This window comes from Capra hircus, chromosome 6 (genome assembly GCF_001704415.2).
Source record: "Capra hircus breed San Clemente chromosome 6, ASM170441v1, whole genome shotgun sequence".
NCBI classification, from domain to species: Eukaryota; Metazoa; Chordata; class Mammalia; order Artiodactyla; family Bovidae; genus Capra; species Capra hircus.
In genome coordinates this window covers 105,180,928-105,242,418 of record NC_030813.1, presented here as the reverse complement: position 1 = coordinate 105,242,418, position 61,491 = coordinate 105,180,928, and the positions used below count along the sequence as shown (strand labels likewise).

General features: G+C 45.8%; 1 protein-coding gene across 1 annotated transcript; it reads right to left on the bottom strand.

The window, feature by feature from the left end:
- OTOP1 (otopetrin 1) lies at nt 13,202–56,714 on the bottom strand. The gene is made up of 6 exons (XM_005681964.3): nt 56,300–56,714; nt 42,581–42,717; nt 32,341–32,399; nt 24,338–24,468; nt 18,983–19,911; nt 13,202–13,808 (listed from the first exon to the last, which is right to left on the bottom strand). The coding sequence occupies exons 1-6, from the start codon at nt 56,712–56,714 to the stop codon at nt 13,638–13,640; spliced, it is 1,842 nt and encodes a 613-aa protein (XP_005682021.2). The 3' UTR covers nt 13,202–13,637.

Sequence of the window (61,491 nt, the reverse complement as noted above, 5' to 3'; positions counted from 1 at the left end):
GACCCTCTACAGAAAATGTTTGCCCACTCTTTGCTTAGATAACAATAATGTTTATCTCCCATAAGAAGTTCAGACAACCACTGAGAGGGAACTCTACCCAATACTCCATAATTGTCTATATGGGAAAAAAAAAATCTTAAAAAGAGTGAATATAGGTATCTGTATAACTGATTCACTTTGCTGTACACCTGAAACTCACACAACATTGTGAATCAGCTATATTTCAATACATGTTTTCCATTATCAAAAAGAGTTCAAATTTCCTATCAAAACAAGGAGTCCAGAGGAAGACAGCTCCAGGATCAGACAGGGGTACAGCGAGGACCCAACCTCCTTCCATCTGCTTCTTCTGTATCTTGGCCTCTCTCTCCTGGGCTTGTTGCTTCATGGTCCCAAACTAGCTGCCACAGCTCCAGCCTTGATGACTTCCTCCCACAGTCACATTTAGGCAGGAAGAGGGGCAGACCTCCTCCTCATCTCTTTCTTACTTGGGAAATAAATCCCTCCAGGGCTATCCAGCAGAGGCCTCTTACCTCTCATGGTTAAGACCATGGGTCAGCAAACATTTTCTGTAAAGATCCAGAAAGTAAACATGGCAGGTTTTATGGATCATGTATGGTCTCTGCAGCAAATGCTTTTTTGAAACTGTTTTTAAAAAAAACTTTAAAAAATGTGAAAACCATTGTAGCTCACAAGTGTAGGTTACCCACACATGGTCTACAGCTATTCACATGCCCACTTTCAAACTGATGCCCAGCAAAAGTTGGGAGCAGGAGGTTCACTATACTTGTCTTAGACCAACCACCCAAAAGTGAGTGTTCTAGAAACATCTGCCAAGACAGGTATGCGGCCCTGGCGGCTGTCAGGGAGACAGTGGGATCACTTCCTGTCGCAGGGGGAAGAAGCGATTGGCTGCTGGTTTTTCCCTATGTAGTGGGAGAGCAGACCCCACCTGGAGACCTCCGTTGAGCTGTGTCTCCTGCTTGGCTCCTGATCCAGAGCAGGCAGAGCGCAGCACATCCTAATGGACAGGCTCCTGCACTCTGTATTAACAAACAGGCTTAAAGCTCCCTCTTGTGCCTTAAAGGTGAACGACAGCCCGGAGGTGTGGACTAGAAGCGCGCAGAGCATCTCTACCAATTGTACAGCTCTCACCAATTGTACAGTTCCCAGCGCCTGCTGGAAGAACTGACTCTTTGGAAAAGGTCTTGATGCTGGGAAAGACTGAAGGCAGGAGGAGAAGGGGACGACAGAGGATGAGATGGTTGGATGGCATCACCGACTGGATGGACATGAGTTTGAGCAAACTCCGGGAGTTGATGAGGAACAAGGAAGCCTTTGCAAAGAGCTGGACACGACTGAGTGACTGAACTGAACTAAACTGAGTGCCTGCTCACGTTCTGCAATAGTCTGGAGTCCAGAGGGCAGCACACGTGGTCATGCAACCCGTGTGGTGAGGCCCTGGGGAAGAAAGAGGCAGAGCCCCACCCTCCCAACGCAGAGGGGTCCAATCCAAGAGAGACCCCAGCAAGTAGTGGCAAAGGGCGCCAAGGTGGAGAGTCACAGCCGGTCTACTTAGACTGATGTCAGTGGAAAGGGAAGAGACAGTGAAAGAAGGAAGGAGGGAGGGGAGGGGAGAGGAGGGGAGGGAAGCAGAGAGAAATAAAGTGCAGGCTTGCCTGGAAAATCCTATGGATGGAGGAGCCCGGAAGGCTGCAGTCCATGCGGTCGCTGAGGGTCAGACACGACTGAGTGACTTCACTTTCACTTTTCACTTTCATGCATTGGAGAAGGAAATGGCAACCCACTCCAGTGTTCTTGCCTGAAGAATCCCAGGGATGGGGGAGCCATTTGGGCTACCGTCTATGGGGTCGCAGAGAGTCAGACACGACTGAAGAGACTTAGCAGCAACAGCAGGGGTGCCTAGGAGAGAGGGAGGGACCAGCACAAGAAGAGGATGGAGCCGCAGAGACCAGATCCTGAAGACCCCGACAGACCACCGTTAGGAGTTTGTGAAAAGTGAAAAAGTTACCCAATCATTTCTGACTCTCTGCAGCCCTATGGACTGTAGCTCACCAGGTTCCTCTGTCCATGGGATTCTCCAGGCAAGAATACTGAAGTGGGCTGCCATTCCCATCTCCAGGGGATCTTCCCGATCCAGGGATCGAACCCAGGTCTCCTCCAGTACTTTCTTTTAAAAGCAACCGGAAGCCACGGAAGGGTTTTAGCAGGTGACTTAATTTGATCTACGTTTTTTAGACAACTAAGGTGCCTATTTCCCATGGTGCTTCATATGTTATTAGGGCAGCGGAAACACCACACCAGAAGCACCACCCGTTTGAGCATCAAAACACTACGGGGCTTCTCCTGCCCCTCCTTGCCGTTCGCTTGGGGTCTGCTCACCAGACCCCAAGAGCACCCTCCCCACCAGCTGCCCTGACAGGTCCCACCCCGGCCTCATGCTGGGGACTCTCCTCTTGCGGGAATCCGCAGCAGAACACCCTGATCCTCCAGACCTCTAGATGGATCAAGGATGCCCCGCCCCCGCCCTGGGAAGTGAGAGGTGGTGAGGGCACATGGGGGAAGCATCCTTCTTAAAACTAAATAGCTCTCTCAGCTTCCCTGTGAGAACTCAAAATCTTCCCGGTCCTCCCCTGGGATGCTGACAGCCACCTCTGACACATCGCGGGACCCCAGAGCTGTGGACAAGAGTCCAATCAGGGCACCTGTTACCCTAGAGGCTGGTCCCACCCCCTCATTTTGGCCTCAAAGTGCGAGTGAACCCAGCAGAAAAGGCACCAGCGCCCTCTGCTGGCCGTGCTCTTCTACGGCAACGTCCACAATCCCACTGAAGAACCAGCAGTTTCCAGCAGCGTCCCCTTCACCGCTTCACCGTTTGAACTTATGACTAACCTAGACAACATATTAAAAAGCAGAGACATTACTTTGCCAACAAAGGTCAGTCTCATCAAAGGTATGGTTTTTCCAGTAGTCATGTGATGTGAGAGTTGGACTATAAAGAAAGCTGAGCGCCGAAGAATTGATGCTTTTGAACTGTGGTGTTGGAGAAGACTCTTGAGAATCCCTTGGACTGCCAGGAGATCCAACCAGTCCATTCTAAAGGAGATCAGTCCTGGGTGTTCATTGGAAGGACTGATGCTGAAGCTGAAACTCCAATACTTTGGCCACCTGATTCGAAGAACTGACTCATTGGAAAAGACCCTGATGCTGGGAAAGATTGAAGGCAGGAGGAGAAGGGGACAACGGAGGATGAGATGGTTGGATAGCATCACCAACTCAGTGGACATAAGTTTGAGTAAACTCCGGGAGTTGGTGATGGACAAGACCGGGCGTGCTGCAGTCCATGAGGTCGCAGAGTCAGACACGACTGAGCGACTAAACTGAACTGTAGCAATTTACAACTGGGTGAAAAGGGAGACATTCTTCCATGAATGTAGTGGTCTGTACACACATCCCCAAGCCATTGTTTCATGGTCATATTCACTGAATTGCATTTCTTCATGAGATGATATGTCTAATAGAGAGGGAAATGCAACAGGGTGTTTTAAAAAGGTTTATGGGTGCTGATGCTACACCTTCCTCACGATGCAGTTGTGATCAAAGGTTCCCTCCATTCTAATAGAGTAGGAATTCTTATCCAGCGAGGTTTGGGAGCTTCTGAGACTTCGTAGACAGACCCTGGAGGTGCTTGGTAAACTTGAAGGGTTATGTAGTTAGGGAGGCGCGAGGAGTGATTGCTCCAGCTGGACTTCATGATGATATTCACCCTGGGGAGATTTAGGAGGCCAATGTGACCTCCAGATAGAGACGTCTAGACAGATGCTGGTGGAAGCGATGTCTTTTGTAAGGCACACCCACATGCCACAGGGCTAATTGTGATCCTGGGAGCAAAATCCAAAGTTTTTGCTCTCCCACTTGACCTTAACAACAGCTGTGGTACCCAAAAATCACAAGTTCAAGTCATCACTTGATGGATGAGCTCAAGATGCCAAATGCGCAGCTCCTCCCCAGTCTGGTTGCAACAAGTGAGAACAGGTAAGAGATTTTTCTGGTAATTTGACTGCCCAAGACATCAGTCCTCACAGTAAAGTACCACGTGGGAAAACAAACCCATGTCAGGTTTCTGATGGACGTGGAATCATCCCTGGGGAGCAAGTTGGGTGATGTTTACAAGCTAATGGCATTGAGCTACTCCACCTCTGGGATCTACCTGCTGCCAAGGAGACCATACAGCGGTGACCTGGACACCCTCTTCCCAACAATGATGGGTGAATATTGCAAGTTCACCTTGTTTGACGACTCTAGTCCGTCTTCCTTACATTGGCTTTCTTTTCCTTCTCTTTCAAATGCTTTTATTATGAAATATGTCATGCATATCAAGAAGCACATAAGAGAACATATGAATGCTTCTATACCAGTCACTTTGCCAAAGATATCAAACATTTCAGACACCGCATGTACTTGGATGCAAGTACAGAACTGGTTAGCCTCCACCCCAGTTCTGGCCCTTCACTTCCTCCCAGCCCACAGGGAACCACTATACTAAACCTGCGGTGCCTCCTTTCTTCATATGTGTTTATAATTTCACTGTCTATGGATGTAGCCCCTAAACATCAGAAATTGTTTTGCCTGTTTTAAAACACTATATTAATGGTATCATACCAGTTATAGTTTTATGCTATTTCATTCTTTTTTTCTTTTGGCTACGCCTCGAGGCATGTGGGATCTTAGTTCCCTAACCAGGATTGAACCCTGGCCCCCTGAAATGCTGCAGTGGAAGCATGGAGTACTAACCACTGGACAGCCAGGGAAATCCTGCTACTTAATACTTATTTCAGCATTTCTTGTGGGATTATCCAGGTTGATACACATTCTGGCTCGTTCATTTTTCACTCCTGTATAATATCCCATTGCCGGAATAATCCATAATTTGTTTATACATACTCCTAATCGATGGCCATTTAGGGTGTTTTCCATTTTTCCCAATGACAAGGGCTATTGCTGTGGACATTGCTGAACACATCTCCTACGTGTGACGAATACATGTGAGGGAGGGTACCTCTGGGGCACACACCCACAGAGGAGTGGTATTGCTAGATCTCAAGGAATGTGAGCCTTCAGCCCTAATCAATATTACCAATTTTCTTCCATCTAGTTTTACCAGTTTGCTCTCCTACCACCCATGTCCGTGAGTTCCCTTTCTTTCACATCTTGCTGACAACCTTTGCCAATCTGATGAAAGGGAAATGGTATCTCATTATTATTTTAATTTGTATTGCTCTCATTCTAGCCCTGAGATCTGGACACTTGTTAACTGCACACTCTGCTTCCTATTCTGGAAATTTCATTAATATCAAGGTAATGAATTTTCCTTGGTGCCTAAGCTGGTTGAGTCAGGATGCTTGACTGCTCATGGGTTGAAGCTGCCTGGCTAGAATAGCCACCCCTGAAGCTGTGGGCTCTTCCTGTTTAGGGAAAAGAGATGACCCATTTTTAAGAATACTCCCAAATGCCCTGAGCCGCAGAAGACTGTGCTGACTTTTCTGAGCTCTAATGGTGCTCAGAAGAGGTGCTTTGAAGGAGGTCGCCATTATCTTCATTACCTCCACCATAGATGATGTGATCACTAATCTAGAGCCAGACATCCAAGAATGTGAAGTCAAGTGGGCCTTAGAAAGCATCACTACGAACAATGCTAGTGCAGGTGATGGAATTCCAGTTGAGCTGTTTCAAATCCTAAAAGATGATGCTGTGAAAGTGCTGCACTCAATATGCCAGCAAGTTTGGAAAACTCAGCAGTGACCACAGGACTGGAAAAGGGTCAGTTTTCATTCCAATTCTAAAGAAAAGAAATGAAAAAGAATGCTCAAACTACCGCACAATTGCACTCATCTCACATGCTAGTAAAGTAATGCTCAAAATTCTCCAAGCCAGGCTTCAGCAATACATGAACCATGAACTCCCTGATGTTTAAGCTGGTTTTAGAAAAGGCAGAGGAACCAGAGATCAAATTGCCAACACCTACTGGATCATCGAAAAAGCAAGAGAGTTCCAAAAAATACATCTATTTCTGCTTTATTGACTATGCCAAAGCCTTTGACTGTGTGGATCACAATAAACTGTGGAAGATTCTGAGAGAGATGGGAATACCAGACCACCTAACCTGCCTCTTGAGAAATCTGTATGCGGGTCAGGAAGCAACAGTTAGAACTAGACATGGAACAACAGACTGCTTCCAAATAGGAAAAGGAGTACGTCAAGGCTGTATATTGTCACCCTGCTTATTTAACTTCTATACAGAGTACATCATGAGAAACGCTGGACTGGAAGAAGCACAAGCTGGAATTAAGATTGCTAAGAGAAATATCAATCACCTCAGATATGCAGATGACATCACCCTTATGGCAGAAAGTGAAGAGGAACTAAAAAGCCTCTTGATGAAAGTGAAAGAGGAGAGTGAAAAAGTTGGCTTAAAGCTCAACATTCAGAAAACGAAGATCATGGCACCTGGTCCCATCAGTTCATGGGAAATAGATGGGGAAACAGTGGAAACAGTGTCAGACTTTATTTTGGGGGGCTTCAAAATCACTGCAGATGGTGATTGCAGCCAAGAAATTAAAAGACGCTTACTCCTTGGAAGAAAAGTTATGACCAACCTAGATAGTATATTCAAAAGCAGAGACATTACTATGCCGACTAAGGTCCGTCTAGTCAAGGCTATGGTTTTTCCTGTGGTCATGTATGGATGTGAGATTTGGACTGTGAAGAAGGCTGAGTGCCGAAGAATAGATGCTTTTGAACTGCGGTGTTGGAGAAGACTCTTGAGAGTCCCTTGGACTGCAAGGAGATCCAACCAGTCCATTCTGAAGGAGATCAACCCTGGGATTTCTTTGGAAGGAATGATGCTAAAGCTGAAACTCCAGTACTCTGGCCACCTCATGAGAAGAGTTGACTCATTGGAAAAGACTCTGATGCTGGGAGGGATTGGGGGCAGGAGGAGAGGGGGACGACCTAGGATGAGATGGCAGGATGGCATCACGGACTCAATGGACGTGGGTCTGAGTGAGCTCCGGGAGTTGGTGATGAACAGGGAGGCCTGGTGTGCTGTGATTCATGGGGTCGCAAAGAGTCAGACACGACTGAGCAACTGAACTGAACTGAAATAACAGGGCGGGTACACAGCTTCACCCATCAACAGAAAATTGGATTAAAGATTTACTGAGCATGGCCCTGCCCTTTCCCCCTCAGTCAGTCTCTCCCATCAGGAATCTTCCATAACCCTCTTATCCTTCTCTATCAGAGCACAGACAGACTGAAAACCACAATCATAGAGAAGTAACCCATCTAATTACATGGGCCACAGTCTTGTCTAACTCAAGGAAACTATGGGCCATGCCATGTAGGGCCACCCAAGACAGACAGGTCATGGTGGAGAGGTCTGACACAATGTGATCCACTGGAGAAGGGAATGGCAAACTACTTCAGTATTCTTGCCTTGAGAACCCCATCAACAGTATGAAAAGCAAAAAAAAAAAAAAAATAGGACACTGAAAGATGAACTCCCCAGGTAAGTAGGTGCCCAATATGCTACCGGAGATCAGTGGAGAAATAACTCCAGAAAGAATGAAGAGATGGAGCCAAAGCAAAAACAACATCCAGCTGTGAATGGGACTGATGATAGAAGCAAGGTCTGATGCTGTAAAGAGCAATATTGCATAGGAACCTGGAATGTCAGGTCCATGAATCAAGGCAAATGGGAAGTGGTCAAAAAGGAGATGGCAAGAGTGAACATCAACATTTTAGGAATCAGCGAACTAAAATGGACTGGAATGGGTGAATTTAACTCAGATGACCATTATATCTGCTACTGGGGGCAAGAATCCCTTAGAAGAAATGGAGTAGCCATCATGGTCAACAGAAGAGTCCAAAATGCAGTACTTGGATACAATCTCAAAAATGACAGAATGATCTCTGTTCGTTTCCAAGGCAAACCATTCAATATTATGGTAATTCAAGTCCATGGCCCAACCAGTAATGCTGAAGAAACTGAAGTTGAATGGTTCTATGAAAACCTACAAGACCTTCTAGAACTAAAACCCAAAAAAAGATATCCTTTTCACTATAGGGAACTGGAATGCAAAAGTAGGAAGTCAAGAAACACCTGGAGTAACAGGCAAATTTGGCCATGGGGTACAGAATGAAGCAGGGCAAAGGCTAATAGAGTTTTTCCAAGGGAACACACTGGTCATAGCAAACACCCTCTTCCAACAACATAAGAGAAGACTACACATGGACATCACCAGATGGTCAACACTGAAATCAGATTGATTATATTCTTTGCAGCCAAAGATAGAGAAGCTCTATACAGTCAGCAAAAACAAGACTGGGAGCTGACTGTGGCTCAGATCATGAACTCCTTCCTTATTGCCAAATTCAGACTTAAATTGAAGAAAGTAGGGAAAACCACTAGACCATTCAGGTATGACCTAAATCAAATCCCTTACAATTATACAGTGGAAGTGACATAGATTCAAGGGATTAGATCTGATAGACAGAGTGCCTGATGAACTATGGACAGAGGTTCATGATATTGTACAGGAGGCAGGGATCAAGACCATCCCCAAGAAAAAGAAATGCAAAAAAGCAAAATGGCTGTCTGAGGATGCCTTACAAATAGCTGTGAATAGAAGAGAAGCCAAAAGCAAAGGAAAAAAGGAAAGATATACCCATCTGAATGCAGAGTTCCAAAGAACAGCAAGGAGAGATAAGAAAGCCTTCTTCAGTGATCAGTGCAAAGAAATAGAGGAAAACAATAGAATGGGAAAGACTAGAGATCTCTTCAAGAAAATTAGAGACACCAAGGGAACATTTCATTCAAAGATGGGCTCAATAAAGGAAAGAGATGATATGGACCTAACAGAAGCAGAAGATATTAAGAAGAGGTGGCAAGAATACACAGAAGAATTATACAAAAAAGATCTTCATGACCCAGATAATCACGATAGTATGATCACTCACCTAGAGCCAGACATCCTGGAATGTGAAGTCAAGTGGGCCTTAGCAGGCAGCACTAGGTACAAAGCTAGTGGAGGTGATGGAATTCCAGTTGAGCTCTTTCAAATCCTAAAAGATGATGCTATAAAAGTGCTGCACTCAATATGCCAGCAAATTTGGAAAACTCAGCAGTGGCCATAGGACTGGAAAAGGTCAGTTTTCATTCCAAACCCAAAGAAAGGCAATGCCAAAGAATGCTCACACTACCACACAATTGCACGCATCTCACACACTAGTAACGTAATGCTCAAAATTCTCCAAGTCAGTCTTCAACAGTACATGAACTGTGAACTTCCAGATTTTCAAGCTAGATTTATAAAAGGCAGAGGAACCAGAGATCAAATTGCCAACACCTGCTGGATCATCGAAAAAGCAAGAGAGTTCCAGAAAAACATCTACTTCTGCTTTATTAACTACACTAAAGACTCCGACTGTGTGGATCACAACAAACTGTGGAAAATTTTGAAAGAGACAGGAATACTAGACCACCTGACCTGCCTCTTGAGAAATCTGTATGCAGGTCAGGAAGCAACAGTTAGAACTGGACATGGAGCAACAGACTGGTTCCATATTGGGAAAGGAGTATGTCAAGGCTGTATATTGTCACCCTGCTTATTTAACTTAAGTCCAGAGTACATCATGAGAAACACTGGGCTGGAGGAAGCATAAGCTGGAATCAAGATTGCCGGGAGAAATATCAATAACCTCAGATATGCAGATGACACTACCCTTATGGCAGAAAGTGAAGAGGAGCTAAAGAGCCTCTTGATGAAAGTTAAAGAGGAGGGTGAAAAAGCTGGCTTAAAACTCAACATTCAGAAAACTAAAATCATGGCATTGAATCCCATCACTTCATGGCAAATAGATGGGGAAACAGTGGAAACAGTGACAGACTTTATTTTCTTGGCTCCAAATTCTTTGCCGATGGTGACTGCAGCCATGAAATTAAAAGATGCTTGCTCCTTGGAAGAAAAGTTATGACCAACCTAGACAGCATATTAAAAAGCAGAGACGTTACTTTGCCAACAAAGGTCTGTGTAGTCAAAGCTATGGTTTTTCCAGTAGTCATGTATGGATGTGAGAGATGGACCATAAAGAAAGCTGAATGCTGAAGAACTGATGCTTTTGAACTGCAGTGTTGGGAAAGACTCTTGAGAGTCCCTTGGACTGCAAGGAGATCCAACCAGTCCGTCCTAAAGGAAACCAGTCCTGAATATTCATTGGAAGCACTGGTGCTGAAGCTGAAACTCCAATACTTTGGCCACCTGATGTGAAGAATTGACTCATTGGAAAAGACTGATGCTGGGAAAGATTTAAGGCGGGAGGAGAAGGGGATGACAGAGAATGAGATGGTTGGATGGCATCACCGACTTGATGGACATAAGTTTGAGTAAATTCCAGAAGTTGGTGATGGACAGTGAGGCTTGGCGTGCTGCAATCCATGGGGTTGCAAACAGTCGGACACGACTGAGCAACTGAATTGAACTGAGCTGAACTAATAGTATCCTGTGTCTACCTCAAAACCACCAAGCCAGGACCAGTTTTTCCCAGCACTACTGTGATTCCCTGAATCTCTTGGCAGAGCTTAAAACCCACAGGCTGAGGCCCTAGGGCTGTACTGGTGGATACTGATAGAACAGGGAGAAATTAATATCAACCAAAATGGGATCCCTTGGAGAAACCAGCATTCACATAGGGTCGTCTTACACAGGCTCATTTACCAATATGCCCAGAGACTCAGGAGAAGATGCTTGCCAGGGTGTCATTTATAAAAGCAAACAAGCAAGCAAGCACACCACATAAATGTCTCTAAGTGTTCAACATCAGGGTTTGACTAAATCAGCTATGGCACAGCCCTCCAAGGAATATACTTTGAAGCTGTCTAAAGTCATGTTACAGAAGAGAATGCAGTGTCTAGGAGTCTCTACTTGAGGTCCATGGGCTCCTAAGATGCTTCTGGAAAATGATCGGCATCACCTGAGATGCTTATTTAAACATCCAGGACTGAACCCCAGCCCAGTGGAGGCTGACCTTTCACTGAGGAGGCAGAAATCTTAACAGATGCCCTAAATGATTCTAATGCACCCAACCGTGTGAGAATAAGATCCATGGGAACCCTGAAATACCCTGGTGTCTTAAGATTTAAAAAGCAAGTCGCATGCAAATACAGCGCGTATAAAAACAGTATTGTTTGTGCTTGTGTGCGTGCATATGTGAGTCTATGTGCGATAAGGGGTACCCAGGTACCAAAAATTAACAGCAATTACTTCTAGATTGCAAATTCTCAACCTAGGGACTATTAACAATTGGAGCCAGATAATTCTTTGTGATGGAGGCAGTCCAGTGCGAACCTCTTTCCCAGCCTCTACCCATGAGTTGCCAGTAATGCCCCCTGTTGCTGAATGCAAAAGCAACTGCAGAATGAGAAGTGCCATGTATGCTATGGCTGGTTGTTTACAAGTTTGTCTCTTGCACCAGACTCTTGAGATTGAAATAGAATATCTAGACATGTCTCTGCTTGAATCGGTTTTATAATTTCTGTAGCACTAGAAATTTACCACTCAAGACACCCCCTTGTCACTTGTGCTATTTATCTGACTTTGTTGTTGTTCAGTTGCTAAATCGTGTCTGGCTCCTCTGTGACCCCGTGGACTGCAGCCCACCAGGCTCCTCTGTCCATGAGATTTCCTAGACAAGAATACTGGAGTGGGTTGAAGAATACTGGAGGTCTCCTCCAGGGGATCTTCCCAACCCAGGGGTTGAACCCAAGTTTCTAACGTCTCTTGCATTGACAGGTGGGTTCTTTACCACTGAGCCACCTGGGACATGCCAGGGTACACACCAGTATACTAGAGAGGAAGACATAATGCCCACTAGTGGTTAACAAAAATGTCTCCAGACATTGCCCAGATTGCCCTGGAAGGCAAGATCATCCACAGCTGAGACTCACCGCTGTAGATGGAAATTACAACAGATAATGTTTTACTTTGTTTTTTAGTATCTCTGCCCATTACTTAGTTTTTTCTAAAATTAATATAAAGTATTTCGGTCATGTAAAAATTTAAGTGTTTCTTAATGTCCCACTCTCTGTACTGTCAAAAAAGAAAAAAAAAAAACCACTCAGATAAAAAGATGTTCACATTAGTATTTACAGTAAGTAAACTGATTTTATTATGACTTTAAAAGACTTAAGAAAAAGCATATACAAAGCCATCCCAAATGTCACTATTCCTTCAGAGACTTTAAACTATTTATAACCTTTGGATAAGCATCTCGATTTTAAGGATATATCTTAAAGAAGCAATCCTAAATATAAAAACTGTTTTACATACATGGTTGATGTTTGCAGAGTTACTTATAAAAACAAAAAGTTATAAACACTCTAAAACCAACAGGAACAAAAATGAAGTTAATTACAGTGCTTGATAGACTAAAACATGAAAATGATATTTACAGAGAGTTTATAACAATGAGGGGAGAAGGTTAATGCCATATTGTTAAGTGAGGGGAAATGCGTACAAAACTGAATATGCTGCATATCACTAGCAAGTATAACAAAACAGCAGTAAAAAGAATCCTCTGCTTTCAAACAACTGAAAGAAACACATCAATCAAGTTGTTAGAAAAATGACTGTTGAGATCTTTATCTTTAATTTGCTATCTATATGAGATGGCAGGTGTTCACTAAACTTATTGTGATAAACATTTTATAGTGTATGTAAGTCAAATAATTAATGTATACCTTAATACAGTACTGTATGTCAATTACATCTCAATAAAACTGGGGAAAATGTCAATTAAACATTAAAAATGAGTGTCAATTTAAAAAAGTATTATTAATTAAACATCCTAGGTGATTTTTCTCTATTCTTCTGAAATATCCAAATTTTCTAAAATAGGCCTATATATCTTTATAGTGAGAGGAAGACAGTAAAGATGTATTATTTAAAAAACTTCAGAATGATTACAATGAAAATATGCCAGAATTTCAGGTGAGAAATATGTCTTTATATTGATCTATACACAGTTTTCCATCCAGATGATAAAATAACTTTGTTCAAAAAATTAGACATAAAATATTTAAAAATTAAAAATCTTCAAAAGTACAATATAAAATAAATGGAATTGTAGCTGCATTCACAGTTCTGAGAAGGGTAAAATTTAAGGGTGATTAGACCATCCAGATGGTCAGAAAAAGACTGTATATTGTAATACAATAACAGAAAACGATTTTAATGAAAAACAAACTGGATATATATCTTTTCAACCTGCAACCACATTCTTTGGAAACAAAGGATCTCATTTTGAAGGAGATCAAATTTGGGTTTGATTAGAATTAACTAACCTAGGGCAGATTTCAGCCACCTCATCGATTTTGATCTAACTCGTTTACACTCATCCAGGGTGACGGGCAATTCCAGCTCATGGGAAAAGCAATTATCACAGACAAAAGGGGCCCTTCTCGCATCTGTAAGGCAATATTTGCCTGACCTCGCCATTCCCAGGTGGCTCCACCAAATTCTCTTGTTAGCACTCCCCTCCGTCTCGGATGTGGACACAGATTATATCTTACAATAGACCTCGAAGAGGGAGGCAGCTGCATGCATTCGGTAGAAAATAGAAAAGGGCATGGCCAGGTTGACCACAATTATCCAGGGTTCAAAGCCAAAGACAGTTTCCTCCAATCCGTTGTCGTACTCAGGGCGGCAGCCAAAGGCGGGAGGGATCCAGAGCTGCAAGAGAAGAGGAGAGGGTCCCAGCGGCTGCCAGGGGTCCCACACAAACCCTGGTGCTGACCTGAACTCAAGGAAACCGAGTCACACGCGACACGGCCAAACTGCCCCCACCCGTTGTCTCGCATCTCCATGCAGCCGGCCAGTGCACTGAGCCCCAATTCTGCATGGACGCTCTTCAAACCCACCTGCTTCTCTCCATCCTCACGGCCCTCACCTTGGTCTAGTCCCTGGTCCTTGGTCTCCCCACCTGGACTGCTGCAAAGCCTCCCAAGACCGCCCACTCCAGGGGGCACCTTCAATCCCTCTCCCTGCGACCCCCGCAATGTGTCTGCAGGGATGATCTTTATAAAGCACCCATCTGACCTTGTCGCTCCTTTGCGGGTCACTCACCAGGGCTCCGTATGCCTTCAGGAGAAAGTCCAAATCTCCTCAGTAATTAGACAGCTGTCCACGTCTTCACGTCCTTTATCACTCATCTCACTCTGCCCCGCCAGACTGTGCACAGCCCCAAATATGCCTTTCTTTCCCCAGTCTTCAGGGCTTTGCCCCTGCCTCTTCCTCTATCAGGGACTCCCTGTCTTCCTTCTTCTGCTCAGTCCTACCTTCTTCCAAGTCTGGAGACACCCCCCCTTGCAAGAAGCCCTCCTCGATCTAACCAGTCAGGCAGGAACCTCCTCTGTCTTCCCACAGCCCCACCATGTTTTCCCACAGTGATGCTCCCTATTTCTCCTCACCCATCTGTATATATCACCGTTGGTGCTTGCAGATCCTGGGCCCATGGGTCTGGGCTGATGGTCTTTTTTCTGGCTTGTCCTTGGTTTAGAAAGACAGCCCAGGCCCTGCCCACATCCTCCTGACCAGGGGGAGAAGCACTGCCTTGGGTTCCTGCCACTTACAGACTATGATTTAACCTCTCCAAGCCTTGGTTTCCTCATCTGTAATACGGGAATACTAACACCTGTCTCGGGGCTCAGATGAGAATAAGATGGCACCTAAATCCGCAAAACATAGAGCAATAACCTATTATATTTGTTGCTCGTGGAACCTATACCTTGGTTCCCCCTTCTCAGCCTTCCTGTTCCAGCTTCTGCTCCACCTCCCCTTAAATTCTCAGGCTCCTAGACCTGCTTCTTTCTCACACCGACACTTCTGCAACTTCCTCCATCCCCATACTGTGGCAGGCAGCCTCTCAGGTGACCCCCTGTAAAGGTCCCACCTCCTGGGATTCACGTTCCGTGGAGCCCCCTCCAAAGCTGTGATTTGGACTGATCCAACAGAATATGACACCAGTTATGGGATGTCACTACTGAGGTTAGGTTACAAAAGGACTCTGGAGTCCATCTTGCTCACCCCCTCCCACAAGAATGGAAGCCAGATTCCACGTGAGCCACCCTATGGAGAGGCCACATATCCAGGAACTGTGGGCGGGTGAGTCTCAGGCTCACAGCCAGCAAGGAAGTCAAGCCCCTCAGCCCAACAACTCACCAGGGAATGAGTCTACATATATGATAAACTCACAGTCGCATACATGAGTTTAGAAACAGACCCCTTTCCCCAAAAAACCAACCCAGGGAATGACTGCAGCCCCAGCAGACAGTTTGACTACAGCCTGTGAGGGACCCTGAGCAGAGTCACCCAGCTAAGCCATGCTCAGCTTCCTGACCCAGAACAGCTGTGCAATGATAAATGTCTGTTGTGTTAAGTTGGTGAGTTGGGGTCATTTCTTACACAGCAGTGGGTAACTGATACAAGTGACTTTCACTCACATCTCCACACAGAAACCTCTCAGGTTTATATCTCTAGCCCTGGGTTCTGGGTCCTTAGAAGTACTCTTCCCGCGCAGCTGGTTCTTCTCATCTCCTTGGCTGGCTCCTCTTCCTTTGCTGTCTCTCAGTGTTGGCTGGTCCTATGGCTCATTCATTCCTGGGTCCTCTCTTCCCTACACCTGTGACCCCAGTGATCTCACCCAGTCCGGGTTGCAAACACCAGCTCTGGGCCCACGACTTCCCAATCCAAATCACCAGCCTAGTCCACCCTCGGAATTCCAAGATCATATGTCTCACAGCCTACTCAGCTGTCTACAACATATCTCAAACTCAACATTACATTCCCATTTCTCCCCATCTCCTCAGGAACATCTTCTTCCCAGGGGCTCAACAAAACTCCAGTGTCATCCTGGTCTTCTGATTTGCTCTCGTAACCACCAGCCTACCATCTGATCCATCAGTAAATCTTGACGACTCTGCCTCCGAAACAGCATCCTCAATCCACCCATCTCTCTCCACTCCACCCGCCAGGCCACCACCCCCATCTCTCACCTGGACCATCAGTGGCTCCCCTGCCCCACTTATGCTCCCAGCCCACAGTCTATTCACCACTCAGCACCAGATTATTTATGTAAGATGGTGTCCCTTTCCTGGTTAAACTCCCAAAGGCTTCACAGCATATTTTTTAAAAATAATCTACCCCTACACAGAATGGCAGAGCCCAGTGTTAGATGATTCCTTACCGGCCCCCAGCCCTGCTGCCCAGATTGCCCCCCACCCGCCCACGTGGTCACATATACTTCCTCCTCTTCTGGAAGGAGGCAAGCTCTCCCACCCAGGATTTTGCATGGCTCTCTCCTCTACCTGGAGCACCCATGGCTCCTTCTCTGTTCAGCCCTGGGCTCTAAGCCCACCTCCTGAGAGTACCTTTTGCACCAGCCTGGCCTTCTGATCAACCTCAGGCATCCAAGCACCACCACACACACCCTCCCTTGTAGTTCTCTGCAGGGTATGCGTCACTACGGGCGTTCTTCCTACTTGACTGGTGTTGCTAGTCCTGCCATCTGGTTTGTAAGCCCCATAGGAGGAAGACCAACATCCAAAAGGGCACGTGGTACCCTTGTGACTCACAGCAGTGCTGGCCCTCAGTAGGCAACCACAGCTCTATTTTCAGGAAGGGAGGAAGAAAGGGAAGGAGAGTGGGAGGGAAAATGAGAAGAAGAGATTCTAAGCCTCTTTCCTGAAATCCAGACCTTTCCGTCTGCTGTGAAGTTGGCTACAGTTCTTGCTACTCATCCCCTTGGGAGGCAGACCTCTGCCCCCTTCCCTTGAGTCTGGATGGATGCTGTCACTGCTGGACCCGTAAAATCCGGTAGAAACAGTGCCGTGCAATGTCCACACCGGGCCTTAAAAGACTGATCGCCAGTCCAGGTTCCATGCATGAGACAGGGTACTCAGGGCCGGTGCACCGGGACGACCCTAAGGGATGGGATGGGGAGGAAGGTGGGAGGGGGTGGTCAGGATGGGGGACACATGTACACCCATGGCTGATTGATGTGACTGTATGGCAAAACCACTACAATATTGTAATTAGCCTCCAATTAAAATAAATTAATTAATTTACAAAAAAATAAAAAGACTGGCACTTCCAATCCCCTGGAAGCTTGGCTCTGAGGTACTGAGCCGCCATCTAAGTCCACCTCCCCCAAAACCACTGTGCTGGAGAGACCCCCATGCAGACGCTACAACCAGAATCCCAGCTGAATCCAGCCTTTTGGCCTCCTCCACCCAAGGTGCCAAATTGCGGACTTTCCAACCCTACCACCAGCTTCAGTTGATACAGTGAGGAACAGAAAAGTCTTGCCAAACCCTGCCAGCTTTCCTAACCCACAGAGTCATCAGATATAGTAAAATGGTTGTTGCTTTTGTCATGCATTTGGGGTCACTGATCACACAGCAATAGAAAACCAAAAAAAAAAAAAAAAAATCTGCCTGTTGGTGATATCTAGAGAGACCTTATCATTGAATTTGTTCAGTACTGAACTCACCCTCCCCCTGAGCCCCCCTCCAAAGCCTCCTCCCCATCCAGAGACCCTCAGCCTCCATAAATAGCATCACTATCCACCCAGGAACTCAAGTCAGATGAACCTGAGGGTCCTCACACCAAGTGAGATAAATCCTATACAATTCTCCCCATCCCCACTGGCACTGCCCTGGTTCAAGTTCCCATCATTTCCTCTCCGAGCAGCTGCAGAGGCTTCTATACCAGCTTCCCTGATCTTTGTCTTATCTCTCTCCATCCTTCTTGCACACTGATGCACACTACTCCAAAACACAAAGGCTGAGAATTCTACCACCCTCAGCATGAAGACCGGACTCAGGCAGGCTTATGAAGCTCTGCTTAAGCCAGATCCATCTAAGCACACACTCCATCCTGCTTCCTGCTCTGCTTCACACGGATGGAACTCATGCTAAGCTGCTATTGCTCCCCCAAACAGGCCTTGGGATCCTATGTCTCTGTGCCTTTGCACATCATGTGCCCTCTGCCCCAAGGCTTTTCCTTGCCTTGACTACAGTTGGCAGATTTCCAACCATTCATAGAGGCTAAGACAGGCAGTACTGAGTGGCTGTCTGTACATCTTCATTTTCCTTTTCACCTTCCATCACAGGGGCAAGAAAGCAAAGCATCCACTTCCCCATCCTCCCTGGAAGTTAGGGGTGTTCACATCAATCACAGACATTGCCTGGCACCAGTCCTTCCCTCTGTCTTCCTGTCTTGAACACAGGCATGATGCCTGGGGTTGCTGCAGCCATCCTATGACCATGTGGTAACAAGCACTACACCAGCCACAGTCAAGCAGAAAGGTGAACAGTGCCTGGATCCTTGATGATAGGGTTCAGCTGCCAGGCCAACCCTGAGCAGCCAACTTCCAGAATTCTTGTCTTTAAGACTGAAAATACTGCTTATCAAGCTTTCTACTACTTACAGCCAAAAGCACTCCTCACTGAGACCATGTCTCACCTTAAGCATCCCTTGCTCATTCAAGTCCGTCCCTGAATCCACACTACCATTCTACCTTGCACATAGTGCTGTCACAGCATTTGCCGTCTTCACTACATTATATTTTTTTCCTTGTCTCCTTTTCCCACAAATACTATGACCTCTTTGAGGAAACAGATTGAGTTTTCCCACCTTTAATTCTTAGTTCCCACCCCAGCCCCTGGCACACAGATACTCAGTACATGGATTTATATTGACAGAATATAAGCCTATGTTCCAGCCTAATATTTTAACCTTACACTTAAATTATTTTGATTATAAGCTGCCTTCACTCCTCATTCAAAAACAGCAGGGAAAATAGATTTATCAATTTTTAAAAATAAAGAAATATTGATGCAGATTACCGAAATATTGCAGAGGAACAAAAAAGCCGCAATATTCCTCAAGACTCTTCTCTGGGCATTGCCCTGCAGGAAACAGGGGTGGCAGGCTGAGCCCTGGGCCCTTTCCCAGCTCTTATCCTCTCTGTCTTTGCCACCGACTTCTCTCAGACATGTATTTCCATTGGCCGCAGGTGGCATCTCAAGGGCCTGGGGAGCCATGTCCCCGGCCGTAGGTCCGTTCTTGAAGCAGGAAGAAGGGAGAGACGTGGGATTACCGTTGTAGACTGTGACCACCCGCAGGGTTCTAATGTCTTCGGAGAGCCTCCCTGGCTCTCGGTGAATGGACTCGATGATGAAGAGGTTCTGGATGTATTTCTCGACAACCGCCAGGATGGAATAGGGCAGGTTGTACCAGGTGTATGGGGGGCGGGACTCGGCGCAAAGGATGGCCAGGATGGAACCCCAGGAGATGAACCAGGAGCCAGAGGCGGTGACCACCAGCAGGTCCGCGTCCAGTTTGCGGGCCGGGTTTTTGGACTCATCTAGTGACTGCTCATCTAGCCTATAAATCCGGATCCCAACCAGCCCTGCCGCCCCCATAAGCATCAGCAAGATGATGGCATACAGGTAGAACATGATGAGTGCCGCCTCGCTCTTGGTTTTGGAACGGCCGATCTGGATCAGATACACCACCACGACCCCGATGGTGGTGGCCAGCACGGTCAGGCCCAGGACCGAGCCCAGCAGGACCCCGCGCGACCTGAACTGCATCTTCCGATGCTGGTGACTGTCGACTTTGCGTCCGATGTTTTTCCACAGGACGTAGAGCATCGTGGAGGCCAGGATCTGATACTCTATGTTGAAAGGATAGAGGTAGTACATCCCGTGGGAGATGGCCGGGCAGAGGGTTGGGGGCGTGCAGTTACATGGAGGCGTGTGGTCATCTAAAACTAGGGGAGGCAGATCACAGGGGAGAGCGATTAGCACGTTCATGTGATGACATGGAAAACCACAAAGAAATATTGTCACTGGGGATGCATGCCTGGGTTTGCCCATTGAATGAAAAGCTTTGTGTCATGGCTTATTGTCATGCTGAATATCTTGTCTAACTTGACAGCCGTGAACGTCCCCCAGAGAGTACTAATTACGTGAATTAGATCTTTTCCAGACATCAGAATGCTGTCCTACCATTGGAAATGGTATTGTAGAAATCTACTTGCTGCTGCTGCTACTGCTGCTAAGTCGCTTCAGTCGTGTCCGACTCTGTGCAACCCCATAGATGGCAGCCCACCAGGCTCCGCCGTCCCTGGGATTCTCCAGGCAAGAACACTGGAGTGGGTAGACATCTACTTACCAACACACAAAGATGTTCAGAAGATACTGGTGAACAAAAGCAACTTGACAAAAAGGCTAGAACATGACTCTGTTTTTATAGATATAAATGTGACATAGAGAGACAGGGAGATAGAAGTCTGGAAGGCCACACACTAAAATATTAACAATGGCTATCGCTGGATGGAAAAACAGCAGGTGATTTTCCTTTGGTTAACTTTTCTATTTTCTTTCTTTCAGTAAAAGAAACATCTCAAAGTATCTTTTTTGCAGTTTTACTGAGATATAATTGACATATTTGTGTAAGTTTTCCTTTAGATTTTGCTTCACTGTATCTTTTAAGCTTTCTATATGAATATGATTGACATGTATTATTTTAAAATTACTTTTTTAAAAAACAACCTTGTGAGGGTAAATGCCTCTTATTAGTAAAGATTTTCCTCTTGAGAATATCTGAAGCCAGCAAGTGTAGTAAGAGACATGTCCCATCTTCCAGAAGAAGCTTGTTGATTGTATAAAGGACCATTTCATAACAAGGAGGGGAAATGCTGTAAGTAAATAATTAAATATGCAACAAAAGCCTTAAAGATGGTGTAAAGTCTATGGCCTGTAATTCCAATCTATTCTAGGGGACAAGTCAAAAATATAATCAAAGCTTTAGGTAAAATTTTGTTGTGTGTTTCTGAGAAAGAAACAGAAGCACTCAATGTGGCACAATTTAGAAAGCATTAGATGGATTTTATGGCACCCCACTCCAGTACTCTTGCCTGGAAAATCCCATGGACAGAGGAGCCTGGAAGGCTGCAGTCCATGGGGTCGCTGAAGGTCCGACACAACTAAGCGGCTTCACTTTCACTTTTCACTTTCAATGCATTGGAAAAGGAAATGGCAACCCACTCCAGTCTTCTTGCCTGGAGAATCCCAGGCACAGGGGAGCCTGGTGGGCTGCCATCTATGGGGTCGCACAGAGTCAGACATGACTGAGTTGACTTAGCAGCAACAGCAGCAGCAGCAGATGGATTTTATAATGGATTAATTAGATGAATTTACAAAATTAGATGAATGCTATAATACATCTTTATAATGGAATAGTGGTGGTGGTTTAGTCACTAAGTCATGTCCGACTCTTGTGACCCCATGGACTATAGCCTGCCAGGCTCCTCTGCCCAAGGGGTTCTCCAGGCAAGAACACTGGAGTGGGTTGCCATTTCCTTCTCCAGGGCATCTTCCCAACCCAGAAATCAAACCCACAATGCAGGAGACTGGGGTTTGACTCCTGGGTTGGGAAGATCCCCAGGAGAAGGAAATGGAATAGTATAATGGAATAGTAGGCAGCCATTAAAAATTATAATTGTGTCTGTGACAACCTAGAGGAGTGGGATGGGGTGGAAGCTGAGAGGGGTTCAAGAGGGAAGGGACATATGTACACCTGCGGCTGATTCATGTTGATGTATTGCAGAAAGCAACACAAATTGTAAAGCAATTATCCTTCAATTAAAAATAAATTTAAAAATTTTTAAAGATTAAAAAAATAACAATTGTGTGTTTTAATGATGTAAGAAAATAATTATGCTACAATAACAATGAGGGAAACAGCAAGAACAAATTGTATATCCAGTATTTTTAAATGCATACCACAACCCGGAATTCAGTTGTGAGTTCAGTTTAAAGGATAGCAGCCAATATTTTTTAATGGAACTCCAATGGAATAAAATAGGATTGACTGAATGGAATCAAACACAATAGAAATTTGAGCATCTTTGATATAGCATGATTATTCTTTCATGGGAACATACATGTAGACATAAGGGCATTTGGGTTGCAATGTAAAATCTATTTCTTACTGTCGGTGGTAGAAAAAAATGATTGAATATATACTGTATGATCTCAACTACAAATAAATACACAGCACACTACCAAAAACTAACCAGATGTTAACAGCATTTAGCTGCATTCCTCAGTAGGTGTTATTGTGGATTTTTTTCTTTACATTTTGCCATTGCTTTAATTTATGATATGCATATACTACTTATAAAATCAGGCAAAAAAGGCTTTATGGTAGCATTAATTACCCTCACTTGTTTTTTTATCTGCTAATTCCAAACTCGCAGTCCTTCCCTCCCCTATTCCCCTCCCCATTGGCAACAAGAAGCCTGTTCTCTATGTCTGTGAATCTGTTCCTGTTTAGTTGATAAGTTCATTCGTGTCATATTTGAGATTCCACATACAAGTGATATATATTCATCTTTCTCTGGCTGACTTTCTTCACTCAGTATGATAATCTCTAGGTCCATCCATGTTGCTATAAATGGCATTACTTCATTCTTTTTATGGCTGCGTAATATTCCATTGTATATATGTACCACAGCTTCTTTATCCATTCATCTGTCAATGGACATTTAGGTTGCTTCTATGTCTTGGCTATTGTAAACAGCACTGCTGTGAACATAGGGCTGCATGTATCTTTTTGAATTATAGCTTTGTCTGAGTATATATATATATATATATATATATACATATATATAATACATATATGCCCAGGCATCACCGACTCGATGGACATGAGTTTGGGTGAACTCCAGGAGTTGGTAATGGACAGAGAGGCCTGGTGTGCTGCAATTCATGGGGTCGCAAAGAGTCGGACATGACTGAGCGACTGAACTGAATTGAATCTGCCTCACTTTCGCAGAGCACTGCAATTTTCAATACATAAGGAGTTTTCCTACCACTTGTAACCTAAGACTGTATGATGCAAAAGACAAGGAAGAACTCAGAAGAAAAAGGTTCAGACTAATAGAATGTTAGAGTTGACGAAGTTTCCTTTTTCATAAATTAATCTAATCTCACCTTCACCAAGGTCTCTGGAGCCACATTGCTATGATTCAAATCCTGGCTCAATCATCTACTCACTGTGTGATCTTGCGTTAGTCACTTAACTTCTCTGTGGCCCAGTCGTTTCATCCATATATATATATAAGGTCAGTGTTGCCCACCTCCAAGTGTTGGGACAAGAGTTTAACGTGCCAGCCACTCAGAGAATGCTTAACAAAACATGTTGTTATTGTTGTCATTGCTGTTACTGTTACTGATTCCAATGAGGAAATAAGGCTCAAGGAGCATGTCCTTCCCAAGAGTAGGCTGCTGGTCGGGGGTGGTGAAGAAATACAGCGTGTCCCCCGATTTTGTCATCTTCATCCCACTGGTGAGGAAACAGGTTTAAAGTTCTCTTTGTGACTGATCTGGGTTCGTACAGAGAGGACAGATGTGCAGCACATTAATGCTGGAAGGACTCACGGAAAGTACGTGGTTCAAGCCCCCTCACGTTATGAATGAGAAAAGAGAGGCTCAGAGTGGTTGAATGGTGTCCAAAGGTCACACAGCCAAAACACGATAGGCATAGGACCCAAACCCGAGAAATCAGTCCCCTGTGCATTGCACCTTCCTCTACCCCACATTCTTCTCAACTCCAGTGCTCTAAGATCAAATCGACAGATAGATTCCAAAAGAGAACTTTGGAAGAAAGTGAAAAGATTCGCACTACAGGCACTCAAATAGGTACAAGGGGAAATAAAGACGGGCCAAAATTATAAACTAAGTAGAGTTAAACAAAAACTTCAAATGAGCCAAAACCAACGAACCACAACATACATTAGACATCTATGGATTTTTAAATGCTATGCTTGTAGTAGAAAGAACTGGTCATAGAGGTTTAATTAAAAACACAAATAGTAAAAACCACCAATCTTCTGCAGTTGTAAATAAAGACATTCACCTCCATACCAAACTGAACCGTGAGAAATGGTGATCAAAATGATGACCCCTGGGTCTGACAAGTCACTGAAGAACCCTTTAATTATGCTCAGCACACACTACATATGGAGGCAGGATGAAAGACTTAGGAGGTTTCAAAAGAGTTTCAACAACAGGGGATTGTCTGGACGATGTTCAGTTGGGTGGACCCTGAAGGTCTTTGAAACCCATCCCTCCATCTCTGAGGTTTCCCAGCTGTTCCAACATGACAGCCAGGCAACTCTTACCACTCACCTATAGTTATGTTCCCAAAGCCCAGGGTGATGAGTCGCTCCTTGTGTTCATTAAGCTGGTGCTTTGACTCATTCAGGACACTGTTGGCCCACAGAAGCAGGTTGGTGAACACTGAGTGGATCACCCCGAACCTGAAAAACACAAGGACTCACTGCTTGAGCAGCCCTGGGAAACTCTGAGCCCAAGAGACGAGGTGGAGACTTTCTATGCATGCGCACACGTACACACATATACACACGCCTCTTTCTTAGCAGCGATTGTGGTTTCATCTGGCACCTTAAGCTCTGGGTGGGTCCCCTGTCTGGCTAGGAGAAGCAGTTGCATGGAACCTTCCAAAACCACAGTCTTGGCTCTGCCTTAATCTTGAACCTGCCAGGACTCAATTCATTGTCTAAAGGACAAAAGGAAAAAAAAAAAAAAGCTCTGGGTCTTGAAAGCAGGGACACAGGGATGGAAATTTACTAAAAGCAGGCAACCAACCCCACCATACCCCAAACCCTTTCTTCCAGAAGGGAAGAGGACAGTTAAGAAAAGATAAAAGAGCTACATTGGACATCTGGAGAGTTCAGCACGTCCTTACTGTTGGGTTGCCAACCCAATGGTCATTATCAATCCCCTCTGTCTTACCATTTACTTCAAAGGCACCAAAACAAACCACAGACTTGATATCTGGCCTCCCTTGCAATTAGGCATGGCCATTCTGGCCAATAGGATGTGAGGTGAAGTCTACTGGGCACTGCGGAAAAGCTTTCAGTTTCTTGATGGAAGACAACAGAATGGGAAAAGCCTCTTTAGTCTCCTTCTCCCCCTTTTTCCCAGCCTTGACTGTAGACGTGAAAGCTGGAGTTGTGGCAGCTATCTTGTAACCATGAAGCAACCAACACTGGATGAAACCTTCACCCACTGAAGGAGGCAGAGTAGAAACATTCAGAAAGCCTATTCTGTGGCAACACTGTTTAGCAGACAGGTTTAGGAATGCTGCTGTGCTTAGTTGCTCAGTCATGTCTGACTCTTTGCAACCCCGTGGACTGTAGCTCGCCAGGCTCCTCTGTCCATGGGATTCTCCAGGCAAGACTACTGGAGTGGGTTGCCATGCTCTCCTCCAGGGGATCTTCTCAATGCAGGGATCGAACCCAGGTCTCCTGCATTGCAGACGAATTCTTTACCAGATGAGCCACCAGGGAAGCCCAGGTTTAGGAATTAGGCCATATTATTCAAATGGTAAAGAATCTGCCTGCAATACGGGAGACCGGGGTTCAATCTCTGGGTCAGGAAGATCCCCTGAAGGAGGGCATGGCAGCCCACTCCAGTATTCTTGCCTGGAGAATCCCATGGACAGAGGAGCCTGGCGGGCTACAGTGCACGGGGTCGCAAAGAGTCAGACACGACTGAGCAACTAACATCACACTACTATTTCACAAATAGAGTAAATAGCCACATTTGGAGCTCAAAAGTTAGTAAGCGCAAGGCTATTCTAGTCTGAGCAGAGTTCTATCCCTGCCTCTGACCACACTGCCTCCTAAGGAAGAAGAAAAGGGATGACTCTGGACTCTGGAGGACAGGGGAGGGAACTAGGGCAGTATGATTCCAATAGAGTCACGGTCTGTTTCAGAGCCTCCAAAGTCTCTGCATGGCTGCCAGTTTAACATGTGTTCACACTGGTCGCTTCTAGGGTGCTTAACAATGGGCCGTGCATGAAGCAGGTGCAGCAAATACAGGTGATTTGAGAAGGACATTCCTTGAAACTTCTAACTGATCACTTCCCAGAGGCAGGGCAGAGGCCCAGAGGATGCAAGCCCCCTTTAACCAAGAGCACCTACAGGAAAAACGGTACAGTTGGGTCCTCATCCCCGACCTTGCTTCTCCTCTGAGTTTTAACCCAGATGACTCCTCTGGGGCTCCCACGAACACTTGCAAGCCAAGTCTTTCCTTATTTGAACTCTAGCTTCCTTTGGCCACTTTCCAATGTCCAGGCGCAAGTGGAGAAGGCAGCAGCCACAGAGGGGTGCGGGTGGGCAGTCTGAATCAGGTGTTTGCCCATCTGCCTGCCCCTTGTACTCATCCATTTGCTCCAGATTGTGGCCAGCCTTCCCCAGGGCACCTGGGAGGCATTGTATGTATAGAGCCTTTGACAAACGCAGACAATACTGTTTGCCTCTGGCTGGCTGGCTGGCTTTTCTTTTACTTATAATGCACACAGCTCCCCTTTCTTCTCCTCTTTTCTGGTCCAAATGACGTTGCCTAATCCCAGTTCCACAGAACCCAAGCAGGTAAGACCAATGCCACCCATGGCTGCAGGCGTTTTTCTGTCACGCACCAGGAGCTGATAACCTCCGGTTGGTTGATCTGGAAACTGTCCTGCAAACTAACGGCAAACATCATTTCCTCATGCCAGGCTGCCTTGCTCATACTCGGATCGAGTAACCCCAGACCACAATAAAGAGAAAGATTCCATGAGCCGTGTTTTGACCTCAGTTTATCTTTCCAGCTCTGATTTCAGAAGTGCTATTTCTCTAAATTTCACTCTTGAGAAAAGAAAAGCACTCAAACCTGTAAGAATTATCAAATCAGGAGGAAAGTCCCTGTATGTACTAAAAGCATGGATAGTGGAGTATTGGCTCAAAAGACCAGAAGAAATGGGTATGTCCAAGAGTGGGAAGTTCTAAAACCTCCAGGGCGTGGCAGGAAGTGTCAATGAATAAACCAGGCCTCGGACACATTAGGGAGGGGTGGGTGAAAGGGTCTACATGGGGGCTCATGGTTGAAATGGCTCATTATGTTGACCTCACAAACAAAGAATAAAATCACAGTGACCCTTGAAACTGACCAAATTGCCCAATCAAAGTTCTGTTTTCCCCGCTGGCACCTACCTTCTCAAAGCTACAAGACCCCCGGATTCCAGACCTCTGGCTATGTGACCAGAGGACTCAGCTACAGGTTAAAAATTAAGCATCCCTTCAGAGAATTTTTCATTGGTGGTATATAAGAAAGATCCCATCAGAAAGGGAGGACACTTGTTCTCCATAAGGGCCAGTCACCCTCTCGTTCCCCTCTAATAAATTTCCCTTTTCTTGCCTGACTGCCCGGGTCGCTCTCTTTTTCTCCGCACTCCGTCTCACAGTGGGGACTGGAGCTAAATGAGTGGCCAGCTCCCGTCTGGAGGGAACAATCCCGACTCAGCCCTAGCTCTTTGCTGCCATGCACATTTCGGATTATCAAACCTTCCAATTTTTCTGGAGACATTTAACTCTGGGGACTTCCCTGGATGTCCAGTGCTTAAGACTCCACAGTTCCACTGTAGAGGGCACCAGTTTGATACCTAATCAAGGAACTAAGATTCCATGTGCCACCCAGCATGACAAAAAGTTTTTATAAAAATGTTTTTAAAAAATCTAAAACCAAAAGGTGATAAGTCAAAAATGGTTTACGCTTTGCCCTATTTAAAAAAAATAACAGGCTAGATCAAGCTGTGAGACTATCTAGTTCAAACTACCTACTATTCAATTTAGGAAAGAGGCGCAAGACAGACAGCTTTGTCTCCAATCGCTCAACGAACAAGGTCAAGGCAGGACCAGGTTCCAGTCCTTTGGAATTCCTTTAGATGAAAAACCTCGGTGGGAAACATCTGGGTACATGGCCTAGGGCAGCATTATCCTAAAGAAGATAATGTAAGACACAGAGGTAATTTTTAATTTAAATTAGAAAAAAATTTTAATTAATTTTTAGTTTAAATTTAAATTTAATTTTTAATTAAAAAGACACTTTTAAATTTCCCAGTAGTCACATTTAAAGAACAGTAAAAAGGAACAGGTGAAAATAATTTTAATGATTTTTTTGTTAACCCCAGTATATCTAATATACTATGATGTCAACTAATCAAAAAGAAAGATTTCCCCCAGTAAACCCAGATGGCCAGTGAGCCACTGTGATGCCACGGAAATAGCACTGGATTTAACAGAGATGTTGTGGGGAGGGAGGTGGGAGGGGGGTTCATGTTTGGGAACGCATGTAAGAATTAAAGATTTTAAAATTTAAAAAATAAAAAAATAAAAAATAAAATACTTAAATTCAAAAAAAATAAATGATATGATTTCTTTTCTCAAAAAAATAAATAAATAAAATAAAGTCAGCATCCAGGTCCCGCCCAGCTATGCACAGGTGAGCTGCCTGACCTTGGACAGTCACTTCCTTTCTCGGTTTCCTCATGTGCTACATAGGATCATGATTGTAGCTACTGTCCCTAACTGCCAGCGCTATCATGAGATACTTTCATAAGTAACACATGTAAAAGAAAGTGCTTTATGAATGGGAAAGCCCATTTTATTCAGCCAGGAGTTCCTGGTAGGACAAGTGGCCCAATATACATTTGTTGAGAACATCTCACACTTTATCCCAACAATTCTACTTCCAGGAATTTAACTCAAGGAAATAATCAGAGGATAAGCAACAAGGTCCTACTATATAGCACAGGAAACTATATTCAATATCCTGTGATAAACTATAATGAAAAAGAATATGAAAAAGAAAGTATATATAAGTGTAACTGAATCATTGTGCTGTACAGCAGAAATTAACACAACACTGTAAATCAGCTGTGTAGGGGCAAGTCATTCCCGCTGTGTCCAACTCTTTGCGACCCTATGAACTGTAGCCCACCCGGCTCCTCTGTCCATGGAATCCTCCAGGCAAGAATACTGGAGTGGGTTCCCACACCCTCCTCCAGGGGATCTTCCCGACCCAGGGATTGAACCTGAGTCTGTTATATCTCCTGCATTGGCAGGTGGGTTCCTTACTGCTAGCACCACCTGCTGCTGCTGCTAAGTCGCTTCAGTCATGTCCGACTCATAGACGGCAGCCCACCAGGCTCCCCCATCCCTGAGATTCTCCAGGCAAGAAGACTGGAGTGGGTTGCCATTGCCTTCTCCGAGCACCACCTGGGAAGCCCCTAAATCAACTATATTTTAATGATATACATTTAAAAAAAAGAATCAGAGATGTTCAAAAGTACTTTTAACTGAAGATGTTCATCACAGTACTATTCATAATAACGACAAAAACTTTCAGACAAATTCAATGTTCAGTGAGAGGTGTTATGGACTGGATTGGGTCCCTTCAGAATTTATATGTAGAAGCCCTAACTCTCAATGTGACTGTACTTGGAGATGGTGTACAAGGAGGTGTATGTGTCAGTCGCTCAGCTGTGTCTGACTCTTTGCGACCCCATGGACTGTAGCCCACTCCTCTGTCCATGGAATTCTCCAGGCAAGAATACTGGAGTGTGTAACAAGTCCCTTCTCCAGGGGATCTTCCCAATCCAGGAATTTAACCTGGCTCTCTGGCATTGCAGGCAGATTCTTTACTATTTGAGACACCTGGGAAGCCCATATAAGGAGGTAATTAAGGTTAAATGAAGTCATAAGGGTGGGGGCCAGATCCAATGGGACTGATATTCTTATAAGAAGAGGAAGAGACGCCAGAGAGCTCTCTCTCCATGGCCAGAGGAAAGGCCAGGTGCAGACATAGCGAAAAGGCAATGCCTGCAAGTCAGAAAGAGAGCCTCACCAGAAGTCAACCTGCTGGTACCTTGACCATGGATTTGGAGCCTCCAGAATTGTGAGAAGGTACGTTTCTGCTGTTTACGCCCCTCCTACCCTGCCCATCGTGGGGTACCTACCAGGGCAGCCCAAGACGAATACAACAGGGCTGTATAACGTGATCAACTACAGCAATGGCACTTTATGCAATCGGTAAAGATCATGGAAGTCAGGGGAAATGTTAATGACAGAATGAAAAGAAAAGGCAAGAAGAGCAGGACCACAACTGTAAAAAGAAAAAAAAATATTAACTATCTATTCACTGAAAAAACGGCTGAAAGGAAACAGACCAAAATATGAATAGTAGTTACCTCTGGGTAGCAGCTGTCTGAGGAAGCTCTGGCTGCTATAACAAAACAACAGACACTAGTTTCTCACAGTTCTAGAGGCTCAACATCCAAGACCAAGGTGCCAGCAGACTTGGTTTCTGGTGAAGCCTCTCTTCTTGGCTTGCAGATGGCTGCCTGTCACTGTGTCCTCACGGGTACACTCAGGGCAGGGGGTGCGAATCATGTGTCTCTTTTCTATGTGGATACTAATCCCATAAGGAAGGCCGTAGCCTCATGAACTCATGACCTAATTACTTCCCAAAGGCACCACCACCAAATACCCATCCTCTTGGGGGTTAGAGCTCCAACACAGGAATTTGAAGGAGACATGATGTTCAGTCCATAATGGTGACATTATGGTGATTTTTAACTTCCACTGTGTCCTTACAAGTTTTATCAGGAAACAAACTACATTTTTTAAGAAGAATGTTATGGAGTAGACACAGTGAAACTCACACTCCAGAACAAAATCAGCAAGCATTCTCCCCAAGCTGCGAGCCGAACCCAGCCTCACTGATGAAAAAAGGAGCAGGTGAAATACACACACCCGTCACTGCCCAGCACACGAAAGAGGAGACACTGGGTGGAAATCCCTGGCTGGCCACTTGTATTCTGGAGACCCAGGGAAGTCCCCTAACCTGCTAGAACCTGCTGCCACATCCGTGAAATGCAGAGAAGAACAGTTATCATAGTTACCCGGACAGAGCCCAGATGAAACACGAGGATGGATGGGGACATCTTTGTCCTGCCCTAAGGGACAATTCGCTTTTGGCTAAGATCAAGTGTAGTCTGGGGGCTTCCCTGGGGGCTCAGTGGTAAAGAATCCACCTGGCACTGCAGGAGACGCAAGAGACGTAGATGGGTTACAGTACACGGGGTCATGAAAAGTCAGACACAACAGAGCAGCTGAACACAAGGGACAATTAAGATGGGAGTTAAAGATCACTGCCAAGGCCACTGCCTGGGGCTGCACTGGGGAGCAGACAGTCCACACGCTTCTGCAATGATGCTCGGATGCCTGGGTACCTTGACCCATTACCTCTGCATATCACCACTAGTGCCTGGCATCAGGCTCAGCACACAGTAGGAGCACAATAGATGCCTCACTGCTGGATGAGCAGATCCTTTTTGCATAATGAGGTTGGTGACAGTTATTTCTAGTCCATGGAATTCTCCAGGCCAGAATACTAGAGTGGATAGCCTTTCCCTTCTCCAGGGTATCTTCCCAACCCAGGGATTAAACCCAGGTCTCCTGCATTGCAGGTGGATTCTTTACCAGCTGAGCCACAAGGGAAGCCCAAGAATACTGGAGTGGTAGCCTATCCCTTCTCCGGTGGATCTTCCCAACCCAGGAATCAAACCAGGGTCCCCTGCATTGCAGGTGGATTCTTTACCAACTGAGCTATCAGGGAAGCCCTCTACTTCAATAAAATAGTTCCAACCAGTGGTCATATGTAAGTCGCTTTCTTAAATAGCAGTTTTCATTTCAAATGATACTGGGGGACTTTTTTGTGCCTTATGGACAGTTTATATGATGAGGGATCTTCTAGAAAGCATACAGTGATCCCTTGATGCCTCTATATGTGTCCACAGAGGCTTTCTTACCTGATAATCATAGTTTGCATTTAGGTAACTCACCTCATTAGCCAACAGATTCTTTCCCTTGATCCTCACAATCATCTCGAGAGAAAGACGGGCAGACAAAATAATAGACCCAACACTCAGGGTCCTTATTCTGTGCCAGGAACAAGCTCTACATCAATTACTGCATTCAGTCCCCAGAGGCTGGCTATGCTATTATCCCCATTTTACAGATGAGGAAAACTGAGGCTCACAGAGGGAAAGTTTCTAAGACAGCAGAGGCAAAATTCAACTCACATCACTGTACTTTTAGGGCTGTCCCAGAAAAGGCCAAAGGCAGAGGGTCCCCTCTCCAGGCCACAACTGAAGGCTTCACTTGTCAGAATGGAGAAGAGAGTGGTTCTCATATTTTAAACCCAAGTAAGATGGCAGTGATTAGCTCTGTTTGCTCTAAATGAACATTAAATCCAGCATGTAAGCGGTTACCCGCAATGTTTACCTTTCCAGTGTTTTGAAAGACTGGATGATATCCTTTGAGTGCCCCCAGAGAAAGTATACCTAAATGGAAACAAAGAAAATAAGGATATATCAACAGGAAAGCCATCACTATATCTGCACCATGAGAAGTTATAAAACCTAAGGGAATGATATGAAAAGCATTGGGCACGTTAGCGACCACCCCATCCAAACATGACAAGTCATTTCTGGTGATGGTGCCATTCTCATGGAGACAGTGCTCTGGGGGCAGGAGGCCTCCAGGTTTAGGAGGAAATGGTACCCTGCATGCTGTGGGGCGGGCCTTGGGGAGCAGCAGCCTGCCTGCCATGATGCCTGCTCACCTGCTTATACCATCCTTATAGGGCTTCATTCGAGAAATATCCACTGAACTGTTACTACATCAGTGGCTGGAAACCAAATTTTGAGTGCTTAAAATGAAGAACAGAAGTGATTCAGGTTGGTCTTTTATCTCACTCTACAGTAAGTCCACTATATACCAATCCGCAAGTTACGAACTTTCAGAGATGCAAGCATGCATTCTAGCAACCTCAGTCAGTCAGCTCAGTGGCTCAGTTGTGTCCGACTCTTTGCGACCCCATGGGCTGCGGCACATAAGGCCTCCCTGTCCATCAGCAACTCCTGGAGCTTACTTAAACTCATGACCATCGAGTCAGTGATGCCATCCAACCATCTCATCCTCTGTCATCCCCTTCTCCTGCCTTCAATCTTTCCCAGCATCAGGGTATTTTCCAAGGAGTCAGGCGTGAGTGAAATCATAGTTTCCCCTCCGTCTCCTATCACTGACAATCCTCCAGTCAGTAACTCTTCTCACCTGCCCACTCAGGCCAGCCCCTGTATGCCCACTACTGTGTACTGTAATACTTTACTTTTCAAGGGGTGTGCGCTGTATGCTCAGTTGCTCAGTTGTGTCTGACTCTTCGTGACCCCGTGGACAGTAGACTGCCAGGTTCCTCTGTGGGATTTTCCAGGCAAGAATACTGGAGTGGGTTGCCATTTCCTCCTCCAGGGGATGGTCCCAACCCAGGGATCAAACGTGCGTCTCTTACGTCTCTTGCACTGGCAGGTGGATTCTTTACCACTAGCGCCACGTGGGAAGCCCCTCCACACACACACACAAGGTACTGTGCTGTAAGATTTTAAATGTTTTACTTTTATGTTTGTTTTTGTATGTATTATTTATGTAAAAAGTATTATAAACCTATTACAGTACAGTATTATATAGCTGGACTTCCCTAGTGGCTCAGTGGGTAAAGAATCCACCTGCAATGTGGGAGATTTGGGTTCGATCTCTGGGTTGGGGAGATCCTGCGGAGAAGAGCATGGCAATCTACTCCAGTATTCTTGCCTGGGAAAGCCCATGGACAGAGGAGCCTGGCGGGCTGCAGTCCATGGGGTCACAAAGAGTTGGAAATGAATGATCAACTAAAGCACAGCATTACATATCTAACTGTGATAGGTGGGTAACTAGGCTAACTTTGTTGGACTTACAAAAAAATTTGAATTACAAATGCGCTCTCAGAACAGAACTTTCTTATGTAGGCGATTATATACTTATATGTACTATATTATATCTGTTGCCCAGGCCCCTGGCCATGCAGTCACTAGAAGCAACTCAGGATGCAGGCTAAATGTGGGGAGGCTGTATTGGACCCATGTGCAAATCTCAGCTCCCTTGGCCTTGGGCCAGTCTGTTTTCCCATCTGTGAAATGGGGATGATAATGAAACTTACCTTGGTGGGTATTGTCAGCAGTGAAATAAGATAATCCATGTCTACTTAGAACAGAGGCTGCAGTAGGTATGTTTTCAGTAAAAGCTCTCTGTTGTCAACTTACTCCTCTGTCTTATGCATAATCTGAGTTCCTAAAGCATTTGGAGCCTTATTATCAGATGGTAAAGAATCTGCCTGAAGTGCGGGAGACATGGGTTCAATCGCTGAGTCGAGAAGGCCCCCTGGAGAAGGGAATGGCAACCCACTCCAGTATTCTTGCCTGGAGAATTTCATGGACAGGGCAGCCTGGCGGGCTACAGTCCGTGGGGTCACAAAGAGTCAGACACGACTGAGTGACTACACGCTTTAGACACAAACACACGTTGAGCACCTACTACTTGTCACACACAGCCGGGCACTTCATAAATTTGTCTCAGTCTTCATTTTGCAAGTGCGTGCTATAAAAAAATAATCAGAAGACACACACTCAAAAATACACCGCACATACTCTCTCATCCACATCATTTCGCCTAAGATTTACTATCCTGCTCTGGAAAACACTGTCAGGCATGATTCATGAAACATCTAACAACTTAAAAAACAGAGAAACAGAGAGCAGTGACCCCTGGTAAAGATGACACTCAGCCCAACAACAGGGAAGCGCTATAGTAAATTAGTTTTTGTCTATGAATTCTAAGCTAGATGGCCACTTAGCTGATGCGTTGATGAAGATTACATAGCAGGGGCTTCCCTGGTGGCTCAGTGGTGGAAAGTCCGCCTCTCAATGCAGGTGACACCGGTTTGACCCCTAGTCCGGGAAGATCCCACATGCCAAGGAGCAACTAAGCCCACTGCAACTATTGAGCTTGTGCTTTAGAGCCCAGGAACCGAAACTGCTGAGCCCACATGCCGCAACTACTGAGGCCCGTGTGCCGAGGGCCTGTGCTCCGCAAAAACAGACGCCACTGCAGTGAGAAGGCCGAGTATTGCAGCTAGAGAGGAGCCCCTGCTCGCCGCAGCTAGAGAGGAGCTGCAGCAACTAAGACCCAGCACAGCCAATTAATAAATAAATATCTTAACAAGAATACTTTTAAAAAGACCATATAGAAAAATAAAGAAGTTTATGATTTAAGTGAAAAATTGTACACAGAAAACTCTGCACCTTATATATAAAACTTTGATAAGAATATACACTTGAGGACAAGGAGAGGGAACACATAAAAACAGCAACTAATATTTCAGTTGAGGACTTACAGGTGTATTTTTAGACTCTTTTTCAATTTTTTTCAGTAATGTTACATTTTTTAAATAAATATTTTTAAATCACCCTACAGTCCAGCAGTTTGACTTCTAGGTACATATCCAAATGAATTGAAAGCAGAGTCTTAGGACTTCTCTAGCGGTCCAGGGGTTAGAAATCCACCTGCCTAATGCAAGTGACAGGTTGGATCCCTGGTCTGGCAGGATGCCACCTGCCATGGAGCAACTAAGCACCATAATGACATTCTAACCCTCATTCTAGAGCCCACAAGCCTAGAACTGCTGAAGCCTGCATACCCTAGGGCCATGTTATGCAAGAAGAGAAGCCACTTCAGTGAGAAGCCCGCACCCCGCAAGTAGAGAGTAGCCTCTGCTAACCACCACTAGAGAAAGCCCACACAGTGCAGCCAATAAATAAATATTTTTTAAAAAGCAGGGTCTCAAAAATATATTTGCACACATACGTTCACAGCAGCATTGCTCACAACAGCCAAAATGTGGAAGCAACGCCAGGGTCTATCATTGAACGAACAGATAAGAAATGTGGTCCATCCATAGAATGGAATACTTTTCAGCCTCAAAAAGGAAGGAAATTCTGACACATCTACAACTTGGATAAATCTTGGGGACATTATGCTAAGCAAAATGAACCAGTCACAAAAGGACAAGCCCTCTATGTTTCTACTTGTCTGATTCAAAGAGACAGAAAGCTGAATGAGTTGGAAAGTTGAATGGCAGTTGCCCAGCGCTGGGAGTGGTAGAAATCAGCAGTTAGTATCTAAAGAGGACAGAGTTTCATGTTTGTAAGATGAAAGAGTTGTGCTGACTAGTTGCATGACAATGTGAATACATTTAACACTGCTGAACCAAATAGCTCCTCCTGGCCCTCCTGCGGCTGCACAGTCACCGCTCCTTGGATGTGGGGTTGCTCCTCTCGGCCGCCACCCCTGACCTTGGATATGGGGTAGCTCCTCCAGAGCAGGAGCTTTGCTGGAGCAGCTGTGAAGAGATACCCCATGTTCAAGGTAAGAGAAACCCAAGTAAGATGGTAGGTGTTGTGAGAGGGCATCAGAGGGCAGACACACTGAAACCATAATCACAGAAAACTAGTCAATCTGATCACATGGACCACAGCCTTATCTAACTCAATGAAACTAAGCCATGCCGTGTGGGGCCACCCAAGACGGACGGGTCATGGTGGAGAGGTCTGACACAGTGTGGTCCACTGGAGAAAGGAATGGCAAACCACTTCAGTATTCTTGCCTTGAGAACCCCATCAACAGTATGAAAAGGCAAAATGACAGGACACTGAAAGAGGAGCCGCCCAGGTCAGTAGATGCCCAATATGCTACAGGAGATCAGTGGAGAAATAACTCCAGAAAGAATGAAGGGATGGAGCCAAAGCAAAAACAACACCCAGCTGTGGATGTGACTGGTGATAGGAGCAAGATCCGATGCTGTAAAGAGCAATATTGCATAGGAACCTGGGATGTCAAGTCCATGAATCAAGGCAAATTGAAAGTAGTGAAATAGGAGATGGCAAGAGTGAACATCGACATTCTAGGAATCAGCTAACTAATCTGGACTGGAATGGGTGAATTTAACTCAGATGACCATTATATCTACTACTGCGGGCAGGAATCCCTCAGAAGAAATGGAGTAGCCATCATGGTCAACAAAAGAGTCCAAAATGCAGTACTTGGATGCAATCTCAAAAATGACAGAATGATCTCTGTTCGTCTCCAAGGCAAACCATTCAATATCACAGTTATCCAAGTCCATGCCCCAGCCAGTAACGGTGAAGAAGCTGAAGTTGAACAGTTCTATGAAGACCTATAAGACCTTTTAGAACTAACACCCAAAAAAGATGTCCTTTTCATTATAGGGGACTGGAATGCAAAAGTAGGAAGTCAAGAAACACCTGGAGTAACAGGCAAATTTGGCTTGGAATACGGAATGAAGCAGGGCAAAGGCTAATAGAGTTCTGCCAAGAGAACGCACTGTTCATAGCAAACACTCTCTTCCAACAACACAAGAGAAGACTCTACACATGGACATCACCAGATGGTCAACACTGAAATCAGATTGATTATATTAGATTATATTCTTTGCAGCCAAAGATGCAGTCAACAAAAACAAGACTGGGAGCTGACTGTGGCTCAGATCATGAACTCCTTATTGCCAAATTCAGACTTAAATTGAAGAAAGTAGGGAAAACCGCTAGACCATGCAGGTATGACCTAAATCAAATCCCTTATAATTATACAGTGGAAGTGAGAAATAGATTTAAGGGTCTAGATCTGATAGACAGAGTGCCTGATGAACTATGGAATGAGGTTCGTGACATTGTACAGGAGACAGGGATCAAGACCATCCCTATGGAAAAGAAATGCAAAGAAGCACAATGGCTGTCTGGGGAGGCCTTACAAATAGCTGTGCAAAGAAGATAAGTGAAAAGCAAAGGAGGAAAGGAAAGATATTCCCATTTGAATGCAGAGTTCCAAAGAATAGCAAGGAGAGATAAGAAAGCCTTCCCCAGCGATCAATACAAAGAAATAGAGGAAAACAACAGAATGGGAAAGACTAGAGATCTCTTAGAGATACCAAGGGAACATTTAAGGCATGGGGTCCTCCTGGCTTCTGCCCCGACCTCAGATGTGGGGTAGCTCCTCTCGGCCGTGCTATGCGCGCTGGTCGCAGCCGCCCGCGGTATTAAGATCAAATTGCCAACATCCGCTGGATCATCAAAAAAGCAAGAGAGTTCCAGAAAAACTTCTATTTCTGCTTTATTGACTATGCCAAAGCCTTTGACTGTGTGGATCACAATAAACTGTGGAAAATTCTGAAAGAGATGGGAATACCAGACCACCTAACCTACCTCTTGAAAAACCTATATGCAGGTCAGGAAGCAACAGTTAGAACTGGACATGAAACAACAGACTGGTTCCAAACAGGAAAAGGAGTACATCAAGGCTGTATATTGTCACCCTGCTTATTTAACTTCTATGCAGAATACATCATGAGAAACGCTAGGCTGGAAGAAGCACAAGCTGGAATCAAGATTGCCAGGAGAAATACCAGTCACCTCAGATATGCAGATGGCACCACCCTTATGGCAGAAAGTGAAGAGGAACTAAAAAGCCTCTTGTTGAAAGTGAAAGAGGAGAGTGAAAAAGTTGGCTTAAAGCTCAACATTCAGAAAACTAAGATCATGGCATCAGGTCCCATCACTTCATGGGAAATAGGTGGGAAAACAGTGGAAACAGTGTCAGACTTTATTTTTGGGGGCTTCAAAAGCACTGCAGATGGTGATTGCAACCATGAAATTAAAAGATGCTTACTCCTTGGAAGGAAAGTTATGACCAACCTAGATAGCATATTAAAAAGCAGAGACATTACTTTGCCAACAAAGGTCTGTCTAGTCAAGACTATGGTTTTTCCAGTAGTCATGTATGGATGTGAGAGTTGGACCGTGAAGAAAGCTGAATGCCGAAGAATTGATGCTTTTGAACTGTGGTGTTGGAGAAGACTCTTGAGAGTCCCTTGGACTGCAAGGACATCCAACCAGTCCATCCTAAAGGAGACCAGTCCTGGGTGTTCATTGGAAAGACTGATGCTGAAGCTGAAACTCCAATACTTTGGCACCTCATATGAAGAGTTGACTCATTGGAAAAGACCCTGATGCTGGGAGGGATTGGGGGCAGGAGGAGAAGGAGACGACAGAGGATGAGATGGCTGGATGGCATCTCCAAATCGATGCACATGAGTTTGGGTGAACTCCGAGAGTTGGTAATGGACAGGGAGGCCTGGCGTGCTGCAATTCATGGCGTCGCAAAGAGTCAGACACGACTGAGTGACTGAACTGAACTGAACTGAACTGAAGCAAAGAGGTAAAAATGGCTAAGGCAGCAAATGTTATGGTTACATGTATTTTACCACAATTTAAAAACAAAAAGTCTGTTTTAAAAAGTAACATTTTTATTTTTCCATCATCTAATGTAGCAAATCCACACAGTCAGGATCCAATAAGGATAGAAAAATGGATTAATTGATTGACTAACAAAATGTCTTAAATTAGGAAGGAAGAGATCCCCAAGCCACCAAGTAACAGAGTGATATTTTGAAAACCACATCTGCCTAGGTCTTTCCTCTGCCCAGAACCTTCGATGGGTCCCTACTGCCTTTGTGGGAAAGTCAAAGCTCCTAAAGTGGGCATCAGCCTTGACCAAGCACTCACAGCAATGTGCTTGGTACACACACCACGCCTTTAATTTTCACAACAACTGCATAAAGGAGGCATTTCACAGATGAGACCATGAGGCCCAGAGAAGTTAAGACATTTGCTCAGAGTCACACTGCTGGTGTGAGCTAAAGCCAGAGTCTGTGCTTGTAAGCCCTACACCAAATCATGGCTCAGTCCAGGCCCATTGCCCTAGCTCGCCTCCCCCTACAGTCCACACATCTCCTCCCCATCATGTGGAGAGGCTGCACACCCCCAAATGTCCTCTGTTATGGTGTCTGACACACCACACCCCTCTTTCCTTGACAACACCCCCACCTCAAAACTAGTGAGAGGCCTTCCTGGCTCTCCCTCGTCCCTGGGTGACTTTGTCTAAGCATTGAGTTGTGGTGCTGGCACTGTCTGTTTTGTTGATTGCCTCCCCCTTGACTGACTTCCACAGAGAACAGACCACAGCTAGACTCAAGAGTACTGAACACAGGGATTGTTGTTTTGGGGGTGAAGGAAGGAAGAGGAGGGGGAGGAAGGGAAGGTAGGAGGGCAGAAGGAAGTTCTTTCTGGTCACCTAGGCTTTCCACATTGTCATTGGAATCTCCAGAAGATTGTCCTCATGGGATGGGATGAATTGCACGCCCCTGGAGTTAATTGCATTCATTTGCTGGCACTTCCAGAACAAAATACCACAGATTAGATGGCTTAAAACAGCCGAAATTAATTTTCCCCCAGGTCTAGAAGCCAGAAGTCTGAGATCAAGGTACTGGCAGGTTGGTTCTCTCCTTTCCTGCAGATGGCCACCTCCCTTCAATGCCCTCATACTGCGAGTCTGTGTCCTCCTCTCCTCTTTTAATAAGGACCCCAGTCCTGTAAGATTAGGGCCCACTCTAGTGACATCCAAGACGGACCATAAAGAAGGAAGAGCACCGAAGAATTGGTGCTGTCAAACTGTGGTGCTGGAGAAGACTCTTGAGAGTCCCTTGGGTAGCAACGAGATCAAACCAGTCAATCCTAAAGGAAGTAAACCCTGAACATTCACTGGAAGGACTGAAGCTGAAGCTGAAGGTCCAGTACTTTGGCCACTTGATGCAAAGAGCTGACTCATTGGAAAAGACCCTGATGCTGGGAAAGATTGAGGGCAAGAGGCAAGGGGGAACAATAAAGGATGAGATGGTTGGATGGCATCACCCATTCACTGGACATGAACTTTGGCAAAGTCCAGGAGATGGTGAGGGACAGGGAAGCCTGGCAGGCTGCAGTCCATGGGGTCGCAAAGAGTTGGACACGACTTGGCAACTGAACAACAACAACAAAGTGACCTCATTCAGCCTTGATTACCTCTGCCAAGACTCTGTCTCCAAACAATTACTTTCTGAGGTCCTGGACTATAGGTCTTCAACATGTGAGTGTGAAGGACACAATTCACCCCATAATAATTCTCAAAACTCAAGGTGACCCCTTTGCACAAATCACCCTGGGAGCTCCTGCCCAGTTCCAGAGATGCTCCCACAAAGACAAACTTCTGCCAAGCTCGCCTGGCACATCCTCTCAGAGAACCTCACTTGTGAGAATGTGTTCCATCTCAAGAAACATTGAAAGGTCACCAAAAGCTGACTGGTAGTCACCTGGATGCAGGTGGAGGCTACTTTTAATAAAAGATGGAGATTAACAAATGGTATCATGGGCCTTCAGAAGTGAGAAATTTGTCCTAAAGAACATTCCTCAATGGGGAATGCAGAAACATTTTCAGTAATAACAGTATACCTGGATCATAGCTTTTCAGGGTGACTTCTGTGGAGACAAACCATCTGAGAATGTTCATGTATGTATAAAGAATGTATACATGTGTAAGAATGTGAAGATGAAGCTCCAATACTTTGGCCACCTGATGCAAAGAGTCAACTCATTTGAAAAGATCCTACTGCTGGGAAAGATGGGGGGCAGGAGGAGAAAGGAGCGACAGAGGATGAGAAGGTTGGATGGCATCACCAACTCAACTGACATGAGTTTGAGCAACTCCAGGAGAGAGTATAGTACAAGGAAGCCTGGCACACTGCAGAGCAGGGGGTCACACATAGTTGGACCTGACTTAGCGGCTGAACAACAACATAAGAATGTGTGTGTATATGTATAGAGAATGACTGTATATGTAAATAACTGAATCATTTTTCTGTACAGCAGAGATGAACACAACACTGTAAGTCAACTACACTGCAGTTAAAAAAAAAACAAAATCGCGGCAGCTTGGTTGTGACTTTGGGCAAGTCATTTGTCCCCTCTGTCCTTATTGTGACGATCCAAGAGCTGTGCTTGTGGAGATGTTGAAAGCACTACACGAAGTGAAATGCCAAAGTCCAATAGAAACACTATTTGTTACTTTTGTAGTTATGTCAACCCTGGTAGCCATCACCAGGGATTTTGGCCAAGAATGGAAGCTATGCTGGAGACCCATCTCGGGTCTTCTTAAGACATGAGGTTTTTCTGATTCTAAGCTACAGATTTAAATTACATATCAAGTCCTTCCTTCTTAGCCACACCAAGTTGACCAAGGTTGAGAAGGAAATTCTCATACATCTCTGAAGATTTTAATCCACAAGTAAGCTAAAAAAAAAAAAAAAAAAGTGTCTCAGTGACTCAGAGCAGAGACTGTAATGGCACAAAGTTTTTTGGGGGATGATGAAAATGTTCTAAAATGGATTATAGGTATGGTTGCACAACCCTATGAATATACCAAGCCACCAAACTGTACAATTTAAATCAGTGTGTTGTGTGGGATGTGAATTATATCTCAATAAAACTGTTAATTAAAATTCCCCAAGCCTTTTCCCATGGGCTCCAGCCTGGCTGAATTTCCTGACTCTTCATCAGTGTAAGTTTTGCCCCTTAAGATTCCCACAAAAGTGGCCACGGGGACACAGTCCCACTGTGCAGAGGAGGTGGCCGAAAGACCGTCTTAGACACCCTGGGATACAGTTGGTAGACGTCAAAGCAGCGAAAGCAAACGCCGTGAGGTTTACCTGCAGCAGAGTGTGCACCGCATGGGTGACAGGGAAAACTCCTTCAGTGGCTGACAGACACTCAGAAAATCCAATGAAGTACCCAATTTTAAGGCATCCCAGGATGATGGTAATGAGTGCGAACAATGCGATACTACCTAAATGGGGTGGGGAGGGGGTAGAAACACACACATATAAGTGTTAGTATGCACTGATCTCACTTCAAAACAAATTATACTAGGCCCTCATATATAAACTCAAATGATTTTTGACAAGGCTGGCAAGATGGCTCAACTGGGAAATGACATTTGTTTCAAAAACGGATGCTTGGAAACTGGGTATCCACATGCAAAAAAATGAAGCTGGGGACTTCCCTGGTGATCCAGTGGCTAAGACTCTGTGTTCCCAAAGCAGTGGGCCTGGGTTTGATCCCTGATCAGGGAACTAGATCGCATATACCGCATCTAATAAAACCCAGGGCAGCCAAATAAATGTGTGTGTGTGTGTGTGTCTATGCATGTGTGTGTTAGTTGTTTAATCGTTCAGTCTGACTCTGCGATTCCATGGATTGTAGCCCACCAGGCTCCTTGTCCATGGAATTCTCCAGGCAAGAATACTGAAGTGGGTAGCCATTCCCTTCTCTAGGGGATCTTCCCAACCCAGGGATTGAACCTGGGTCTCCCACATTGCAGGCAGATTCTTTACCATCTGAGCCACTGGGGAAGCCCAAATAAATGATTTATTTTTTTTTTAATGAAGCTGGATGCTCACCTTACAGCATATATAAAAATTAACTCAAAATGAAAAATGTTAATCTTTCAGTCATGAAAGATGTAGGAACCCAGGTTTTCTACATTGTAGGCAGAGTCTTTACCATCTGAGCCACCAGGGAATGAATCAAAGACTTATTCTAAAACCTAAAACTATAAAATCTTAGAAGAAAACATAGGAAAAAAAATCCTTATAATGTTGGGTTTGGCAATGATTTATTGGATATGACACCAAAAGCACAAGCCACAAAAGTAAAAAATAGTTACATTAGTTGCTCAGTTATGTCTGACTCTTTGCAACCCCATGGACTATAAAGTCCATGAAATTCTCCAGGCCAGAATACTGGAGTGGGTAGCCGTTCCCTTCTCCAGGGGATCTTCCCAACCCAGGGATCAAACCCAGGTCTCCCACATTGCAGGTGGATTCTTTACCAGGTGAGCCATGGCGGAAGCCCTCATTAAAATGAAAAAATAATTAGGCATCAGAGGATACTATCAACCCACAGAATGAAAGAAAATATTCACAAATCACATATCTGATAAGGTGAGAGTATCCAGATTCTATGAGGAACTACAATATAACCACTTTATTTTAAAAAGCAATTAAAAAAATAAGCACAGGACTAGAATAGACATTTCTCCAAAGAACATACGTAAATGGATATTTAACACATGAAAAAACACTCAACAGCACTAGCCATCAGGGAAAGGAAAATGAAAATTACTATGAAATGCCATCTCACATGCATTAGGATGGCCACTACCCAAAAAAGAAGAGAGAGAAAAAGGATGGCGGGGGGAAGGTGAGGGGAAGGGGGAGGGGAAAGGAGGGGAGGGGGAAGGAAGGAAGACAAGAAAGGAGGGAGCAAGGGAGGAAAGATGAAAAATAATAACAGAGATGCAGAGAAACCAGAATCCTTATACACTGGTGATGGGAACATGAAATGGTGTAGCCCCTGTGGAAAACGGTATGGCAGTTGCTCAGAAAATCAAAAACAATAACTCCACATGGTCTAGCAATTCCACTTCTGGGTTTCTACCAAAGGATCAAAAGCAGGGACACAAAGGGGTGCGTGGACACCGACGTTCATGGCAGCATCATTCCCAAGAGCCTAAAGGAGGAAGCAACCCAAGCATCTACCATTGGATGAATGGATAAAAATGTGGCATGTCCATTCAGTGGAATATGATTCAGCTTTGAAAACGGAAGGCCGTTGTGACACGTGATACCACCTGGACAAATGGTGAGGGCATCATGGAGCTCAAGGTCCGTAAGTGAAATAAGCCAGTCACAAAAAGACAAATACTACATAATTCCACTTATTCCTTGGAGTAGTCGCATTCACAGGAACAAAAAGTAAAACGGTGCCTGCCAGGGGCTGGGTGGAGGAGGAAATTGGGAGTTATTTAATGATACAGACTTCTAGTTTTACAAGATGAAAGAGTATTGAACATTAACTGTAATTAATTCACAAAAATGAATGTACTTGACACCACTGAACTGTACCTTTAAATGATTAAGCTGGTAAATTGCATGCTATGTTTATTTTATCATAATTTTAAAAAAATTTTAATATATATAAAGCAAATTCTACTATTGGCCTTAAGAGCTAAAACTAGAAGAAAGCATTATGACTTGTTACCATTGTACAGGCCTCAGGCATATTCTGGGGTCTGACAAATGATGTACATTCAACAGAATTTGGGCAAAACAAAAGAAGTCCTCTAGAAGATTTTCCCATGCAAAATGATCAATCTAAGAGTGTCATTGTTCTGCTCAAAATATCTCAGTTCTTTGATCCTAAAAGCCCGCTCGCTAAAGAATAAAAGTAAGGGGTATAAGGTATACAGGAACTTTCTGTACTATCTTTGCAACTCTCCTTTAAAATAGAAAGTTTACTTTTTAAGAATGACAGGGACATGTCTATAGTCGTGGCATGTAAAGTGCTGTGCTAGTGACATGGAGAAAGGAAACACTCTTTGATGGTATATCCGGCATGGTTGACAGCAGATGAAAACAAACAAAAACAGGCATATGAATAAGATTGGAAAGGAATATGCAAAATACATTTTAAAAGGAACTTGTAACCAAATGAAGAAATTAGCAAGAAAAGCATAATAACTGTGGAGGTTTGATCAAGGCCAAAGTCCCTAGCCTCTCCTCTGGGCCAGCATCAACCACCATTCATACATTCTCTCCCACGAAAGCAGGAAACCAGATCGTGTGTGACATGCATTATGGCAAGAGAGAGAGGAGGGCCTGGGCCATCACAGGGAGCTATAACATTACAGCTCCGGCCTAAGAAGCCTCCAGTGAGGAGTAATGCAATCGCCTGGCTCCTTTCCACTGCTCAAAGCCTTGCAGAAACAACTCTAAGTCACATTTTTTTTTTTTTCCAAATTCTGGAAAACCCCCAGTGAAATCAGAAACCTCACAGGAGTGGAGATTCAATCCCAGGACTTTGAAATGGTTTGACAAATGCATGGTTCCTTTTGGTTACAAAGAGAAATGGCCAGATGAAGTGAGGCAGGCTGATTGGGTGGCAAGGGCAGAGGCTGTAACTCTGGGGACCCGGCTGTATCACAGACAGAATGTGTGAGTTCAGATAGGTCATTCCCAAGCTCCTCGTCTTGGTTTTCCCATCTATAAAACGAGACTGGTCCACCGCCGTGGTTCTCAAACTTGAGCCTGGGTCGGAATCACCTGGAGGACTTGTTAAAGCAAAGAGTACTGGGTCCCACCCCCAGAGTTTCTGATTCAATAGATCTGGGGCGGGGTGCCCAAATTTGCATCTCTAACAAGTTCTCACGTAGAGCGTGTGCTGTTGGCCTGGGACCCCACCTGGAGAATCACTGATTTAGGACATCTCTGTCACTGACATTTCAAGAGTTGTGATAAGAACACCACATGCAAAAAAAAAAAAAAGAACATCACATGCCTTCTCACATTCCTGCAGCCCTTTCTTCCTTCATCCATCCTCCCATCCATTTCTTTCTACAACAAATGTTTTAGGGACTTCTACTATACATGAGGGGCTTCCCAATTGACACAGTGGTAAAGAATCTGCCTGCCAATGCAGGAGACGCATTGGGTTCAAGCCCTAGGTGGGGAAGATCCCCTGGAAGAGGAAATGGCTCCCCAGTCCAGTATTCTTGCCTAGGCAATTCCATGGACAGAGAAGCCTGGTGGGGGCATGAGGCATTTTGTCAGGCGCTCAAAGGTAAACAAATAAGATTGCTGGAGGAAAAAAAAAAATACACGCATATAACACTGCATAAATTGGGGTGTGCAGAAGATATAGAGGGGTGAGCTGGCCCCAAACTTCTCATCTGCATCATGCAAAATCAGAAGCCAGTGGAAGAGTAGCAAGAGTCCACTGCAAGGAAAGGACTGCAGTTGAGTGAGAAACTCTGTTCCTAGGCAAGATGGTGCCCATGGGTCAGGGCGAAAGACAGAAAGATATTTGAAGATATGCAGAATATAATTGTTTGACACCTCTTTGTTGTTCAAATAAGATCCAGGCACTTGGGATATAAAAACATCAATAAAATAAAGTATATGTCCTTGGTGAGTTTAACCTTCTACTGGGGAAGACAGGAAAATAAGCAAATAAGTGATAAACACAAAAGAAATGTCAGGAAGTGTCAAATGCATGAGGTTGACGATGGTAGTCAGAAAAGGATTCTCTGAGGTGACAGCTGAACAGACAAAAAATGATGGGAGAAAAATATCCACAGAACTCACCTGACAAAGGACTTTAACCAAACAATCAGGAGCTTTAACCAAACAATCAGGAGCTTTAACCAAACAATCAGGAGCCCCCTTAGCGAGGGAAGATGTAGAGGAAAGGGAGAAACAATGAGCGTAAACTTTGCAACAAACTGAAGAGGTAGATGGATGTATAAGGGAAGGAAAGAGAGAAGGAAGGGAGGGAGGGTGTAAATGCGTGGATGATGGACGGATGGATGGATGGATGGAGAGATGGTGGATGATGGATGATGGAAGGAGGGATGGATGGATTATGGATGGATGCATGAGTGAATGGATGAATAGTCCAGTTTAATAGAAATAAGAAGAAGATGATAGAAGTTATATCTAAATGGATGAAGATAAACTGTCTGGAAATGTGTAATTTACATGCTCTTTAAAGACTTGTGATACAGACTAAAGCTGGGGATGGACTGAGTGAGGAGCAGAACAACCTTTCAAAGTTCTCATGGTAAAGAGATGGGTACTAGGGGAAAAGAGGGAAACAAATGCATTCTAAAGATCTTATCTCTTTGGAATAGAGAGGAATGGGAGGATCTTGGAGTGGGAAGCAATGTGGTGAGAATGGAGTAATATTTATCTGATTATGAGAATGAGGAAAGGTAAGCTAGTGATTAATAGCGTAGAAAAACACAGTAGAATGTTCAAGTTCTCCAAAGAGCAAACACTGGAAAAGGCAAATGAGTCAACAATATGTACAATAAATCATTATAATCACCCTAAAGAAAAACAGAAACAACAAATTTCAGAATATAAACCATTACAATTGGAATGGTCTAAGTCTCCCATTAATTAGTAAGCAAAGATGGGAATTCTGAATTAAAACCAAAACCTAACTATATGATCTTTTCATGAAACACACTTTTAGCTGAGTGACAACGGTGGAAAAGAGGGAGGTGGACAAAGCGGAAGTAGGCAACACAACCTAAAAGAAACGAGGCAGAGGAATGTTCATATCCGACCACACGGGATTCAGGATTCACTGTAAACATTTAGGACAAATAATTCTTCCATCTTTATCATTACATGTGAAAAAAAAAAAACACATCATGTATGAGGAAGACATCATAATCAAATAATCCAAATAAAATCATTTTTGTTTTGTGTATTTAACTCCTACTTTACAAAAAAAAAAATTGAGTGAAAGATTTCAGAACCAGACAGACCTAGCAGACATAGACAGGACATAGAGGAACTGAACTGCACAACTGACAGACTTGGTTTTACGACATCACCTTGCATGTTGATAAAAATCAATTATGTCATAAAAGCACAGAACATAGATTGTCATGGTAGGTACTAACGCCCTGGTTTCAAATCCATTTGCTACCACTTTATTATTGTTGATGACCTAGAGCAACTTCCTAACTTCCCTGTGCCTCCATTTCCTCATCTGTAAAATGTGGATTATAAGATTGACTGTCTCCTAGGGATGTTCAGTTCAGTTCAGTCACTCTGTCGTGTCCAACTCTTTGTGGCCTCATGGACTGCAGCATGCCAGGCTTCCCTGGCCATCACCAACTCCCGGAGCTTGCTCAAACTCATGTCCATTGAGTCGGTGATGCCATCCAACCATCTCATCCTCTGTCATCCCCTTCTCCTCCCATCTTCAATCTCTCCCAGCAGCAGGGTCTTTTCCAATGAGTTGGCTCTTCCCATCAGGTGGCCAAAGTTTGGGAACTTCACCTTCAGTCCTTCCAATGAATATTCAGGACTGATTTCCTTTAGGATGGACTGGTTGGATCTCCTTGCACTCCAAGGGACTCTCAAGAGTTTTGTTCAACACCGCAGTTCAAAAGCATCCATTTTTCGGCACTCAGCTTTCTTTATACTCCAACTCACACATGCATATGTGACTACTGGAAATGGCAAAGTAATGTCTCCGCTTTTTAATATGCTGTCTAGATTGGTCATAGCTTTTCTTCCAAGAAGCAAGCGTCTTTTTATTTCATGGCTACAGTCACCATCTGCAGTAGCCTAAAGGCTACTTTGGAGGTCAAAAAAATAAAGCCTCTCATTGCTTCCATTGTTTCCCCATCTATTTGCTATGACGTGATGGGATCGGAAGGAATGATCTTAGTTTTCTGAATGTTGAGTTTTAAGCCAACTTTTTCACTCTGCTCTTGCACTTTCATCAACAGGCTCTTTAGTTCTTCCTTGCTTCTGCCATAAGGGTGCTATCATCTGCATATCTGAGGTTATTGATTTTTCTCCCAGCAATCTTGATTCCAGCTTGTGCTTCATCAAGTCCAGCACTTTGCATGTTGTACCCTGCATGTAAGTTAAATAAGCAGGGTGACAATTTATAGTCTTGATGTACTCCTTTCCCGATTTGGAACCAGTCTTTTGTTCCATGTCCGGTTCTAACTGTTGCTTCTTGAACTGCATACAAGCTTTTCAGGAGGCAGGTAAGATAGTCTGGTATTCCCATCTCTTGAAGAATTTTCCACAGTTTGTTGTGATCCACACAGTCAAAGGCTTTGGCGTAGTCAGTAAGGCAGAAGCAGATGCTTTTATGGAACTCTCTTGCTTTATCAACAATCCAGCAGATGTTGACAGTTTGATCTCTGGTTCCTCTGCCTTTTCTAAATACATCTTGAACATCTGGAAGTTCTCGGTTCATGTACTGTTGAAGCCTAACTTGAAGGATTTTGAGCATTACCTTGCTATCATCTGAAATGAGTGCAATTGTGCAGTAGTTTGAACATTCTTTGGTGTTGCCTTTCTTTAGGATTGGAATGAAAAAATGACCTTTTCCAGTCCTGTGGCTACTGCTGAGTTTTCCAAATTTGCTGGCATTTTGAGTACAGCACTTTAACAGCATCATCTTTTAGGATTTGAAATAGCTCAGCTGGAATCCATCACCTCCACTAGCTTTGTTCGTAGTGATGCTTCCTAAGACCCACTTGACTTCGCATTCCAGAATGTCTGGTTCTGGGTGAGTGGTGACACCATCATGGTTATCTGGGTCATGAAGATCTTTTCTGTACAGTTCTTGTGTGTATTCTGCCACCTCTTCTTAATATCTTCTGCTTTTATCAGGTCCATACCATTTCTGTCCTTTATTGTGACCATCTTTGCATGAAATGTTCCCTTGGTATCTCTTAATTTTCTTGAAGAGATCGCTAGTCTTTCCCATTATATTGTTTTCTTCTATTTCTTTGCACTGATCACCGAGGATGGCTTTTTTATCTCTTATCTCACCTAGGGGTGTAGAGGAGATTAATAAAGTCAACTGTCTCCTAGGGGTGTGGAGGAGATTAAATGAGTCATGACATGGAAAGCACCCAGAACAGGGTCCCACAAATAAAAAAATTCTACAAGGATGTTATCATCCTTATTATCATCACTTAACTAGGTAGAGCCAATTAGAAGGTTCTGCATCCACATTACTTGAGAATAATCCTAAAATGTTTAGTGTTGGCAGAGGGGAGACCTCTTCTTCTGTGTTAGGTGCCCAGAGCCCTCCTAGGGGTCTAGAATCTTGAACTGTAGACTCTTAGAGGTTGAAGTTACCACAGAGTTAGTCTACATCCCCCGTCTCATGCAAAGATGCTTCCCATTGCATCACGACCAGCACCTGTCTGGTCTCCACCTGAATGTGCCCAGGGCTGGGAGGCTCACCCTTTGCATCGCCAGCTGCTGCTTCGATTAGAATGCTCTTCCTCACATAGAACTTCAGCCAGCGTCCCAGAACCACCATCCTCTTTCCTGGCAATTCTGCCATCATTCACTCATTCCTTCATCCATCCATTCAACTACCCACTCATCCATTTGATGATTCAGTAAATATCAACTGGCACTCACTGCATGTTAGGCAGTGTGCCAGGAGCTCAGGTTATAATGGGAAGTGCATTCAAACAGGGTCTCTGCTTCAAAGAGCTCACTGTCTGGTTAGATCAACAAACTGAATGACACAATCTCCTGCTTGTGAAGTGCTAGGAGGAAAATGGACAGGATGTTATAAGAACATACAACCTGGAAGACCCACCTGGTCTGAAAGCAACATGAAAGGTTTCCCTGAAAAAATGACTCTCATTTCCTAGGAAACCCCCTACCATCTCCACATCCTCTCTCTTCTGGACTGTCTGTACACCCCTTCCACTCCTCCTGGGGCCACCCCCTAGCGGCACCCATGTGATGCTCAACAGGGGACACTCCACTTGCACCCTGACTTCCTTTCCAATCAGTGCCCAACCAGCATCAGCTTTTTAGGCAGCTGCATTGTAAGGCTGAAATCCTGAGAGGAGATTTGTATTTCTACTAGAGCAGAAATCCCATTCAAAAAAAACAAAACAAAAAAGTACATGTGAGAGAATGCAGGCAGTTAGGCAAGACTCTCTCACAGTAAGCCCAGGCTGAGCCTAGGAGATAGTCGCTCCCTTTCCTGGGGAAATCGCTCAGAAACCCCTGCATCTTCACCTGCTCCAGAATTTTGCTGGGTGTCACTGTCATGCTCAGTTCTCTATATTCTGTGTATTCTTTTATCCTTTTTTAAATTCAAGGTAGCTTCCCGAGACCCTACATATTCTCCCTATATGTAATGTACACGCGTGCTCAGTTGCTCGGTCATGTCTGATTCTTTGCAACTCCATGGACTGTAGCCCTCCAGGCTTCTCTGTCCAGGGGATAGGATTCTCCAGGCAAGAACACTGGAGTAGGTTGCCCTGCTCTCTTCCAGGGGGTCGAACCCAAATCTCCTGCATTGCAGCAGATTCTTTACTGCTGAGCCATCAGGGAAGCCCCACCCCCGACATTGGGGTATCATCCCATTTTACAAATGAGGCAATTGAGGCAGAAAAGTGAGGCTACATGCAGGGGGGTGGGGCAGAGAGCTCTTAGCCCTCGTGCTCTGACGCCCCTCACTGTCTGCACCATCCTTGCCCCCTCTTGCAGCTCTCCATACAGGGGCCACACCCGAGCATCCTGTCCCCAGAGCCCAGCCAGTGCCCCAGAGCTCAGTCCAGGCTGTTGAACCAAACTGAATCAATGTTTCTGCCCAGCCACCACAAAAGGTGCCCCCATGCTGTGGGCTCTGTTATTCTCTGCATATTCCAAAGATTCCTCTGCTGGGTGGAGAGGACAGAAGTTACATGGAAGTGAGGGATTTTGCCCCCTCTGTCACCCTCTAATATCACAAGGAGCTCAGCCCTCTTCTCTTTCTCACTCTATCTGAATGTTTCCGTTGACAGGGGCTCAACCCTCCCCCTGATGCCCTTTCAGCTTCTTGGTCCAGAAGATGAAGGTGATAACGTCCCCCTCAAGAACCGCTGTAAGACTGGAAATATTACACTAAGTGAAAGAAGCTAATCACCAACAGGACATATTAGGTGATTCCATTCACTAAAATGTCCAAGCCAGGCAAATCTAGAGATAGAAAGTAGGTTCATGGTTATCTGTTCCTAAGGTGGATATGGGTAAGGGCTCTCAGGGGGTAAGAGGTATCAGGGGATAAGAGCTAAAGGGCACATGCTTCTATTTGAGATGATAAAACGTTCTAAAAACTGACTGTGGTGATAGTTGCACATATCGGTGAATAGGGTTATTCACAACCCATCAGCTTGTGCACTTTGTGTGTGTGTGTGTGAGAGTGTGTGTATGTGTGTGTGTGTGTGAGTCACTCAGTTGTGTCCAACTCTTTGCGACCCCATGGACTATAGCCTGCAAGGCTCCTCTGTCTATGGAATTCTCCAGACAATAATACTGGAGTGGGTTGCCATTCCCTTCTCCAGGGGATCTTCCCAGTCCAGGGATCAAACCAGAGTCTCCTGCATTGCAGGTGGATTCTTTAAATGGGTAAATTGTAGATTATGTGGACTATGTCTCAAGAGGACTATTGTTTAAGAAACAGGATAAGAATTGCTGGGCATGCTGACACGTGCTCACTATACTCGCAGCAGGAACAGAAGCCCAGGAAAACAAGGGGTGTCTGAAGAGGCTGTGTCTGCAGAGGCCTGAGGTGATCAGATTGAGATGAACATGCATCCTGAGGAGGGAGCCAACCTGAAGCCCAGCACCACGTTTATGAACTTGCTGCATCCCCCCTGAAGTCAGCAGGGTGGACTGGAATCCCACGGGGACCCACCCTGACCGCTCCCTTCTTAGCCGCAACAGACACTGCCACAGGGCTGCATGCTGGGTTTTGCAATCCTGCCAAGCATCCTCCAGGAGTTTCTGGCTGCACTGCCAGACTGTGGGCTCCCTGGGTTCAGAGACAGTTGCATCCTTGGATCCTGTAGCCTTCATCCCTTGCCTCTATCTCCTCCTCTGCTCCCTGCCACCATCCCCGACAGGTGCCACCTCTCTTCACACAGGTGCTTGGAACCATCTGTTTTTGCAGCCTTCAATTTCTCACACATGGAGATGGCCTCTTTTTGAAATCCATCACTGCATCCCAACCTTTATCTCTATGGCCACCTGTCCTGGGCATGTCTTACAGATGCACCTTGCTTTACTTGTAGCCCCCTAACAGATAAGGGCCACGGTACTCAGAGCAGATGGAGAGGCAATGTGCCGTGTACACAGATGCACCTCATTCTACGTAAAAAAGCTCTTTGTAAGAATGTCTATATGTGTATAACTGGGCCACTTTGCTGTACAGCAGAGATTGGTGCAACACAGTAAATCAACTATCCTTCAGTTTTTAAAAAAGAAAGAGAAAAAAAGAAGTAATGATAAGAGCTAATCAATTATGGTGCAGGAGAGGGCAGAGAAGCAACCAATGAATCTTTTCCTAAGCCCTCTTTGCATAAAAAAAAGAAGAAAAAAACGAAAGAAAGAAAAAAATTGGGGGAGCACTCCGTAAAAATCTGATCTCATTTTAAAAGGAGTAGATTTGGGAGTGATTATTCACACACACAAAGAAAGCATTACCGTAACAAACGACTTTGTTAGGGACAATATCTCTAACCAGCATTCCGAACACACTCATTAAAACGTGGCTATTAGTCCTATTGTCGTCATTGCCATGATTTTGTGTTAATAACACTTCTCTGGGCTTGAGACAGGCCAGAAACCAGGAAAAAAGAAACCTCCCTTCACCACTACAGTCCTTCAAGAGACCAGAAACAACAGAAACAGGACCTTGGTAATTCACAGGATGAAACAGCTACTCATGGGATTTTCCTGTCACTGCGCACCGGGGTTGGCATGAGATGTCGTGCTGCTGCCAATTCTTCCAGAAGAAATCAGTCTCTTTACTCAGCAAATAGAGGATCTGGATGAATAATTCATCCTTCCTGCTGATTTTTTATGACAGCCAATGATTTCTGTTCCCCCAAAAGTCTTCACTTTCTCATATGCAGTAAGTGAGACAGAATGTCTTCTGCTCAAAGAAATGTTTCACAGCTCATACCAAGACCCAAAAACTTTCTCTGGAAAACCTCAGGGCCCGGAATGCCACAGGCTGGCTCTTTGTCAGAGCTGCAGACTTCCAAGACCAACACAGAAGCCAGGGCAGAGCTAAGTCAAACCTGTCTTTCCAGCTGGGATTCCAAGGAAAACCTCAGTCCCTGCTTCAGCTGAAGGCACTTCCTTTGGCACTGTGGCCTCCTAGCATACTTCTGGGATGATTAGGCGCTTGCCTCTTTGATAAACCACAGCTCACTTACAGGGGTAGACAGTGCTTCGCAAACCGCGTTCAGGCAACATCTCCCAGCTCCTTCCCTGAGAGGCAACCAGGATTCTTATTTTACTGATGAGGAAACTGGGACTCAGAAAGGCAAGGGTAACAGAGCTGAGTTATCACGCCATGCCTTCAGAGTCAGCACCACTTCCATCATCCACATGCCTCACCTGAAGCGTTCTGTTATTATGGACAACTTGCTGAGTGTCTAAACAGCCACACCATTTACTGAACACCTACTACGTGCTCTCTTGACGTTGCCTCTTTTATTCCATCTCTGCCTGATGTCTAATGGACATCTCAGATGTAACACATCCACAGGAGGGGCCCTGATTCTGCATTCCCACCCTGCTCCTTCCTCTGTCTTCCTAGTCTTGGAACATGGCAGTGCCACCTACCCATTGACTGGGGCCGCAATGCTCAGAGTCTTCCTGGGAGGAGGGAAAGAGACAGGAGGGAAGAGAGAGGAAGACCAGGGCAGAGGAGGGAGAGAAGGAAAGAGGAGGGGAGGGTGGGAGAAAGAAAAGATGGAAGGAGGGAGAGTAGGGGAGGAAGAGAGAAAGGAAAGAAGGAAGGAGGGTGGATGGAAAAGGGAGGCGTGGAGGAGAAGGGAAGGGTTGGATGAGGGGAGAAGAAGGGAAGAAAGAAGAACAGAAGGATGGAGGAGGAAGGAAGTGAGGGAAAGACCAAGGGAAGATTCTGCCACTACAGAGAAGTGAAGGTCAAAAGCCTGTGTGTGATATTTTTGAGCCTAAGTCAACAGCCCAAAGTAACATTCCATTCTTTTTGCATGTTTGTTTGCTATGGCTCTGGATTCACTGCTGTTTGTAGGATCACAAAACCATGAACCTCCCTGAAACAACCGCTTTCAGAGCAGGAATTTGGGCCACCCTGGAGTTGTGTGCAGTTTCTCCAAAGGCAAGATGAACTAGACACAGTCCCTGAGCCTAAGAAACCTCAAATCTCATCTGGATGACCAGGCTCATATCCAGCTAGTCATAAGACAAGGCGGAAATTCACAAAGGCCAAAAGAGCTCTACACAGAGGCATGGTGACCCATGGGAGTGAGGAGTAATTCCTGCCAAGTGTGTGGAGAAGGTGGCGTTGGGGCCAGATCTGTGAAGGAATGACACACTGTGACGGGAACTTGAAGCCTTTGAGCCTGGAGCACAGAATGAGGACAAAAGAGAAGATAAAACCAGAGTCACCTGGGACCGGATCAGAGAGAGCCTTGAACGCCAGGATAGGGAGTGTGGCCTCCGTCACGGGGTCAGTGGAACCATGGCAGGGCTTTAAATAAGGAAAGAAAGATGTGAATAGGTTTGTGAAACCGTAGCTGCAACGTCGGGCGGGATACAAGGCAAGAGCCTGAAGGCGGAGGGAGAGAGAAAAGTGAAGGTGGGGGTAGGGGGCGCAGAAAAGATGGACAGGAAGACGGAGGCAGAAAAGACTAAACGAGAGAGGTGGAAGGGAGCGAGGGCGCAGAGACACCGCGGGGCTGCAGCTAGCGGGCGAGCAGGCCGGTTTCGCGGTGCGCTCGCCCGCCCGCCCGCTGGTTTGCTGCGTCGGGGACTCACCGCGAAGCCAGCGCGCGCCGGCGTACGTGTCCTTGAGGCGGATGAGGCGGCGGTGCGCGGAGCTGCGGCGCACATACCACAGCATCCAGAGCAGCTGCAGCAGCATGAGCGCCGTGAGGAAGCACAGCAGGTCCCTCTTACCCACGCCCGAGGCGTGCACGGCCCAGGCCAACAAGAACAGCAGCCCCGCCACGAACACGTTCAGCGCGTACTGGCTGCTCAGGGCCTCGGCCAGCTTCTGCGGGAAGCTCTCGCGGACAGCGCCCCGCCGAGCCGCCGGGGAACCCGGGGATCCCCGGAACCCCGGAGCCAAGAACGGGGCCGGCGGGCGGGCCGTGGGCCAGGACGAGCCCCTCTCCGAGTCGCTCAGAGCCGCCAGGGGAGCGGCAGGCGCCCCTTGACCCTCGCGAATCATTGAGTGACCCTCACCTAATCTTGCCTCGGGGATGGCTGCGACTTGCGCCCCACCCGCTGCTCCCGTCCTCCCCTGCCCTAGCCCCGAGGGGCCTCGGCCGATCAGACCCCCTGTCCTGATCACCCGCGGACACCTGGTCTCCCGCCTTCTGCCCCCTGCCCTCGGTCAAGGCGCTCACCCAATCCACTTACCACGTCCCCACCCGCTGACCCCAGCTTCTTCGCGCTCCCCTATGCACACTACCCACTTCCCCTCCTTCCGCAAGGTCCGGGGCAACCCTTCCCAGCACCCTGGACCCACGCGGAGTCCCCGATGCCTCGGTTGGGCACCAGCCTTGCCGCGACGGCCGCGCGTCCTCCTGCTCCCCAGCCCAGCGCTTCCGAACCCGCCCGCCGTCCGCTGCTCTGTTGTCCCCTGAGCCGACGCCGGCTGACCCAGCCCTGCCCGGGCGACAGGTGGCTCCCGGAGTTGGGGTGCGAGGGAGAGAGGGGTTGTCCAGAGCCGGCCGAGAGGGTGGGCACGGGGGCGTGGCAGCGGGGGAACTGCGAGCCCGGAGGGTGCGTGCGCGGCTACCGTGCCGCAGCGTCTGCGTGGCAGCCTGCGGAAGCTCGGGTTAGTGGGAAGGTGTCCGTGTGCGTGAGTCTGCCTGTCCTCGTCCCTGCGTGTCTCTGTGGTCTGTTTTCTCTGTGCGGGCTCTTTCTGTCTGGCCCGTCAGTCTTTGGGTGTGCCTGCTTGGGGCGGAGAGGAGGGGACGGAGTGGCAGCGCCCGTCCCTAGATCTATGACTATGGGGATGGCGTGTCTTTTTTGCTTTTTCTGTTGCTTTTTTGCTTTTTCTGTTTCTTTTTTGCTGTTTCTGTTCGCCCGTCTGCCGCAGAAGCTGTCCCTGTGTGTCTGCCAGGAGATGCCCAGAAGCAGATAAAGACGGGAGCCACTTCCCAAGAAAAGATCATCTCTCTCCCTCCTACAGGAGCATGGGGAGCTGCTTCGGGACTGAGCCGAGCCGGGGCTGGGGGCTGCCCCCGGGTCCTCCCTGGAACTCGAGGCCCAGGGCCCCTCCCTCAGCTCCCTCCGCACCGCCCCCCCCCCCGCCCCCCGCCCCGCCAGACCTTGTCCGACAGGTGCCCCTCTCCGGAGGTCTTCAGGCGCACAGGAGATCCGGGCTAGAGTAGGGAGCTGGGAAGCACCGCTGGCGGGGAGATGGAGGCTGGGGAGGATGGGCAGGGCTCACAGCAAGCCACAGTGCAGTAACAGAGGGCTCAGCGCCCCGGAAACACCCTCTTCCCCTTGGTTTAACATCCTGTTGTTTGCCGTTCTAAAGTTCTTAATTTTGAAACAGGGGACCCACATTTCATTCTGCAGTGGATCCGGCAAATTGTATGGCTGGTTCCGACTGCCAGAGGGTCCTGGCTGCAGGGAGCCCCCAGCTGGGAGTCAACCTGAGGACTCCACCATCGTTCACATTTTCACTTTGTTCATTCACTTATGTGATGGATACTCATTTATCCTACATTGAATTAGTTGCCAGACTCTGCTCTAAGTGTGGGGGATTCAGCTCTGAAAGAGTATCGTTATGGAGCTCACCTTCTAGTGGAGACACCCTCGTGGGACAAGTACTTAACTGTCTGGAAACGGGGAGAGAATCACAGGTGAGACTCAGCCCTGTCTTGCAGGAGCCCATGACTCAGGGCTGTCTGGATGGGGAGGGCTGGAGGAGCCCTGAGTCTGCCAAGCAAGGCGAGAGGTTCCCAGAGGAGGCAGCACCTGAACAGTCTTGGGAGAAGTAGGAGTTGGCCAGGTGACGTGGGAGGGCAAGTGAGGGGGTTCAAGAGAGAGGATGGAGCGCATGCACAGAAATGAGTGCAAAAAGGCACTGAACATCAGGGACCATGTCCATCCGTCCAAAGCTTAGAGTGTGCCCTTCACCTGGGTGTCCCCAGAGGTAAGCCAGGTCGCTGTCGGTAAAAAAGCCGAGGAGTTAGTGAATGCACTCGTGGATGAAGGCTGTATGAATGAGTAAGTAAGCCAGGTGTCATCTTCTCATCACACTAATGGGGGGAGTGGGATCCAATGAGTCCTCCCCACTGTGCTCCACCCCTGACCTTGCTTTGTTTCCCTTCTTTGCATAGTGTTACCCGGAATGTGTGTATTTCTGGGGCCTGTCTCTCCCATTGTAATGAAAGCTCTATGAGAAGGACATGGCCTGTCTCGTCCACTGCTGTATCTCCATCACATAGAACACTGGTACCCAGCACATGGCAGGTACTCAATCAATACCTATTGAATTGTGTCTCCCCACAAAAGATGTTGAAGTACCACGGATGGTATCCCACCCAACTCCTCTGTCCATGGAATTCTCCAGGCAAGAATACTGGAGTGGGTAGCCATTCCCTTCTCCAGTGGATCTTCCCAACCCCGGGATCAAACCTGCGTTGCAGACGGATTCTTTACCATCTGAGCCAGCAGAGGAGCCCTGAAGTACCTGTGAATGGAAACTTGTTTGGAAACAAAAGTTTTGCAAGTGATCAAGTTAAGGTAATAGGATCCCATTCAGTATGACTGCCTCTTTCTTTAAAAAAGGAAACTTTGAAGATAGACACGTATGGAGGGAGGAGGATGTGAGGATATAGAAAGAATGCCATCTACAAGTCAAGGGTTATCTGAGACTACCAGAAACTAGGAGGGGCCTGAAACAGATTTTTCCCTCTCAGCCCTCAGAGGTGACCAACTCTATGGACACCTTGATCTTGGACTTCTAGTCTTGAGAATTGTGGACTATGAATTTCTGTTGTTTAAGCCATCCAGTGTGGCCTTTGTTAGAACAGTCGTGGGAAACTAAGACATCCAGCTTACTCCTTCTGTGGTCCCCTGAGGACCTATCTACCTCTCTATTCCTCTCTTTTGCACATGGCATAATCTGTTAACTGTCTTTCCTATTCTGAACTCCGAAAGGCAAGAACTGGGCTTCCCTGATGGCCTAGTGTGTAAAGAATCAGCCTGCAATGCAGGAGATACAGGAGAGACAGGTTCAGTCCCTGGGTTGGGAAGATCCTGGAGGAAGAAATGGCCCCCACTCCAGTATTCCTGCCTGGGAAATCCCATGGACAGAGGAGGCTGGCAGACTACAGTCCAAAGGGTTGCAGAGTCAGACACGACCAAGTGACTAAAGCCACAACACACACACACACATACCCAAAGGCAAGATCTACATTTGGTTCATTCAGCTTTCTTTATAGTCCCACTATCACATCCATACATGACTACCAGTAAAACCATAGCTTTGACTATACAGACCTTTGTTGGCAAAGTGATGTCTCTCCTTTTTAATATACTGTCTAGGTTTGTCATAGCTTTTCTTCTAAAGAGCAAGCATCTTTTAATTTCATGGTTGCAGTCACCATCTGCAATGATTTTGGAGCCCAAGAAAATAAAGTTTGTCACTGTTTCCATTATTTCCCCATCTATTTGCCATGAAGTGATGAGATCCAATGCCATGATCTTAGTTTTCTGAATGTTGAGTTTTAAGTCACCTTTTCATTCTCCTCTTTCACCTTCATCAAGAGGCTCTTTAGTTCCTCTTTACTTTCAGCCATTAGAGTGGTGTCATCTGCATATCTGAGGTTATTGATATTTCCCCCTGGCAATCTTGATGCCAGCTTGTGCTTCATCCAGCCTGACATTTCACGTGACGTACTCTGCATATAAGTTAAATAAGCAAGGTGAAAATATACAGCCTCAATGTACTCCTTTCCCGATTTGGAACATCTGTTGTTCCATGTCTGCTTCTAACTGTTGCTTCTTGACTTACATACAGGTTTCTCAGGAGGCAGGTAAGGTGACCTTTTAGTCCCATCTCTAAGAATTTTCCAGTTTGTTGTGATCCACACAGTCGAAGGCATTAGCATAGTCAATAAAGCAGAAGTAGGTATTTGTCTGGAATTCCCTTGCTTTTTCTGTGATCCAATGGATATTGGCAATTTGATCGCTGGTTCCTCTGCCTTTTCTAAATCCAGCTTGTATATCTGGAAGTTCTTGGTTCATGTACTGTTGAAGCCTAATTTGAAGGATTTTGAGAATTACCCTGCTAGCATGTGAAATGAATGCAATTGTATGGTAGTTTAAACATTCTTTGGCATTGCCCTTCTTTGGGATTGGAATGAAAACTGACTTTTCCAGTCCTGTGGCCACTGTTGAGTTTTCCAAATTCGCTGGCATATTGAATGCAGCACTTTAACAGCATCATCTTTTAGGATTTGAAATAGCTCCCTTATCCACTTTTAATCCAGCACCACCAGGATCACACACTCCTGATATTCATCATTAGTTATTCAGGTCCTGAAACAACTTTGCCATGTATGGATCCCTCTCTCTTAGTGGGCCAGTGCATCCCCAGTAAGGCTAGTTTAGTATTTGATCCAGGATAACGGTTGAGTGGCCAGGAGTGGGCCAGTGCATCCCCAGTAAGGCTAGTATTTGATCCAGGATAATGGTTGAGTGGCCAGGAGGATGTGACATGGGACAAATCCTGAAGAGAGTAAGCATTGCTTTGTGAGTTTCCTACCTCCTCTGGAACCCTTGCAGGGCCTTGGGCTTCCCTCGTAGCTCAGTCAGTAGAGTATGCCTGCAATGCAGGAGACCCAGGTTCGATTCCTCGGTCGGGAAGATCCTTTGGAGCAGGAAATGGCAACCCACTCCAGTATCCTTGCCTGGAGAATCCCATGGACAGAGGAGCCTTGCAGGCTACAGTCTATGGGGTTGCAAGAGTCGGGCGCGACTGA

Coding starts and splice junctions, on each gene's coding strand:
- OTOP1 (XM_005681964.3), bottom strand. CDS start 56,714: ATGATTCGCGAGGGTCAAGGGGCGCCTGCCGCTCCCCTGGCGGCTCTG. Junction 32,400..42,580: donor CGGTGCACACTCTGCTGCAG/GTAAACCTCACG, acceptor GTTTCCATTTAG/GTATACTTTCTCTGGGGGCA. Junction 13,809..18,982: donor TGTTCCTCTGCAATATTTCG/GTAATCTGCATC, acceptor CTTCTCTTGCAG/CTCTGGATCCCTCCCGCCTT.